The sequence below is a fragment of the Colossoma macropomum genome, unplaced genomic scaffold (genome assembly GCF_904425465.1).
Source record: "Colossoma macropomum unplaced genomic scaffold, Colossoma_macropomum, whole genome shotgun sequence".
Classification (NCBI taxonomy): domain Eukaryota; kingdom Metazoa; phylum Chordata; class Actinopteri; order Characiformes; family Serrasalmidae; genus Colossoma; species Colossoma macropomum.
In genome coordinates, this window is record NW_023495364.1 from 51,527 (window position 1) to 123,615 (window position 72,089).

The 72,089-nt window shown below is 39.6% G+C and overlaps 1 protein-coding gene across 1 annotated transcript; it reads left to right on the forward strand.

Annotated features, from left to right (window-relative positions):
* Nucleotides 1-7,102: 7,102 nt before the first annotated feature.
* On the forward strand, nucleotides 7,103-45,209 carry LOC118801892 (TGF-beta receptor type-2-like). Its single transcript, XM_036562295.1, has 8 exons — nucleotides 7,103-7,487; nucleotides 21,125-21,278; nucleotides 21,671-21,864; nucleotides 31,240-31,828; nucleotides 34,087-34,294; nucleotides 34,418-34,559; nucleotides 40,465-40,589; nucleotides 43,632-45,209. The coding sequence occupies exons 1-8, from the start codon at nucleotides 7,406-7,408 to the stop codon at nucleotides 43,788-43,790; spliced, it is 1,653 nt and encodes a 550-aa protein (XP_036418188.1). The 5' UTR covers nucleotides 7,103-7,405; the 3' UTR covers nucleotides 43,791-45,209.
* Nucleotides 45,210-72,089: the final 26,880 nt, after the last annotated feature.

The window sequence follows — 72,089 nt, forward strand, 5'->3', positions numbered from 1 at the left end:
TATTATTACATGTGTAACTACTTTTACATACTTATTAACTATCAGTAACAAACTATTAGGTATTTATTAAGCTGCTGTTTATCAGGGCCTGTTTTTATAAAGTGTTACCTAATTCCTTTAGTAGCACTTTATTTGAAGGCTAACTACATAACATTCATAACACATTCATAACACATTCATAACACATTTATAACACATTCATAGGCATTGAGTAATGAATTTATGATCAGCTTATGCCAGTAATGTCACAAGATGACATAAGATGTTTTATGAGGAAACAGTCTGCAGAATGACAGAAGACATTACTGTGACTTAACACTAGTAGAAATATCTAGAACTGATATCTAGCACTATTAGAAAAAAAGAAGCTACTGGGAAACAATGCTTCATATCAATGTAGTTTAATGCTCCTTATATCAATATAACATCTTTACAAAACACCTGGTCATCTTGAGATTACGGGTATAAACTGTTCATAATGACTCAAATATTGCTTTATAAGCATGCTATTTAGTCCTTATGCAGAGTTTATGACGTCCTTGTATAGGTAACCTTTCAGTAAAGTGTTACCATTTCTTTGTAGACAGCTGCTAAATAAGAAATGCTTTGTAGTTGCAAACACAAAACTGGAAATGCCTGATTAATATTGGTTATTCTATCCTTGTTCACTTTATCAATTCGGAAATTTGTTTCCACTGTAATGTAACACTTTTAATTCTACCAGCATACAAACTTAATAACAGTTTACACCTGGGGTCAAGGAATGGGAGGTGGGGTCAACAGTTGAATGTCAAAAATGTAACAGTTATTTTTCTATTTGGCAACATGCTCTTTGTGGCTGATCCAGGCTCAGCAAAAGGAATAAATTAAAAGAAGCAACAACATCCACTGGAGTCATCTCTGTGTTACCAGAATCCTTTATTTCCTTCCCTTGTATTTGTAGAAAACAGCCCTGTGTTCCCTCACAATAAACATATGTTTTTAATAAGTTCATAGTAAGTCAGCACAACACAAGACACTGATTCTTGTATTAGAGGAATTTAGGATTTAGGGCAGTTTTGAGGCAACCTGATAACAAACTGTGTTAAAGTTAAAACAGTGGTTTGTTCTTTCGGTGTATGTTTCGAAGGCCCCACGTTTCAGTCATAATCTTTTCAATATGAACAATAAGACTAACAATCCATATCTCTGATATACAGAAGGCTTGAGGAGTAAGATGAAAAAAGAAGTTATTTAAGAAGTTATATTTTCTGCCTGTACATTATTATTATTATTTATTGCTGTCGTCTATGTCGTCTTCCTGGTGACCAGATGGAAGGTGTTTCTCCAGAATATTCTATCCTGTTTCAGTCTTTAGGTTTCTGAATGGCTGGTTGATGATCCCTCTGATTGCCCCTGTTCCTTCCTCTTTCACCTAACAGACTTAAAAAAGATGGTTCTTCAATAGTTCTTTAGTAAAGAAAATGGTTCTATATGGAATCATGAACACCCAAACAACCCTTTGCATGATTAAAGTGTTCTTTGCATAGTGAAACGGTTCTTCAGATTGATGGAGAATGTGCTGGTTCTATACATAACCTTTTTGCAAAGCGTTCCATATAGCATCAAAAAGGGTTCTTCTACTGTGTCAAGCTTGACATCATGACAATAGAAGAACCCTTTTGGTGCTTTATAAGATTATTTATAAACCCATGTTATGTTGGTTATGTTTATATTTATGTGATCCAGCTTTCTGATTGCTATTGTTTTATAGCACTACAGGAGATGGAAATGTTGGATTAGGTACACTCTTTAAAAAGACGGTTCTTCAGGGGTTCTTTATTTTAAAAATGGTTCTATGTAGAAACATGAACACTGAACTCTTTTGCATGATTAAAGCATTCTTTGCATTGTGAAAGCATTTCTTAGATTGATGGAGAATGTGCTGTGGATGGTTCTCTCTGGAAGGGTTCTATATAGCATGAAAAAGGGCTCTTTTGTAGTGTCAAGCTTAACATAGTAACAATAGAAGAACCCTTTTTGATGCTATATGGAATGCTTTTCAAAAAGATTCCATATAGAACCATAAGTAACACATTCTCCATCAATCTGAAGAACGATTTCTTGATGTAAAGAACCATTTAATCATGCAGGGTGTTCCTGAGTGTTCATTGTTCTTTATATAACCATTTTCTTTACTGAAGAACCCTTGATGTTTTTGAATAGTGTAGGGAATGGGCCATAGCCTGATGTAAACACACTGGGGGACATTAGGAATTCTATCTTCCAAGTTGGCTCACCTACTTCTTCACAGGCCCACCTGTAAAATTATTTCCGCCTACGTCCCCGGTCTCGAAGAGCCAGACGCGACCTCATACTGTTAAACCTTTTGGTGCTGGATTCTGCTGCTAACAAACGTCCAACCCTCCACACCCTGCCCCCAAATCCCTCAAGTGCATGCTCTTTTAATGTCTGGAGAACAATCAACCACCTAAGAGAACCAGGCTAGCCAGTTACATGCTAATGTTTGCTTACATTTCTTCCTCAAAATGAATGTTTGAGACATGCCTTTCAGTTTGATTATGGTGTGCTCGATTAACAACATCAGTTCAGTGAAGCCAGATGGTTTAAAACTCATTAACTCCAGAGAAAAGAGATTTGACATGTTTGCCAACAAGATGAGGTAAAAGTTTAGTTTATCAAGCCTGGCGTTTAACTATCAAGCCCTGATGTTCAAAACAGAAAATCGAGTCTTAAATCGTTCATTACCATCCATAACAGAGCGGCAAGAAATGGACAAGATGTTTTCCGATAGACCTCTTCTGTCAGCTGCTTGTTGGAACAGCTGTGGATGAAGTTCACACCAATGCTTAGTGTTGAGAACATGTGTTTATGTATATTTAACCTGTATTGCTGTTTGTTCTTTTCGCTTTGTGGCGACCATGACGGCACTTTGTTTAGCTCGATTGCAAACCCAAAACCTCAGATTTATGTTACAATCATGAAGCCAACATCAGACCTGTTGTCTGTTGGTCAGTGTTGACCAGCGCCCCCTACTTTGTGCTGCGTTTTTATGGCGTCTTGAATTGGTTTAGGAATGTAGCTCAGTTTGTTTCCACCCTATTAAGTCTATATGCCACCCACATTTAGCCCAAAGGTTCTCATGGTTGTTCTAAGTGCTCAGTACGAGATCATGTCTGGCTGCACAAGACTACACCTCTCACTCGTTTACCGAAAATTTGAGGAGGGTCTGGCTGCAGACATGCACTCTCAGTCTGACGTACACTGCCAGCCTATTGATGATGTCAGTTCCACTCTGCCACGACAGTGGTTTTGCTGGTTTTATGAAAACACGAACTGCGGGGCAACAAGAGCTACACTGAATGTATATTAACGCTGTCATACTGATAATAAGGTAATTCAATATAGAAACTTTCAAAATAAAACCACAATGATAAGATATGAATTACGGGTTGATCCGCAGAAAAAACACACAGGCTACTGCTGAAACTCATGAAAGCCATGCTGAAGATGATTAGAGCTGGTAGGAATAAAACCCGAGGGCTTTGCTTCCTAACAGGACTTGGCTTGAGACACTTTTAATGGGTTCTATGACCTTTTTCAACAGGGAGGTACATTAAATGGAATTTTCCAGCTGTGTTATGGACAAAAAATGGATTAAGAGATGAAATCGCTAAACAGAAGCAGCCAAAAGTTACCGTGCCATTGGGCTGATTCTGTCGTTGTGCACATGACGTCACCGGGGCTCAGAGTGCGTCTGTCTGAGAGAGCATGTCTGCAGCCAGACTCAGTTAAAAAATTCTGTACAAAATAAATAAATGTGCCTCTAATTTCTTACATACACTCACTGTCTCTATAGAGAAGAACATTTATTTCCTCTTTTTCGTCATTCTGCTTGTCTGTGTATTTATTCAGTAGGCTTGTATACGTAGGAATTAGATATGTGCTTGGTTATGTGTTCGGTTTCCTACGAAAGCACAGAATCAGTGTTGTTGACATTCCTGAGGGAGTTATTGGGAGGAGCTCAGTAAAATCGGACTGATGTCAGGTCTGTCTGGTACCCCATGTGGTCCATTTACCAGAAAAGCCAATAAACAGACAGCAGCCAATAACCAGACACTCAGTCATGTCCACCACCCAGACCCAGATGACACAAACTCTCCCTATTTCCATAGAAATGTCTGATACAGCATGTGCATTTTTGGCAAGCAGTCTGCTAATTTCAGTCTGCTAAGAGGCTATTCATAACAGACTGACCGGCCTTCTCTGACTATCAAGGTCGCCTCAATAGATGTGTTGAAACTACAGTTTAAAGCAATAATTTGGTGAAAAATGACCCCAAATGCAGCAGATCAGTGAAGACATGCTGAGTCTCTAAAGTTTGCTTCTATACTTTTAAACCAGATCCAGAACTATGAGGCCCATGCAGCTAAAAAGTAATGGAAGCTTAAAGCCCACCAATTAGCTTTAATTAGCATCTGCAATCATTACTCAATCATCACATTCACAGGAGTGCAAATTTGGTCTGACAAGTTGGAGGGAGCTATTAAAATGCGTACTATTACACTTACAATATTGATATCTCACGTTTTAAATGTCAACATTAAAACACAAAAACAAATATTATTAACAAAACTATCATACATATTCAGTATATTTTCAGTTTCAGTGCCCATTACAATGGCATTTCCTTTCTTTCCAATGTGTCAGTAAAATTCTTGATGTGATCTGAATGTTCATATAAATATTTCAGCAAAATACACCAATAATGATAAACATGGTATTTATTAAAAAAGAAAAAGGAAGGCCTTTGAATAACTTTTATTTACAAACAGTACTTTTTCCCCACAGGAAATGAATGGCGGAATGTTAAGAAAGTTCAGAAATGATGTTGCCGCAAATGTTGTCCCAAAGGACATCTCTCACACTGACCCTCATAGACATTACATACAGACTCACACAGACCAGCGCACAATTATACACATATATTGTACACATATATTAGCAACCACCTGGGATACTACAGGAATGGCTTAGCAAAACCTTAGAAACTACCTGGTATAGCATGGCAATACCTTAGTAACCACCTCTGATATCATAGCAATGGCCTAGAAACCAATCACCTAACCAATCACCTGGGATTCTATAGTAGCGGCCTAGCAACACCTTAGCAACCACCTAGAAAATTATAACAACAGCCTAGCAACACCTAAGCAAGCACCAGGCATACTATAGCAATGGCCTAACAACACCTTAGCAACCGCCAAGCAACAGCCTACAACACCTAAGCAACCACCAGGCATATTATAGCAATGGCCTAGCAACACCTTAGCAACCGCCAGGCATATTATAGCAATGGCCTAGCAACACCTTAGCCACCACCTGGGATACCATAGCAACTGCTTAGCAACACTTTAGCTTGGCAACCACCTAGGAAACCAAAGCAACTGCCTAGCAACCAACAGGCATACCATAGCAGCTACCTAGCAACACCTTAGAAACCACCAGGGATAGCATAGCAATGGCCGAGTAACACCTTAGCAACTACCTGGAATATGATAGCAATAACCAAGCAACAACTTAGCAACTGCCTGGGATACCATAGCAACTGCCTAGCAACACTTTAGCTTAGCAAACACCTGGTAAACCAATGCAACTGCCTAGCAACAATTTAGAAACCACCAGACATACCATAGCCTGTACATGCTCACTAAACTGGACCGTACTGAAGTGTAAACGGCTGGATGGAGTGAAGGAAGGTTCTACCTGAATACCAGTTCAGGTAGAACAAATGTGTTTCTATTGGTATCTGTCACGTTTCTCTTTTACTGACAAAAAAATGTCAATCCCAAGTGAGTGTAGAAACGTCTATGTGAACTTTGTTACTCCACAAAATTATTCAGACATACGTCTCATTACAGTTTCTTTATGTCTAGAATCTGTTAGGAATTTCAGTGTAACGTAGTTAGACTGAGTATTTACCCTAATTTTACCAAAAATGTCTACCCAGGACTTTGATAATGCTTTGTACATCATACTCGCCCAGTTAATACAAACTTAAAGGTCTGTAAAAGATTTATTTTACCTACTGCTTTATAAAGAGTTCATGATGTAAACGATCACTATGTATGTAGATCTCTTTAGATACTCTTTCATTCTGCATTTTTGTATTCAGATTCATCTGCTTGAGGAAGGGGTCCAAGCACAACCATGTTACAAGAAAACCACGTGCTTCTGTTCTTCCGCATGTTGCATGCAATTACACATTTCCACCAGAGAGGGCCCCCCAAAACCCTCCGTATATACATACATATCGCTGTTGTTGGAAGAAAACCTTATATCTCCAAAATGGTAACTTTACAGGAGAAGGAAAAAACATACTTTACTTTTAATGTAAGTCAATGGAACCAGACATCTTTCCAAGTCATTCTTCATGAAATTTAAACACAACGTCAAGGGCAACATGTGTTTTCAAATGAGGTCAAAAACTAAAAAATGACAAAAGTGGAGATACAAGGTTTTTTTTCTGACAACAGCGGTATATGTGTGTACGTGTGCTACATTAATACAATAAGTAGTGATTTTACACCTCAATGTGTTTGTTTTACCATTTTCAAACCTTTCTTTGTAGTTATCATCCAATACCTGCTCCATCTAATCAATACTTCATCATGTTAAATCAGGAGCTGCTGATGGAATTTAATGAATCCGTGATGTCCGGAGGCGTCCAGGAGAGATCTGGAACCAAACTTTGTGCTTCAAACCAGCTCACAGGATCTCAACTACTTTATTTAAAATAAGAAAAAAAAGAAATGTGTTTCTTTTTACTTTTTATTTACGTTTATTTGCATCAGTTCTAATGATACATGACACCTGGTGTGTCTACAAGTAAAAACGTTGATTGATAGTTGTTGATAGTAATAAACCACAGTGTGCTTAGCGGCCTATACTGTGTGTGTGTGTAATGTGCATGTCTGTGCAGGTGTGTGTGTGTGTGTGTGTGTGATGAGAGTGCTGTAAGTGCTGCTGGTTTGAATGAATGTTTGCTGCATCTGTTCAGACACGTGGTTACAGATAAGCGCTGAAAAGGGCAGCTCTCAGCAGCCAGCGGTTACGAGAAGAGAGAGAGAGAGAGAGAGAGAGAGAGAGACGGCGCTGTGTTTTTTCTTTTTTTCTGATTTCCTGCCTGTGACTCATAACTTTAAACTTCTGTGTCTGCTGGCTGAGGGTGAGCGAGTGTTCCTGTTGCGGCAGCACTGGTGGAGGAGGGGTAAAGGGTTGAGAAACTGGCCCCGGCCTGGACGGCTAAGGATTTAAAAGCCTTTCTCTCCTGGTTTCTGGATCACAAACAGCGGTCGGAACTCTTGATGACCCCTCGGCGGAGCGCGTGTCCGTGTGTTCACTCATGGAGCGGCTCCGGTTCTCCTTCTTCTGGCGCGTGACGGTGGCCATCCTTTTCAGCGTGTCGCTGCTGAGACCGCAGAGCGGTGAGTGCTGATAACAGCTTCACTCTTTAAAGGGATAATGAGGAGGTCAAAGGTCGAGCCCAGCTGTGGGACCTTTGCTGCTGTTTAGTGAACTTTAATTAGCCGTGTGAGTGTGTGAGTCTGTGGCTGTAAGAACAGAGGAAAGCGGCTCGTGCTGGAAGGAAATGCTGCCTCCAGTGTTCAGGTGCAGCGCTCACTGGTCAGAGTGTGTTATTAATCACCCGTGTTATTAAGGTAGAACATTAAGATACTAAAACACTGTCTACAGTGGTCAGTCACTATGGCGCCAAGACTGATCCAGATAGGCTCATTTTTACATCACTGTTGTTCAGTCTTATTATGTAGTGATTACCATGAATTTTTCAGCATCTACTATGAATCATACAGTAACGTCTATGAATTATTCAGTATCTTCTATGAATTATTCAGAATCTACTACACATTATTCAGTAACGTCTATGAATTATTCAGTATCTTCTATGAATTATTCAGAACCTACTACATATTATTCAGTAACGTCTATGAATTATTCAGTATTTTCTATGAATTATTCAGTATCTACTATGAATTATTCAGTAATGTCTATGAATTATTCAGAATCTACTTAACATTATTCAGTAACGTCTATGAATTATTCAGTATCTGCTATGAATTAATTCAGTACCTACTATGAATTATTTAACATTCACTATGAATTATTCAGGATCTACCATGAATTATTCAGGATCTACTATAAATTATTCAGTATCTACTACAGTGGTATTACTATATTGTTAACATACTGTTTTGTGTTTTTGGTTGTTTGTTGTTGTTTGGTTTTGTGGATTTTTTATTTTTTTTGGTATTTGTTTTTGTCACCACATGAAAAACAGATGCCTCTTCTGCTCATTACAGTAAATATGCTGCCAGTAAATTAGTAGCAATATTTGACTGCAAGCATTCAATGATATTCAGATATTGTATAGCATATTCGAGAATTCAGCCTCACTGTTAAAGCAAACATCTGCCAAACAATCAAACTGCCAAACTATTGCTTTAGGTAAGTTTGCAGAGTACTGTTTGCAGTATAGAGGCACCAGGCTAAGTTGCTAAAGTGCTACAGTTGGGCCTAATTCACCAAACGTTCTTAAGAAGAAATTTCTTCTTAAAACCCACTTAAGCAGTTTTCACTAAGACTCTAACATTCACCAGTGTTTTCTTATGTGGAATTTGTTCTTAGGTAAGAACAGAATCTACACACACTCAAGAACGCTAACGTGAGAACAGTTCTGCGCTTTAAAAACACGTCATGAATCTGATGTAGACTTTTTTCTTAGAACCTTTATCTAGAACACATTTAAGAACAAACTTAGGAAGATCTTGGAGAATGAGGCCGAATGTTATTATTGTGTTCACTAGACAAAGGCTGGTGACGGCTGGTTGTTCAGTGGTTGTAAATGGCTGAGATGTGGCCTACAGAAGTCCAGCGTGCTGTTATAGTGAATTACACTGTGTTAGTCCGTAGGTGCTGACTGTACTGTGTGTTTAGTGATCTGACTGAATGTTGCTTTAAACACTCTGCAGCTTCTTGTTTTTAATGTTACGATCATGTGCTATACAGTCATACGGCATGTATGGGGTCAACCAAACAGCCTCCCATATTTATCTGCTTCAAAGCAGGACAAAAGGGGGACTGAGTGGGAAACTAATAGGACAGTTGCTCAATCATTATTGCTTCTATCAGTATATGAAAAATGAGAGGTTGCTAAACACTACAGTCTGAGTTGTGTGTACAGACTGCAGTTTTACTGTCTTCACACACCGACACTCCTTACTGTTAATCATTCACTCAGACGTTGGTGGTCTCATCAGTGTTAACGAAACCAAGCTGTCATTTCATATGAATTATCTTTGACTCGTAGCTCACAGACATGAGAAGAAGCAGTGTGGACAGTGTCAATAAGTGAGCACATCCTCTACAGAGAACCGCACATTTTACTGCACTATTACCATTTTTTTACTGAATTTAACAAATTTGGGGGGAAACAGTAAGTGTGTATTAAATGTGTTCACCTATTTACACTCCGAGAGTTTGACCGGGGGTGCACAAACTTTTGCACAGGCCGGTACATGTAAACCATTCTCTAACTAATGATGTAAATAGTGTAACTTCGTTCACCTGCTTTAGTTTTTGAAGCCATAATTATTACCAAATATGCAGAAATACTCAACACGTGAAAATCCTAGTAGTGAAATGTGTGCCGTTTCTGTTATTGTGGCCCACAGAGCCGCAGTTAGATGCCTGTTTTGGATACGCAAAGACGTTTTGTGGAGATATAATCTGGATTACTTTAAAATTCAAATGAAACAAAATGCCACTTCAGTAATGCGTTAGTCATCGCTAGGTGTTCATAAGAATTCACTTTCAGTCATAAACAGAAAATAAATGTTTGCTCTTGCATGTTTGCACGCTTTGTGCTGTGGCTGGAAAATGTGAAATGGAAAAACAGAGCTCAGCGTGGCTCATAGCTGTGTCGGATGCTTGTTTGTGTGTTATGGGATGAAGGTGCTGCAGTGCAGAGAGGAAACTGTGGTGAAGGATCAAAATGCTCAGCTCTGCTCAGTCCATCACATCAACCTGCTGTTTATTACTGGAAATAACTGATAATAAAGCTGATCAGGGCTGCATTCTCAGTGTGGTACAGGTTGTTGTAGATGGCAGTTCAGAGCAGCAGTTGACTCTATTTTCAGTAGAGCTATTTTCTCTGAGGTGCCCTCTTCCTTCTCTCAGATCTAAAGTACTCTTTATTATCTGCTACCACATAGCATGTATTTATTCAATTCAAGTCTGGCAAACCATTAATCACAAATAACTGCAAATTTTGTGTGTAGTTAATTGTGATAACCACATTGTTTTGTGCAGTCATCCACAATTAAATACAAAGCTTTATGTAGTTAGTTGTAGATAGATAGATAGATACAAAAAAAAACATCTACAGGCATGTACACAACCAGAAATATACAAAAATTTGTAATAAGATCTATAACAAAGGCAGTGCAATAATGAATGTACAAGGAGGCGCAGGTAACAGCACATAATTGTGATTAATCGCATTGTTTGTGTGGTCAATCAAGACGTTGACATTATTTTGTGCAATCAATATTAATCACATTGTTTTGTGCAGTTCTTCCCAATTAATCATACTATTCTGTGTCGTTATCATGATTAATCACATTGTGTTTTGTAGCTGCTAATTTTGTTAGTTTGCTGCTCATTGATTTATCCATAGCTCTCCTGCAAGCATCTGTCCAGTGTCTGCTGAAAATGCTGAAGGTTCCGCTTTAAAATCTATTTAAAAGCTGTTTGTGAACGAAAGCGGTACAATCACGGATTCTATCCAATATAGAGCGCTGCAGCTGGGCTTCAGCCTGCAGCACTGCGGAGGGGTCGAAGGGTCAAACTAGGAAAATTTAATTTCTTGCATTAGCACTTTATGAACATGCAAACATTGACAGTCATAATTATTTATTTGTATATTTGTATGTTTTATAATATTTCAAGAACTACTTGTTCGGCCTACTGTTGAGCTATGATGTGCTGTGTATTGCTGCTGTGAATGATCTCGTGTTTGATAAAAGCACAATACAAATGAAACTGGACTGGATGAGCAAAAGGCTTTTAATCGTTAGCTTATTGCCTTTTGTAATGAGTAATCTATTAGTTTCGTCTAACATCACAAATGTTTGTAGTGCTCTATCAGACATAATGATTCAATTAAAGTCACATTTATTGAGAAATGAAAATAAAGTGGAAATTATTGTGCTACAGCAACAACATACTCCTACAGACAACACATCTGAAAGTACATGGGTCTAATGGCATGTGGCTTTTGCTCAGTGCTAACTGTATTTAAAAATGGGCTAAAGCACATTAGCATAGCTAGAAACAATAGAAGCCAAGTTGAATTCTGTACTTTAGTCCACGTTTATAGGTAACAGTGAGTCATACAGTGTCAGAAACCACAGAATCAGGTCTGTTAGAGAAACTGAACACCTGTGTATGGTTTTTGGATTCAGACAGCAGTTAGCACCACGCTACCTGGTTTTGCTAATTAGCTTTACTTGCTTTAGAGCTCCAGTGCTAAAACTAAAGAAGCAAACTTCAGATACCATAAAGTCTTGGCCGATTGCTTAAATGTGTTTTTTTTTCACCTAAAACATTAATTTACCCTAAACTATCGATGCTTTGCTCTTTGTTAGTGCACGTTGCCCTCAGTGCTGAGTGATGAAGTTATTATCAGATACTGGTAAGCAGAAATTTGCAGGTGAAATCAGGCCATAAACTACCGAGAGAACAGTCCACCTCTCCATCTCGTAAAGTCTGCTTGTCCAGTCATGTGTGTATGTGAGTCATGTGTGTATGTGAGCTCCAGACTGGAGATGTGCTAATTTCTATGGAGGAGGTTATGGGCTAATGCTGAGGAGCCATTACACATGATGAAAGCATGCAGTGTGATCATATGAGCAACTATTACCAGCATATCAGCACTGTGTCGACAAAACCTGGAGACTTTAAAACGCTAATTTACAGCAGGAGGAAAAAAGCGCTCTTAACTTTCAATGGAAGTCCAGATTTTAAAGTACTTTTAGACCATTTCTGTTCATCCATTCATCATGAAATTTTACAGTACACTGTAAAAATGATGATGCAGTGAGCAACAGGGTTGACTGGAAATGTTGGGTTTATTGAACTTTAATTAATAAGTTAACAGATGTAAAACACAAATTATTCTTCTGTTAACTTAAGAAATGTTACAATAAGTTCAGTAAACTTAGTTCAGTAATTACTATTATCATTAAGGTTTTAATGTTTAAAAACTGCATAATTTTTTACACTGTGCAAAAAAACCGTAAAAAGACTTTTTTTTAGACTATTTTAAGGGGAGTCGCGGCCAGAAATGACTTTGATGCATTAATGTTAATTAAGAATTTAAAGATGAACCATGCTAAAAAGACTATTCATAGCTCTGACACCATTCAAATGAGAAAGTATACACTGTAAATATTGATAACTGAAAAAAGTGACTGGGTTAATAAAAAAATTTTAGGCAGTAACTTAATAGAATCTAAAACACAAATGATCCTTTTATTAACTTAACATTACAAGTTCAATAAACTCAAGTTTTCATGTTAACAGGGTTACTTACGTGGCAAAGTTAAGAAGTTGCAACATTTTTACAATGAAGCTACCATATTAAAATTTGTACAAAAATGATACATGTACAGTTTTAAAATTATATTATGCACAGCTTCCATTCTTTTCAGGAGACTCACTTTCAGCTCCTCAAAATAATCTGCAGACATGGCTAAATGGGCCTACAGAAATGATCCAAAATGACCACAAATAAATAAATTTACATTGAAAGTTAGAAATGTTTTGTTTTCCTTCTTTTGTACAGGTACGATTTTAGAGACTTGGAGCTCCTCTGACTCTTTTAAGCTGTTTAGAGTGGATGCATTGTGGTATTCATGTAGTGGTGAAGTGGTGAACGTGTCTAAATCAGGTTAAATTCAGGGCAGCACTGTTTTCAGTGTAAACACATTGATTGGGTGAATAAACAAAGAGCGCCGCATTTACAGAGATAAATATTTACTGAGTTAAATAAACATCTCCACATGCCGACGGATAAACGCTCCAGTCATACCAAGGCAGGTGAAGCCTGGTCTTTACAGGCACATGTACAGCGTGTGTGTAGGACAGCACATCCTGAAGTAGCAAAACATCGACCCACACACCGCTAACACGCTAACAGACACTCGTAAATGTCAAAGGTCATTGATTATCACTGAAAACTCCCTATGTAGCAGCATTATCCATCTACACTACCCCGACCTCTGACTCTTTACACCGTAAACAGTGGACAGCAGGTCAGAATGTGTTCAGTGTAGGTTACACTATTATTTCATGCAGTAATGGATATCAGACTAAGGTGTTGTTAGGCCATTGCTGTTATTCCAAGTGGTTGCTAAAGTGTTGCAAGGCTGTTGCTGTTATCCCAAATGGTTACTAAGGTGTTGCAAGGCCATTGCTGTTATCCCAAATGGTTGCTATGGTGTTGCTAGGCTGTTGCTGTTATCCCAAGTGGTTGCTATGGTGTTGCTAGGCTGTTGCTGTTATCCCAAGTGGTTGCTAAGGTGTTGCTAGGCTGTTGCTGTTATCCCAGGTGGTTACCAAGGTGTTGCTATGCCTTTGTTTTGGTATCCTAGGAGGCTGCTAAGGTGTTTTCAAGCCTTTGCTATGGTATCCCAGGTGGTTGCTAAGGTGTTGCTAGGTCCTTGCTATGGTAATTCAGACGGTTGCGAAGGTGTTGCCATGCAGTTCCAAATGGTTGCTAAGGTTGCTAGGCCAAGTCCCCCAAAAAGCATGCAGATGTGTGTTGCCTGCAGAACACATTATATGCAATAATAACAAACACTAACTCTCTTTATTACACTCTTAAAATGTGGTTCTGCAAGGGTTCTTTAGTGAAGACAATGGTTCTACATAGAATACCAATTGCATGCAGAAATGGTTCTTCAGACTGATGGAGAATGTGTTGTAGTTGTATATGGTTCCATATACAACCTTTCTGAAAATAGTTCTACAGAGCACCTCAAAGGGTTCTGCTGTCGTTACAATGTTCAGCTTGTAACAATAGAAGAACCCTTTTTGGTGCTATATAGAACCATTGTCAAAAAGGATCTACATACAACCACATGCAACACATTTTCTGTCAAGCTGAAGAACCATTTCGCCACGAAAAGAACCATTTAATCAAGAAATGGTTCTATATAGAGCTCTAGGTTCTATGTAGAACCACTGCTTTCACTAAAGAACCATTGAAGAACCTTCTTTTTAAGCGTGTCACAGTGACACTGATGTATGCGAAAACCCCAACAAACCCCCAACCACTGAGTCTGATGCAATCAAATCAATGCCACATGCTAATTGGTCATATGCATTATACAATCCTGTGACTTGTGGAGATCCTCATCAAGCCAGTGTGGTTTCTGAACGCTCTCTGGTTAAAACGGGCACACAGACAAACTCGGCTTAAAAGCTGTTAATTTACACTGATGTCTGTAATCAGTGCGAGACGTTTGTCCAGGATGTCTTCCCTTTCTCTGTCCTCCATTCCTCCATCACGCTATCCTCTCCATGCTGAAGCTAGAATCTACTTCTTTCTCATCTGAGCTTTTCGTTTGGTTTTGTTTGTGGTCAGAGTCTTGCCGAGGCATGAAATTAACAAAAACAAGCAACTCAGACACCTCAGCCAGTAAGGCAGCAAATGTGTAAAAGCTAGTAAGTACAAGGGGCTCAGTTGGCCAGCAAACTTTGGATCTTAGAAGCTTCATAAGACTAATCTGTTTCATTTTGATGTGGTTAGTGATGTTTAGATGCTAGCATTCTTACAAGAAAATAGCCTAAACTCTGGGTTGAAGTGACTAGCAAGGGATACCCAGATAGCGAGCATATATCGGTCCGCTGGCTTGATAAGGTCAGCACCCCGCTAACTGTACGCACTGCGGGTCCACCCTTGGACCACCCAGATTACTGCCCTCCATACAAGCTCTAACTAGTTTTTTGTATCCCCAAACTAAGTTAGATTAAAACTACTTACTAAACTATTAATTTTTTAAAGTATAACTAAAGAAAAGATGGAAGAAAAAATCAGTAAATTGGACTGTGAGTGGAAAATGAATGATGATAAGTGGAGTTTTGCCTAATACTCTGCTTAACCACTGGTGGGCCGTCTGGAAAACACTGAGCAAAATGCCATTGGACCGCCAGCTTTGTCATCAGTGGGCCAACATTTTAGTCTAATCTCATTCATACCAGTATTGCTAGAAACACATAGATGCTGAAGCAGCTTCATTAGACTTTAGTCTAATCTCTTTCATGTCAGTGTGGTTAGCAATGTTTAAATGCTAGCAGCCTCATTGGACGTTATTCTGATCACTGACTGTGAGCAATGTGTGAGATACGTACTTTCATGAGATTTTAGTTTAATCTCTTTCATGCCAGCGTGGCTAGCAGTGTGCGGAGGCCAGCAGCTAAGACTTTAATCTCTTTTGTGCTAATGTAGCTAGCAGTGGTTGGATGCTAGCAGTGCAAGACTGTAGTCTATTCTCGTTTTTGCTAATGTGGTTAGTGCAGTGTGTTTTTAGCACTTTTTAGCAATGTGTTTAGCCCACTGTTTTTATTCACATCAGCACTTTTCAGACCAAACTGTTTCTTCAAAGCATCCCTGTCCATGTTGTGCAGGTACGGCAGTAGTGTTTACAGTCTTTGAGATGAGAATGATCTGTTGGGACTGTGGCGTTCTGCCCTCCACCTGTCAGAACACTGGAACCTGCAAGGCCACCTGTGATTCAGAAGTGATCTGTTTGGCTAATGAAACATGCGCCAGCATCTGGTACGTTCTCAGTCTGCTCTGGTCTTAATACGGCTTTAACATTCATTACTGAGCAACCACTCTAGTCTCGAAATGAAATTATTACCGTTAATGCATATTGAGATGTATGATTTGGAAAAAGATGCGTTTTCAGATGGAAGTGCATTCTAACTTTGATTTCACATTCAAAAACTTGTAAGAACAGGTATTTTGAGATTCAGTATTTGGAGAAAATAATACAACAGTTTGACAAAATATGTCAATATTTTGAGATTTTTTCAAGATGTTAAGCCAATATTTTGAGGGAATAAGTCCCTTAATTTCAGATACTAAATTAATATTCCTAGACAACACTATATTATTATAAGATAATAAGTACATTTTCGAGCAAGTCAATATTTTGAGATACAACTTCATCATTTTAAGAAAAGTAATAATTTCTCAATGCAAAGTCAACATTTTGAGGAAATAATTCACTATTTTGATTGTTGCTAAGTCAAGATTTTGAGGACCTCTGTCATTATTTTGAGACACTAGATCAATATTTCTAGAAAATATATTATTGTGAGATGCCAATTCAAAATTTCAACATTCGAAATGCTGCCATAAACATTACAAAACTAATTGTGTATTCATTTAGGTAACAAATTAAGTAATTACAGTACAATTCTGTAGCGTTAACGGAATGCTTTAGAACTGTAGGAACGTCTCAGGGACGTCTGAGGTTGAGTTGAGGTTGAGATGTTTTGTGGAAATCAGCGAGACTCCCTCTGTTTCTTCAGGAGGAGTGAAGGAGGGAACGTTTCAGTGGAGATGTTGTGCCATAACCCAGCAAAGCCTCTTTACGGCGCGATGCTGAACGACTACAACAGCACGGAGTGTGTGATGAAGCAGTATGAAAAGCTGGGGCCAGATGTTTACATGTGCTCCTGCAGTGCAGAGCTGTGCAATGAGCAGCTGGTCTTCCCCGAGCCCTGGCAGTGCGGGGATGTCTGCACGTACCTGGCCGTGTTTGCCATCATATTTGCGGCGGTGTCTGTGGGAGTGGGGTCGGCAGTGTGTCTACAGAAGTTCATTCGTTCACGTGGGGGATGGAGAGTTTTTATACGTCATTACTTTTAATGAAACCAAAACAATCTCAGTGGTCACTTTATCACAAACCCCTCTCTTGTAGCAGTTCTGAAGTTAGAGATCTAATAAAGTGGCCAGTGAGTGAAAGGATAAGGCAGGTGTTTCTAATAAAATGGCTAGTTAGTGGAAGCACAAGGTAGGTGTTTCTAATAAAGTGGTCAGTCAGTTGATGGACAAAGTAGGTGTTTTTAATAAAGTGGCCAGTGAGCGGAAGTACAAGGTAGGTGTTTCTAATAAAGTGGCCAGTTAGTTGAAGGACAGAGTAGGTGTTTCTAATAAAGTGGCCAATGAGCGGAAGTACGAAGTAGGTATTTCTAATAAAGTGGCCGGTTAGTGGAAAGACAAGGTAGGTGTTTCTAATAAAGTGGCCAGTTAGTGGAACGACAAGGTAGGTGTTTCTAATAAAGTGGCCAGTCAGTGGAACGACAAGGTAGGTGTTTCTAATAAAGTGGCGACACAAATTAAAACTAGAACAATTGGAAATTTGGACACTAATTTTTAAGATTTCTGACAGATAATTCATAAACATTGACATTTCAAGTATTTAAAGTATTCAGTAAATAAAGTATTTAGACATTTCACACACCTGAATAAAATCTCCTGCTCTAAATGTTTTACTTCATAAAGCTGTGAATCATAGTTTTGAATCTGAGTTATTTCATCTGCCCTGGGCTATAAAAACAGGTCTGTTTCAACACGTTAGTCACTCCTCGTCTGTGATTGCCTAAGTGTTTACAGCTGCTTCAGTAGAGGTCACAACGTGTTTGCTAATAGCAGAAGTCGACATTCCAACTTCTGCATTAACAGCCCAACAATAAACAAAGCTTTTATATTTGCTCCTTTTCTATGAATTGGCATCCAGTCTCTGTTCATTGTTTTTTTACATTGTGTTTGTTGTGTCTTGTAAACTACTGTGGAAATGGAGGAGTGGTCAGTTTGGTTGGTGCTCTAGTTGAGGACTTTCAGCTTTTCTGATTAAAGTCTACTGTCTACTGATTAAAGTCTACAGATACGTAGACCCCAGTACTTATTGGTTATTAAACAGCCATGAGGTAGACAAGCAGAATTGATCTTGTTTTTTTCTTTGCATTTTGTCTTTCGCATTTCTCTTTTATCAATAAACCAACTTTTTCACTCCATCCAAGTGTTTTTTAGTAATATTTATTCATTGTAAGCAAATTTCAGGCTTTTTCATGCGGGTTTTTTTAACATGCATTTACATTTTTTGCATAAAAGAGGTGGGTCACACTTTATTTGGATGGTCCCCTATAGATGTTCTACAGATACTTATATCATTAACAAATTCTTGATTATCAACAACATTTTGTTTAGGTTTAGGGTTAGGAGTAGGTGTGGGTTTTGCCTTGAGGCTAGGGTTAGGTTTAATAATCTCATTCACACTGAACTTGAAGTTGAATTCAATAGATATTTAGTTGAATGTTACTTATAGACAGACTAAGCATTTACAAAGCATCTACAGTGGACCATCCAAATAAAGTGTTACCAAGAGGTGGATGGACATTCTTTAACTGGTGTGGTGCTGAACAGAGAAAACGGAATTATTCAGAAACGGTATTATTCGTAATTTTAATATAACTAAGGGCGCTTTCATGCCTTCATAGTTTGGTGCGGAACAATCCAACTTTTGTTTCAGTTCGGTTTATTTTGACAGGTGTGAACGCTCCACCAAACAACTGAACTATGGTTCACAAAAATCGACAGGTCTCCGTACACTTCCGCATCAACCCTGGTTCCCTTCACTGTTGGTGGGAATGCATTTTTACGGTGGTCCACACCAAATGAGGGGGCTCTTTCTTCTTCTTCTAGCAGCACGTCAGCACCTCAGTGCTGTGCTTTCCGCATAACCTGCCTGTTTTAACTTCAGGCTCATTTCATTCCTGCAGCATGAGCTGCTCATAATAACTGCAGAATAATATAATAGTGAAGAAATACTTTAGATTTTTTGGCCATGCTGTCGCCTGATTGGTTAAATTCAAATTGACAAACCAATCATAAAGACAAACCAGTCAATGATCATGGTTATTGCTTTGATTGTGATACACATAGACATTAAGAGTCTGTTTTCATTTTCATTATGGCAAATGTGAGAGTAACAGAAGAGTGAAAAAACAGCCATGTGTTTTCTACCTTGGTGAACACACACTAACACACCACCACCATGTGTGTTGCACTGGTCTGAGTGGATCAGACGCAGCAGTGCTGCTGGAGTTTTTAAACACCTCAGTGTCACTGCTGGACTGAGAATAGTCCACCAACCAAAAATATCCAGCCAACAGCGTCCTGTGGGCAGCGTCCTGTGACCACTGATGAAGGACTAGAGGATGACCAACACAAACTGTGCAGCAGCAGATGAGCTATCGTCTCTGACTTTACATCTACAAGGTGGACTGACAAGGTAGGAGTGTCAAATAGAGTGGACAGTGAGTGGACACAGTGTTTAAAACTCCAGCAGCACTGCTGTGTCTGATCCACTCGTACCAGCACAACACACACTAACACACCACCACCACATCAGTGTTACTGCAGTGCTGAGAATGATCCACCACCCAAATAGTACCTGCTCTGTGAGGGTCCATGGGGGTCCTGACCACTGAAGAACATGGTAAAAGGGGGCTAACAAAGTATGCAGAGAGACAGATTGTGCACCAATATAGTGAGTGGAGCTGATAAAATGGACAATGAGTGCGTTTACATGCACGTAATAATCTGATACCTGCAGAAAATCAGATTTTGTCAACACGTCTACATGTACTTGAGTAATCAGATAAGGGGGAAACTCCAGGTCTACATGAGTCAGACATTAATCAGATTTCTTCTTTTCAACCAACCAATAAACTCACAGAAGAAGACGTGACGTAAATGTAACGTAAAACTCAAACTTCATGAGTGGCTTTTTTTTTTAAACATTGCACCACTTTACCTGAAAATATGAACATATATTACATCCTTCATTTCGTCAAGCATGTATTATGTTTCAGCGTTGCTCCAGAAGTGTTTTGCTGCGTCTTGTGGCGACGCTGCTGTTTATTTCTGGTATAGCAGTCTGTTCCGCACATGCGCAGACTGAGAAACCTGAAAGAAATCAGAGTAAGAGTTCACAAGCACTGAGAAATTTGATTACTGAGCTAAAATCCAGCCTCTTTATCAGATTTCGTAATCAGATTTTTAGACCTTACTCCGATCTAAGAAATCAGAGTGTGCTGTTTACATGACCATTAACTGCAGAAATCTGATTATGATTGGATTATCGAGTGCATGTAAACACACTCTGTGATAAATTTATCACTTTTTCAGAATTGTTTATTGTCCCAGGCCTAGTTATTTGCTGTAGAATGTAAACCAAGTACATTTGCAGTTGACAGAATAACTATATTTCGTGGCTGTATTTTTACCAATGACTTAAAATTGATTCTTTACCCGAGATGAATGTTTACTTGTATCGCTGAATGTGTTTGTTTTTCTTGTGAATCGTTATTTAAAGCAGTCAATAACAAACATATTGTGTGTTGATAACATTTAATAAAAATCCCACGGAATGAAGTAATGTGAAGTCTGTTTTTTTTCTGATTAGTGATTTTGTGCTTTAAAAATATTTATTTTAAGTTTTTGTACATTAGATTAGATTTGGAGAGTTTTTGATAGTTGTGGGTTCTTGTCCCATTTCACCCTATTAAAATATGTGTTCTCTCTCCTACATTTAGAGTCAGTTATTCATTCAGCCTAATGTGAAACTGTAGAACAGACTCAGTTTATATCACAATACCTACATTTAGAGTCGGTTATTCATTCAGCCTAATGAGAAACTGTAGAACAGACTCAGTTTATATCACAATACCTACATTTAGAGTCGGTTATTCATTCAGCCTAATGAGAAACTGTAGAACAGACTCAGTTTATATCACAATACCTACATTTAGAGTCAGTTATTCATTTATAATATATACTATTTATTTTGTACGTGTGTGAAAAGGAAGAGTGTTGAGATTAGATTTGGAGAGTTTTTGATGGTTGTGGGTTCTTGTCCCATTTCACCCTATTAAAATATGTGCTCTCTCTCTCTCTTTTCTTTAGCGAGTGCTGCACTTGTAAAGCCATTCAAATTGAATGGTCTCTGCATGTTCTGTGATGTTCTGCCCAGCAGCTGTAACGCTACGGGCACCTGCTCATCAGAGTGTAACATCACAGCCATCTGCGAACATCCAGAGGAGGTGTGCGTTAGTGTATGGTATGTATGTTTTTGTGTACGATACTCCTGTGTTAATGCATGTATCTGTTAGCATGTAATAATGTTTGTTAGAACATGTTACATATGTGTCATATTTATGCATTAGTAATTAGTAAATATATGTGTAAGCATATGGTATGTATGTGTCTTAGCATGTGGTACATATATGTATTAATGTATAGTATTTATTTGTTAATGTATGGTATATATTGTGTGCTATGAATGAGGAATAACTAACATAATGACTGTTTTAATTGAAATTAATTGAAGGGTTGTCACCTGACTTACCCACTGCACTGTATATGTACCATATGCTTTTTTACCAATTATTAATAATAAATACAGTAACAACATATCAGTCAGTAAGGAGAATGTGTTGTTTGTGTTATTAGGCACACAGATGGAGAGAACAGGACAGTGGAGACGGTCTGTCATAACCCCTCTCTACCCTTTCGCGGTGTGATGCTGGACGACTACAACAACACAGACTGTGTGATGAAGCAGTATAAAGGACTCGGGCCTGATTACTATATGTGCTCCTGTACAGGAGAGGAGTGCAATGACAAGCTCACCTTTACACAGTCAGGTGTGTGTGTGTGTGTGTGTGTGTGTGTGTAAATGTGTGTGTGTGTGTGTGTGTAAATGTGTGTGTGTGTGTTGGGGGGTGAATGAATTTCAAATGCATTTTTATTTTTATTAAGACACAATATTGCCACCGTGTTTATGACTCTCTGCATTTAATTGTTGAACAAATTCGGAGCAAATCATGCAGTCAAATGCTCAGAAAATATAAATGAAAAAAAATATATATAAAACCAATTAAGTGCTCAGAAAATATCAATAAAAGTCCAATATAATAACAATAAATTGCTCAACAAATACCAATAAAAACCCCATATAATACCTATAAAATGGTCAAAACCCACAAATAAAATGGCAATATAATGCCAATAAAATCCTTAGAAGATACCAATAAAATACTAATATTATACCAATAAAATCTTTAGAAGATATCAATAAAACACCAATATCATCATTATCATCATTATCATTAACCACTTAATCCAGATAGGGTTGCGGTAGCAGTTGGGAGAGTTGGGAGTCCCTCACCACCGGTGTCCACCAGGGGGTTCTTGGGTTACCGCCCTGACAGGCACCAACAAGCTTTTGGCCACAGCTACGCGCGGCAGCTTCCACAATGAAGGCTTTGAACAGGGTCCATTCAGAATCTATGTCCCCTACCTCCTCCGGGACATGAGAAAAGCTCTCCCGGAGGTGGGAGTTAAAATCATTCCAAACAGGGGCCTCAGACAGTCGTTCCCAGCACACCTCACTATTCGCTTAGGCCTACCGGGTCTGACCATCAGTTTTCCCTGCCATCTGATCCAACTCACCAACAGATGGTGATCAGTTGACAGCTCAGCACCTCTCTTCAGCCGAGTGTCCAGAACATATGGTCCCACAACGACAACAAAGTCAATCATTGACCTTTGACCCAAGGAGCTCTGGTACCATGTACACTTATGAACATCCTTGTGTTCGAACTTAGTGTTCGTTGTGGACAATCCATGCCTGGCACAGAAGTCCAATAACAATTCACCATTCGGGTTTAGATTGGGCACACCTCTCCAGGTCTCCCAGTCATTGCCAACATGAGCTTTGAAAGTCTCCCAGCAAGACTATGGAGTCTGTAGGCAGGGTCCCTTTCCAGACCCCCACCCATTCGCTCCGAGAAGGCCGATTACTCCGACCTGTTGTTCGGTGCATGAGCACACACAACAGTCAGAGCTTTCCTCACTGCGATTTTAATTTGCATTAAGGCGACCCTCTCGTCCACCGGGACAAACTCCAACTGCATGGCATCCAGCCGGGGACTCGTGACCACACCCGCTCGGCACCTCTCACCCTGTGCAACTCCTGAGTAGGATAGGGACCAACCCCTATCAAGGAGTTTGGTTCCAGAGCCGACACTGTGGGTGGAGGTGAGCCTAACTATATCTAGTTGGTATCTCTCAACCTCCCGCACAAGCTCCGTCTCCTTCTCCACAGTGAGGTTACGTTCCACGTACCAAGAGTCTGCCAAGGGCCTCTCTGCCATCTCCCACTGCCTATACAGCACTGCACCGGTCCCCCATGCTGGACCTTGCGGTTGGTGGGCCCACATGGTCCCCCCACGTTGCCTTTTCGGGCTGAGCCCGGCTGGGTTATGTGGGCTGCCCGGCCACCAGGCGCTCGCCGAGGAACACTACCCCCAGGCCTGGCTCCAAGGGTTGGTCCCGGTAACTCTCTCCCAGGAAAGGTACATGGTTTTCTTCGTCCCTTTGTCATGGAGGATTTTTTGGATGGAGTTAGTCTTGGTCTTCACTCCAGACCTGTTCGCCTTGGGAGATTCTACCAGGAGCATATTGCTCCAGACGACTTAGCTCTGAAGATTCCAAGACCACACAAGCCCTTCTGCCATGGCAAGGCCCTGACCCAATATAATACCAATAAAATCCTTAGAAGATATCAGTAAAACGCTAATATAATACCAATAAAATCCTTAGGAGATACCAATAAAACGCTAATATAATACCAATTAAATCCTTAGGAGATACCAATAAAACGCTAATATAATACCAATAAAATCCTTAGGAGATACCAATAAAACGCTAATATAATACCAATAAAATCCTTAGAAGATATCAGTAAAACGCTAATATAATACCAATAAAATCCTTAGGAGATACCAATAAAACGCTAATATAATACCAATAAAATCCTTAGGAGATACCAATAAAATGCTAATATAATGCCAATAAAATGCTAATATAATGCCAATAAAATCCTTAGAAAATATCAATAAAACGCTAATATAATACCAATAAAATCCTTAGGAGATACCAATAAAATGCTAATATAATACCAATAAAACGCTAATATAATACCAATAAAATGCTCACAAAACATCAATAAAATGGCAATATAATACCAATAAAAAGCTCAGAAAATACTGTTAAAATTCCAGTTTATTAACAATGAAATACTCAACAATATAATACCAATAAAATGGTCAGAAAATGTCAATAAAATCCCAATATAATATAAATAAAAAGCTCAGACAATACTATTAAAATTCCAATTTAATACCATTAAAATGAAACATCAATAAAATGCCAATATAATACCAATAAAACACCAGTATAATACCTGTTTCATGACTGCAGTGACTCCTACAGGAGGCTAATTATTCTAAATGCTCATCTCCATGTAAATATCGATTTGAACCTGGTGTGAAAAACCTAAGAACAGCATGCAAAACTGAGATTTTCGAGGCAGCTGCCTCTTTTTTAGAACAGAGCAGGAAAACGAGGAACACTGCAGGCGGTTGGCTGTTGTATGAGCTGATGTGCAGATTACAGTCATACAGCAATCAGATTTCAGTGTGACTGGAGATGCTTTGGATTACCATGTGTAACTGAACATGGTTGAAAGTTTATTACTTAGATGCAAGTAATAAACTTTTAACCGGAGTCTAATCGTGCGGTGGTCTCTGTGTGTGGGTGTTCAGTGTTCAGTGTGTTTGTAAACAGGGTCTAATCGTGCGGTGGTCTCTGTGTGTGGGTGTTCAGTGTGTTTGTACGTTATGCTGAGACGGTTGAAACTGAGGCTTTTACAGTCCTGAGGATGAACAGTGCTGTGGGTGACTTCGGCCAGACATGGTTTAACCTGTAATCACACATTTCAGACGCTTGTTTTGTCTCTCTCTCTCTCACACACACACACACATACACACAGTTTTTATACAGTGTGAGGACGTATAGTCACACCCATGTCCCATATGCACACCAGAGAAGTGAATGTCTGGGCAGTGAGTGTGTTTATGTCTGTGAAAACACAACAGAACATCAGAATAAACACAAATAAGCATGAACCCAGTAGTCAGTGCTCAGACTGTGTTCTCTCTGAACTCCAGCCATCACGTTCTATCAACTGATTTAATTTAGTGATGACTGATTAGATAATCTCTGCTCTTAAAAGGATCTTCAAAGGTTCTTTAGTAAAAAAATGGTTCTATATAGAATAATAAACACTCAAAGAACCATTTTAATGACTAAAGGGTTCTTTGTATCATGAAATGGTTTATCAGACTGATGGGAATGAGATCCTAATGCGTGGCCATGACTTAGTAAAGCATGGGAATGAGATCCTAATGCGTGGCCACAACTTAGTAAGGTGTGGGAACGAGATCCTAATGCCTAGCGACAACTTAGTGAGGCATGGAAACAAGATAATTAAGTCGTGGCCATGGCTTAGTAAAGCATGGGAATGAGATCCTAATGCGTGGCCGCAACTTAGCAAGGTGTGGGAACAAGGTCCTAATGCTTGGCCAAGAGTTAGTAAGGCATGGGAATGAGATCCTAATGTGTGGCCACAACTTAGTAAAGCATGGGAATGAGATCCTAATGCGTGGCCACGACTTAGCAAGGTGTGGGAACGAGATCCTAATGTGTGGCCATGACTTAGTAAGGCGTAAAAGCGAGATCATGCCTTACTAAGTCGTGGCCAGGCATTATTTTTATTTATACAGGATGTCACCAGCGGGGCTCCATAGAACCCTTTTCAAAAAGGTTCCAAATAGAACCCTCCACAACACTTTTACGCAACTTTACAGATTATTTTCCCTGTTTTTTTGTGCAGTACTTTATATTTGTGAGTTCCTGTATTTAATTAGGAATTTCTATATTGCTTAACATTAAGCTCTGCTATATAATCATGATGTAATCATGCCATAAACATGTTATGTTAGATGTCATATGCTGTCATAAGTTGTTGTGACAGAATGTGTTCAGTACTACAACAGTGTCATGTTATCATTACTAGTAACTGTTATGACATGTCATGACATTTGATGTTTGACAGTTTATAATGTGACATTATGCAAATTCACAGGTGTTTTCTAGTTTACTGTCATGTGAGGGCATTTTTTTTTGGTCAGGCCCTCCGAACTCAAAGCCTGACAGCAGGTGGTCTAAATTTTACACCCCTAAACCTAAAAACCTTTTTTCTTGACTGAACCATAACATTAGCCTCAGTTAGAAATGTTTTTCCCTTTTGGTTTAATTCTTTAATCCCTGTTTTTCTCCAGTTTTCCTACAAAGTTTCCTACATATTGAATCATTTCTGTCCTGAAATCTTCTGAAAACAAGTTCAGGCACACAAATACACCCCGCCTGTCCAAAGAGAAAGTTCAGACGTGTGGTTTCCTGTCTGAGTTTAGAATGCAAAGCATGCAGCAGAAACATGACAGAATGTGGGACTGTATGTTGTGATATTTAAGTAGAGGTCACATGACTCGTTTCTCTAACAACCTCTTAATGAAGTGTTTCAAACTAACTTCACTCTCTCTCAGGGACGGCTCACGGTCCCATGAGGCCCCTCAGCACAAGTCTTTGTAGACCCCTTGGACCCCAACACTAATGAGAAACAAATGAAAATGAGATTTAACAGTATTTCACTTTTATGTTTGCATTCACTTTGAGCAAAACAAACTTATGTTTTTTGTTTTTAAAAAATAGCTTTTTTATTGTGCAAAATCGTCACCATAAGCTAAAAACTTCTTATCTTCAAAGTAATAATTTCTCAAATAATTTCTCAAAAACATTCTTAACTTGTAAAGAGATTTTATTTGGAGCCATATTGAATCATTTCTGTTGGACTGTTAATCGTGACATGTTCACACAATGTACCACTAGAGCCGCTGGTGTTTTCTAACTCTAATGCCAAAGTTTTGACAATATGCTTTTGTGTCTGCATTGTCAACAAGACGTAGATGATTTTTGTGTACAATGTGAATGAGGGTTTCTTCTTGTTTTCTTTTAAAAAACAAAAATTTAATCAAATGCCAAAGCCGAAACAGGTTCAGGGCAACTCAGCCCTCTGGCTTAGTGAGTAATTCATCCCTGGGGACTCACATAGTTTGTGTGACTCACTTGTATTCATAGCCTTTGCTGTGGTCTCACAGGTTTTTTCATTTGTAAAATGTGAATTTCACAGATTTTCACTCAACAAACTACCCTACCGCAGGGCGCCCAAACTTTTAGTCTTGGTGGGCTATACACGTGGTGGGCTGAGGGCCAAAAAGACAAAACAAAATAGAAAATAAAGAAAGAAGGTAGGTCTCAAGTCACATTTTTAAAATTGTATTTTATAACATTATGCTAGTTTGTTAGTAAAATACTGCAAAAATAAAAGTTTAAAAGAATTTAATGCTAAAAAGTTGGGATACTATGCAAAATGTAAATAAAAACAGTATGCAATGATGTGAAAATTATTCATACCCTATGTTTTATTGAAAATAGTGACAACATATCAGAAGTTGAAACTGAGGAATTTTATTGTTTTTTGAAAAATATATGCCCATTTGTTATAATTTGAGCAACACATTTCAAAAAAGTTTAGACAGGGGCAACAAATAACTGGCAAAGTTGTGTAATGCTTAAAAAAACAACTAAATACAGTAATTGGCAACATATTTATAAACCATAAATGCTGCCACCTTCTCTGGGGCCGAGCTCATTTACAAAGGACTGAGGGGAAGTGGAAAAGCATCCAGTATAATAGCAAGAATAACATTTCTCAATGTAAAATAGCAAAGAACTTGAGGATTTCATCATCTATGGTACATGATATCTTTAAAAGATTCAGAAAATCTGGAGAAATCTCTGTACGTGAGGGACAAGGCCGAAACCCATATATTGGTTGGCCGTGATTTTTGGACCCTCAGTCACCACTGCACCCACACACTTCAACGGACACCCACTCAACTCAACTAATGAGTTAGTTGATGTTGTTTGGCAGCTACCAAGTGCTGGATTACATGCTGAAAAACTGAAAGTTGTGAAAGGAGGTCTGGCTCTGTTTAAAAGGTTTAGATATATTTTTATTTAGCCTCCAATTGATGGTGTAATTTCATAATTTCAAAGCTTTATTTAAAAAAGACCTCTGAGCATTCAGCACAGATCAGTAGCTACTCATTTTCTGTTCTCAGACTTGTGAAGCCCCAAAGGCTTCAGTAAATTAATCATACACATAATTCAGTACATTAATTCAATCATGTGTGTAACTGAATACTCACCAAACTTGATATTGTGAATGGCTAAAATGCAGCATTGTTTTATTTGCTCTCTTTTTGATATTTTAAGCACCAACTTGATTTGTTCACCTTCCACTTCTCAGTGATGGCAGTAGCATCTCCAAAAGAAAAAAAAACTGTGTTAAAATAAAGCCCCCAGTTTGAAAACCACCAGTGTGGGACATGTCCATGCAAACCTTGTGAGAACAGCTTCCAGACCCATCGTCCCTCCACGAACCCAGCCACACAAACATATCAGTATGCCAAAATAGAGGTGAATATAAGGTGTATTTTTAGGCTGAACAAAACCTTGTGAATTTGCAATGAGTGTCACTTCACATGATGTCACTGTTGACAGACAAGTGGGGAGCACCACAGCCAAAAAAAAACAAAAAAACAAAAAGACATAGCCGCTTGGCTTCACGACTAACATTATTTTTCATCTGTGTCAGCTTTTTATTAGTAGCTAATTACTGTACAAGAAGTGTACGAGCCAGCTTAAACTAAATTATAGCCAGAACAGATGCTGGGACATGTTGTGAAAAAAAACAAACCGTTTTCTTGGAAGGGAATCAGTTAGATTAGTGATTTACTGGATGCTCTGCAGCTTCATGTGTTTTGCAGCTTGTGATAATTACTGACGTGTTTTTCTCTGCTGCACGCTTGCAGCTTATTTGTCGCTTGCCTGTTCGCTTCTACAAGCAGCCAATAACTGTCCAAGCCCACCCCACCCAGCCAGCCATTAAACCCCCCCATACGAGCCGCAACCTGCTCTGGGTTTATCCACAATGACCATCGTGCCTCAAAATGCATCCCTCCCGCAAATGATTTGACAGATATAAAGAAATGTGTTTGTGTGGAAATGTAGACATTTGAATCAAGCAAATTCAGTTTTTTCAGCGTACAGAAGTGCAGAACTTGGCCTTTTTCTTTTTTTAATTGAGGGCGTAAGAACAGAGTTCACCTGCTGATGAAACTGTGATGAAACTGATTACCTGTGTGCCAAATAACGCAGTGTACATTTGTGGCATCTAATTGATCTATTGAGACGTCTCTATTTTCACTCTATTATCTCAAAATCACCTGAAAGTCCAAAATAAAAAAAAAATCCAACTTTTTAATCTACTCATAAGTGATAAAGTTGTAAGTTGTAAGTCTGAAGTGAATATTGGCTGGAGAAGCTGATATGAAGCATGTTTGATTTACCTGATGACCTTTAGGCTTTAATTCGGCCATGTTTTAGAAAACAGACACATTGGGTATTATTTTTTTGCGTATAGGCACACTTTTCATCTGGTTAAAAATGTCACAAGCAGCCACCTAACAACACCTTAGCAACCACCTAGGATAACATAGCAACCACCTAACAACACCTTAGAAACCACCTGGGGTACCATAGCAATGGCATAGCAACACCTAAGCAATCACTTGGGATATCATAGCAACAGCCTGGCAACACCTTAGCAACTATCTGGGATACCATAGCGATGGTCTAGCAACACCTTAGCAACCATCTGGATTAGCATTGCAACCACATACAAACACCTTAGCAAGTATCTGGGATACCATAGCAATGGTCTTGCAACACCTCAGCAACCACCTGGGATACCATTGCAATGGCCTAGCAGCACCTTAGCAACCATCTGGAACAACGTGGCAACCACCTACCAACACCTAAGCAATCACCTGGGATGTCATAACAATGGCCTAGCAACACCTTAGCAACCATCTGGAATAGCATGGCAACCACCTACCAACACCGAAGCAATCACCTGGGATATCATAGCAATGGTCTAGCAACACCTCAGCAACTACCTGGGACATCATAGCAATGACCTACCACCACCTTAGCAATTACATAGGATGTCATAGCGATGGCCTAGCAACACCTCAGCAACCACCAGGGTTACTACATCAATGGCGTAGCAACACCTTAGCAGCCAACTGGGACATCATAGCAATAGCCTGGCAACACCTTAGCCACTATCTGAGATACTGCAATGGTCTAGCAACACATTTGCAACCATCTGGATTAACATTGCAACCACATACCAACACCTTAGCAACTATCTGGGATACCATAGCAATGGTCTTGCAACACCTTAGCAACCACTTGGGATACCATAGCAATGGTCTTGCAAAACCTTAGCAACCACCTGGGGTACCATAGCAATAGCCTTGCAACACCTTAGTAACAACCTGGATTATCATTGCAACCACCTACCAACACCTTAGCAATGGCCTAGCAACACCTCACCATCCACCTGGAATGCCAAAGCAACTGCCTAGCCACCATTGTAGCAACCACCTGAGAGACCTCAGCAATGGCCTAGCAACACCTTAGCAACCACCTGGATTATCATTGCAACCACATACACCTTAGCAACTACCATAGCACCAGGTACCATTGCAATGGCTTGCCAGCACCTTGGCAACCACCAGGGATCCCATAATAATTGTATTCCTGGTGGGATACCATTGCTATGCCTAGCAACCACCTTAGCAACTACCAGGGAGACCTTAGCAATGTCCTAGCAACACCTTAGCAGCACCTAAGGATCATTCACAAACTCTCCCCTTTCATTTTCACTTTCACAAACTTTCCCCTTCTAGTTTAAATGACTTTCAATAAAAAATTCAATATGTTAGCTCATGCACAGAACATATGTCTGTAATGGGGTATACAATCAATAATCATTCACGTTCATGTTGCTCTGTAAAATGTCCGGGCATGGTCATACCCTTACTGTCGCTCTTGGCGACAATCATTTCTGGATAGCTGCTCTGAGACAGTGTCTGTAGTAGAAAGCCCTGTCACAGTATCAATTCTGTTCTGTTTGGTCACAGAGATTTTGCCTCGTCCAGAAGTCCGGGAGGTTCCCATTATCCTGATCAGCCTGCTTCCTCTGCTGGTCCTTGCAGTCCTGATCATGTCGTTCCTCTACTTCTTCCGTCTACACCGCCAGCAGCACCTGAAGACAGGCGCCAAGTCCAAGTGCCCCAGCCATGACTTCTGTGACACTCGCGCCATCATGAACGACGTGGACCATCCTGAGAGCAACTCAGCCCACGCCAACAGCCTGAACCACAACATGGAGCTGCTGCCCATCCAGCTGGATGGCGTGGTGGGGAAGGGACGCTTTGCTGAGGTCTATCGTGCAAAGCTCAAACAAAAGCCCACCAGTGCCAGTGGGGCCAATGTGCCTTTCCAGACTGTAGCAGTGAAGATCTTCCCCTGTGAGGAGTACGCCTCATGGAAATCAGAGAAGGAGATCTTCTCGGATGCCGAACTGCGACATGAGAACATTCTGCACTTCCTGACAGCGGAGCAGCGCGGGGGAGAGGGTCAGTACTGGCTGATCACGGCCTACCACGACAAGGGAAACCTGCAGGAGTACCTCAGGGGCCACCTGCTGAGCTGGGAGCAACTGCACAAGTAAAGTTTGGAGTTCCAAAGATTGGAATCCATGTTTTCATTTATTGAAAGCTAATTTTCTTGCAGATACACAATTATTCAAAGGTTTGCTATCAGTGTTTTCAATGATATCAAATTGTTGTATATTTTACCATGCAAAAACATGGATGCCTCTAATAAAAATGTCATCTATAATAAAAAACAACAAATTCATTGCATATACACTAGCATTCAAAAGTGCAATCAGTGTCTTCAATGAAGTAAAAAACAATTTTGTTGCACTTGAAATTCTGTTTAGATATTTGAAATCGTCCATTTAAAAGTTTGAAGTCAATGTTTTAACTAAAAGAAAACCAATTTTCTTGCGTATACTCTACCATTCAACAGTTTGGAATCACTATAAAAGAGTTTATTAATGTTTTCAAAGAAAATATGAATGATTTTGTTGCAGATTCTCATATCCCTAAAAAAGTCAGTATAAAACCATGGAATCATCTGTTCAAATGTTGGTGATGTGAAACCATTTTTGTTGAAGATGAATGTATAAAATGATTGTAATATTTTCACTTCATTACAGGAATCTGTAAATAAAATAAAGACAGTTTTGATGTGTGCAGAATGATGAACAGAGCTGTAGAAGATTCTCTAATATTTCCAAGAGCTCTACAGTGTTGAGAATAAAGTCCTAATAAAATAAATATGCAAAATAATAAGCATTTCAAAAAAGTGGTGATCAAATCTTGAGGTGGTTAACTTGATTAGAAAGTATTAGAGTGTACTATTTATCATGTAATAATTTATAAAACATCAAAACATTGGAAATAAAAGTGTGATTTTTATAAAAGAACACAATTATATGATACATTTGATAAACTGACAATTTTATAAAATTTCAGTTCTAATTCTTACTACAAATTATTACTGAATTAAGAACATTGTAACAAAAACATAACTACATGTTCTATAATTTGGAGCATTACTTTGAACACATTTGTATGACAATGGAAACTTCCAATTAAAAATACAAATAAAAAATATGTGCCACATGATGGGCAATATACAAAAGATTATAGATGCCATTGAAAAGTATATTATCATGTGTATTACTTTATATACTTTTGTCAGAGGGCCCAAGTGTTCTACCCTGATCCTTCTGATAATTCTGTGTTGAAAAAATATAAATAAAACTAATTCTGTCTGTTAAACAAACATGAATAAACAAATAAAGTAAAAAGTAAATAAAAAACAATATTATGTGATTATAGGTTTATACTTCACTCTTCTGAAGTTATTGATTTTGAAACTTGATTGCCATTTTTCAAATACTTGGTACTTTACTTAGTAATAATACAACCTCAGTGAGTTTACAGGTTTATTAATTATTACTGAATCTTCTACAGCTCTGTTTATTCTGGAAACATCTCATTTTTGTTCATATTTATTTACAGTTTCCTAGCAATTATTTGAAACATGAAGTTTTTGTTTGGTAGCATTATATTACAGTTATTTTATACTCATAACTGCAACAAAACTGAAATGAAACATTACTATCATTATATAAAATGTATCAGTAGTGAACTATGACTATTATGCTATGTCATCAGTTCAACCATAAATGTCAATATTTGCTAAATAAATAAAAAAAAACACTTTTATTGTAAATTATGCTGGCACCCCTTTGGGGTTTGCAATAGTATGTTAGCGCTAAGTTATGAATATTGTTTGTCTGTTCTAGATTAAATGCAGTTATAACAGACATTATAAATATTTGAGCTTGTATCAGTGTGACAGTGAGTCATTCAGTACAGAGTTCTGCAATAGAGCTGCCACTGCTGTTTTCCATTCCTAACAACTACCTGAAACTGAAACTCACAGTACCTTATCTAGAACTTCCAGAAGGACAAAAATGAAAAGTGACTGGTTGATTCCTCTGTCACTTCCTAATTATGATGAATTTAAGCCTTTTGTTGCTGTCCAAAATTTAACAATGACATAAAAGAAATATGACAATATTTGTGGGGCTTAAAAACAACCATGATGGCTACGTCAAATAAAAATGAAATAAAAATGACAGAGATGTATGTTTTATCTGGTTTTGTCAGAAACCATTAGACCTTCTTGAAAGGCCTACAAGGTCCTAAAGGTTCCTCACTGAAATATAGTTTTTGACTTCAAACTTTTGAATGATGGTTCACACTTTTGAACACTGGCATAGAATTTTAAATAATTTTATATTATCAAATAAAAAGTCAAATACTAATGTCAGTGTGTGTGTGCAGGCTGGGTGGGTCTCTGGCCCGGGGTGTTGCCCACCTGCACAGCGAGCGAACTCCCTGCGGACGCCCTAAAGTGGCCATCGCCCACCGCGACCTGAAGAGCTCCAATATTTTGGTGAAGGACGACCTGACCTGCTGCCTCTGCGACTTTGGCCTCAGCCTCCGTCTGGACAGTTCAATGTCCATTGATGAGCTCGCCAACAGTGGACAGGTGAGACACAAAAATATGATGTAATAAATAAACAACCATATGAACAGGTGCATTTACATATACACAATTTGCAACAGCAGACAAACTCCTCTGACAGTGATGTGCTGTATGTCTTCTGCTCAGGTGGGCACAGCCAGGTATATGGCCCCAGAGGTGCTGGAGTCCAGAATCAACCTGGAGAACATTGAGTCCTTCAAGCAGACAGATGTCTACTCTATGGCTCTGGTGCTGTGGGAGATCACCTCCAGATGTACTGCCATTGGAGGTACTGTATGCTGGTCATTAGCATATGGCATTATTACAAACACCTACCTTGTACTTCCACTCACTGGCCATTTTATTAGAAACACCTAACTTGTCCTTCTAAGTGGCCACTTTATTAGAAACACCTGCCTTGTACTTCCACTGATTGGCCAATTTATTAGAAACACTTACCTTGTGTTTCCCCTCACTGGCCACTTTATTAGAAACATCTACCTTGTGCTTCCACCAACTGGCAACTTTATTAGAGACACCTACCTTGTGTTTCCACTGATTGGCCAATTTATTAGAAACCCATACCTAGTGTTTCCACTAACTGGCCACTTTATTAAAAAACATCTGTCTTGTACTTCTATTTGGCCACTTTATTAGAAACACCTACCTTGTCCTTCTATTTGGCAACTTTATTAGAAACACCTACCTTGTACTTCTATTTGGCCACTTTATTAGAAACACCTACGTTGTACTTCTATTTGGCCACTTTATTAGAAACACCTGCCTTGTACTTCCACTAACAGGCCACTTTATTAGAAACACCTGCCTTGTACTTCCACTGATTGGCCAATTTATTAGAAACATCTACCTTGTACTTCCACTAGTTGGCCACTTTATTAGAAACACCTATCTTGTACTTCCACTAAATGGTCACTTTATTAGAAACACCTGCCTTGTATTTCCACTGATTGGCCAATTTATTAGAAACCCATACCTAGTGTTTCCACTAACTGGCCACTTTATTACACGTGACCAGTGATGAAAGACTAGAGGACAGTTAACTCAAGCTATCTATCAACAGATGATCTACAGTCTCTAACTGCACACCAGCAAGGTGGAGCTTCAAGAGAGGGGTTTCTGATAAAGTGGTCTGTAAGGGTATTCCCCCTATGTAAAAGTACATGTTTGGCATCATTGTGGTGGCTGTAGTGTGCTTTTAGCTTTAGCTGGTGGTTCAAGAAGAACTGAGCCGTTTCTTTCTTAAAGAAACTTCCTCATTTATTACTTTGGATTGGAATGTCCAGAAATTATTACAGTAACAAATACAGGAAACAAGCGATACAAAAGGTTTTCCCTCCAGCACAGAGATGCCATTGTTATGCCAGGCTTCAGAAGAACACAAACCACTGTCCACGTCAATACAGGTCAGTCTAGAGAGAGAGAGAGACAGAGAGTATGGGTGAACCTCTACACTTCCATTCAAAATTCTGGAATAACATATTATTGTTATTTTCTTCAATAATAACTTTTAGAGTGAAGATTCAGATATTATAAACTAGATATTAGAATGTTTTAGATTTACATATTTCTTTATAATATATCATGATCATCCATAATAATTTTTGTCAAATTATCTGCTTTGAGATTTGGCCACCAAACATAATGCGTTCTTGATATGAATTTTACTATAACTTCATTTGGTTTATTACATTTATTCCAGATGTTCTGGATGATAATTTTATTAGAATTTGATTCTAGGCATACATTTCATTAAAACTTCATTCTAAGTATTATTTTTTTTTTGGAACGTCATTCTGGACATTCATTTTATTAGAACTTCATTCTTGATGTTAATTTTATTAGCACTTCATTCTGGATATGAGTTTTATTAGAACTTTACTGTAAATGTTAATTTCATTAGAACTTCGTTCTAGAGGTTTTTTTTAGAAATTTATTCTAGATATGAATTGTATTAGATCTTCATTATAGACATTGCTTTCATTAGAAATTCATTCTAGACGTAACATTTATTGGAGCTTCATTCTGGATGTTAGTTTAATTAGAACTTTATTCTAGATGTTAATTTTATTAGAAATTCATTCTGGATTTTTATGTGTATCTTCAGAATCATCTACTGCTTTGTTCATCTTTCTACACGTCTAAAATGTCCATTTATGGCTGCTTGTTATCTGACAGCTGTTGTGAATCAGTTGTTGAACACACATTATATTAGAATTGGTTTTTAATGATTCCACTGTTTTCACAGCAGTAATTTCAGACTTCAGAACTTCTGTGTCCAGCACAGTTCAGGAGTCAGGAATGTTTTGGGAAATGTCCGTGGGAAATTCCATGGTTGGGTCAGTCAGATAGGTGTCCTGTTTCTGATTTACCATCCACCCTGCTGGAACTCATTTTCCCACTTCCTGTTTATCTGAGGGGAGCTCATGCAGGAATAACAGAAAGTGCTGAAAGCCCATAGTGGTCATGTACCATCTGATACAGTGGGGCACACTTCAGTGCTGGGCTGTGGGGTAGTTAATGCAGTGTTAGTGCCTACCATCAAGTTGTATGGGTAGAAGTGACCAGCCTGCTGTCTCAGCTGTTTAAGCAGTTCTCCCCTGCTGTCTGTTCAATAAAAGAGCATTCGCTTAATGCACTCAGGCCCCTCCCATCCGCAAGCATCTGGACGTTTTGAAAAGTTTTTTTCTGTGTTTTGACACGACAACAGAACTTTCTTTCACTGAAAATGGACGATTTTGGAAACGCTCTCCACGGTGGAGACTTTTGAGAATTTGATTGTTCAAGCTGGCTGCACAGTTCAGTGCTCAAGATGTAAACAGTCACTCAGCATGGTTTGGTGTGAAATGGTTCACTGTAGAGGCTCAGTATCAATTATCCATTACGGTGCAATCTCAAAATCTTGTCTTTAATTTTTTAAATGCAAAGTCATATTTTACAATTTAGAATTTGCACAAACATGACTGAAAACTCAAAAAACCAATGAACATCACCATTTTTTGCCCATAACTCAGAGTTCCAGCATAGTGTTGTGTGATTGGGGGAGACCTAACTAGTGGGTGGAATTGGGCACGACTAAATTGGGGAGAAAATTTTGAAAGAATCAATAAAAAAACTCCAAAAACCAGGATTGTCAGAACAAACGCAAAGCAAAAATGTTTCTATAAAAAATTGTATGCCTTTTTAACTCAGTATCCCATAATACTGTGCACTATAGCTCAAAGTCAACGTAACAATAATCTGCTGTTATTACAGAAAATGTTAAGATGAGTTGACTTCAGAATAAAGTAATAAAAAAGAAATGTTGAATAATATTGGAATTATTATTAACAATAATCAATAGTGTACTTTGACCAATTTTAATTAAATGACTTTTGTGTGGTGTTCAGGTCTGTGGGACCCATTTTTAATGTTTACCAAAGAGAAAATTGTGTGATTTATTATTATTTCAACCTCAGATTCTTGATCTTTCATTTTCAGTCTTCACTCTGTTCTCCTCCTACATGGCCTGCTGTTAGTGTGTGTGTGTGTGTGTGTGTGTGTGTGTGTGTGAGGGTGGACAACATGGACAGGCTGCTTACTGGCTACAGCTGCTAAAGGAGAACCCTAGACTGGACACTTGTGATATTTTGAACATCTGGTATTTTTACATTAATTGTTATGGCTGTATTGATTTAAATAAACAGTAATGTGGTGGGTCGACCAGACCACTGAGTAACAAACACATCAACACCACACAAGGGTTAATGATGTTTTTCTGTGAATTACAGGTTAGTATGCAGTGATCTGTCATGTGAAGTGAGGTGTAGTTTACTGTAAATGAGTCTTGGGTAGATTCAGACAGGGCTGTGCATTGATGCCTCACAGCAGAGCGTATCTCTGAGCTGGATCTGCTGTGTTGTCTGCTGCTTTTTTTAGAGGAGGTTTGTGTAGCTAACAGCATGTCTGGGCACAAGACACAATTGAGACCACAGACAGGGTTAGATTGGAGTTAAAGGGGAGTGGTTTGGTGTGAAATGCTCTGTTCCAGGGTCAGAACTGTTCACAGTGGTGGTGATAGGAACCAGGCGTCCACCTCTAAAAGCTCCCTCACAGAAAGTTACTACATGAAATGGTTATGAATTCACTGCCTGATGACTGAGACACTGTTTTATGAAATTTTTAAAAAGGTTTATACTTTATAAGTAGTTTCTGCTCAGCAAATTACCACCATGACAGCAATGCTAATTTCCATTAGCACCTCTGTGTGATATCCAGTCTTATTTAGCACCAAGCTAACAGTGTTGGCCTTCTCTTTTCCCACACTGGGGCTGAATCTCAAATCACCCCCCTACACAGTATTTGTTAGTATCAGAGATAACTGCAACTTCTAAGTGTTAAATTTTAATCACAGGAGCTTGTGATGGTGATGTAATTGGGTGTTAAGATCATGTGTACGTGTGGTAGAAGCCTTAAAGTGGCTGATGACATTGTAAGAGTGACAGACTTTGACAGCGTGTTTCGGTTCCTTAACCACTTGTTGTTGTTGATGTGTCTTACATTGGGCATCGTTTGGACCTGCAGTCAGTGTAACTGCACCCAGTTACTAACACTGATATAGGCTTTTAAACAAATTACTGTCCTTTATCGCTTGGTTTAAAGTGTCAATTTAAAAGCTATTGTTGCCTCCAAAATTTCAGCCTGCAGATCATTTGTGAAATGCAGCTTGAAGCCATATACAAATACGACATTGTTGACTTTTGTCCTCCATTTCAGTCCTTAAGAACCACCAGACCTTGTCTCTATCTCAGCTAACCCAGCTCTTCAGCTCATTAGCAGGAAAAAGAATGAAGAATGTGCTCTTATCTAGGGCATAAAAACCAGGCCATAAATGCATCATGAAGTTCAGATCTATTTAACAATTGTTGTGTTGAAATCCTGTTTTCTTCGTGCTGTAGAGCTGCTGGGAAAGTTGCTGAAGTCCTGTGTGGTTGTTCTGAGAGCGAGTAAACGCTGAAGGTGGTGAAAATGCAGAGTTTCTGTTTTGTTTTTGCTGAAATGTCGGTGTGGTTAGAGAAATGCTCGACCTACTCTTGTAGCTGCAGGAGGAAACGCTCATATAAAAAATAGGAAGTCCCGTCTCTGTGAAACTCACTGCTATGCGACTCCACTTCCTGCCGGGGCATCTGCACTTCCTATACATGGGTGCTCAGATTCCCCTGGCATTCAGGGTGACAGTCGTTCACTGTGGTTTCTACTCAATAATGTCATCTGACCACAAAGAATTAAAAAAAATCATTCTCTGACCGCATAGAATTAAAAAAAATCATTCTCTGACCACATAAAATTAAAAAATCATTCTCTGACCACATAAAATTAAAAAAATCATTTTCCGACCACATAAAATTAAAAAATCATTCTCTGACCACATAAAATTAAAAAATCATTCTCTGACCACATAAAATTTAAAAAATCTTTCTCCGACCACAAAGAATTAAAAAAATCAACATCCTCCACCAAACACCATCATTTACCAAAAACACCATAATTTACCAAAAAAACACAATTTGCCATCATTCAACATCAAATACTAACATTGTCCACCAAACCCCATCATTCCCCAACAAACGCCATCACTCTCCATCAAACACGATCATTGTCCAAGAAAAACATTCTCCTCCAAACACCAGCATTCATCACCAAATGTCAACATTTTCCAGCAAACACCAACACTTTCCTCCAAACACCATCATTCTCCTCTAAACACCATCATTCTCCTCCAAACACCATCATTCTCTTCCAAACACCAACATTCTCCTCCAAACACAGTCATTCTCCACCAAATGGCATCATTCTCTAATAAACACCACTGTTCTTCCACAAACAACTGAGTTGTACAGTCCATCCTTGAATGTCCTCCAGTGTGATCCAACACAGTTACATAAATTTGAAGAACAAATAAAACAATAAGAAAAAACATGAGAAACATCATAGTCAGTTGTTGTGATGTTTTGATGGCCCAAATAACAGATGTAGTAGACTGGAGCTTCTGGGCGGAGAACCTTTGCTCCAGGCTTCCAGCTGCGTCGACTGGCTGAGTTTGTTGCTCCTGTGCTCCTGTGAGACTCTGCATTGTTAAACTCGTGCCGTAAGCTGTTGTCTGATGCTAACTAAATCCTGTGTGTCTGTGTGTGCAGAGGTTAAGGAGTACGAGCTGCCGTTTGGGAAGCTGAGGGAGCACCCGTGTGTGGACAGCATGAAGGACAGCGTGATCAGAGACAGAGAACGTCCAGAGATACCCAGCAGCTGGTGTAAACACCTGGTAAATACACACACACACACACACACACACACACACACACACACACATCATCAGTGTGGAGATGTTAGCCTAGCCAAGCTAATGCTAACACCACAGCCAGCTCCACTCCACTGTTCTAGTCCTAGCACTGTTAAACATTTAGCTAGTGCTGCTGTTTGTTTATTTAGTTAATTAATTGAAATGCAGTCTTTATATATTTGAAAATATGTTATTAACACAGTGTGGCTGTTAAATTATGCTTTATTCTAGATCATTCTACTGTACTCACCTGTAATTACACGGAATCAACACTAAAAAGGGAACGTTTGTGAACAAACTTTAAGTTGGCTTGACATATCCATTGCTATGGAATCCCACGTGGTTGCTAAGGTGTTGCTAGGCCGTTGCTATGGTATCCTGGGTGGTCGCTAAGACATTGCTAGGCCATTCCCATGCTATCCTACAATGTTGCTAAGGTTGCTAGACCTCTGCTACAGAATCCAAGGTGGTTGCTAAGGTGTTGCTAGGCCGTTGCTATGGTGTCCTAGGTGGTCGCTAAGACATTGCTAGGCCATTCCCTATGTTATCCTACAATGTTGCTAAGGTTGCTAGACCTCTGCTACAGAATGCAAGGTGGTTGCTATGGTGTCCTAGGTGGTTGCTAAGACATTGCTAGGCCATTCCTATGTTATCCTAAAATGTTGCTAAGGTTGCTAGACCTCTGCTACAGAATGCAAGGTGGTTGCTATGGTGTCCTAGGTGGTTGCTAAGACATTGCTAGGCCAGTCCTATGTTATCCTAAAATGTTGCTAAGTTTGCTAGACCTCTGCTACAGAATCCAAGGTGGTTGCTAAGGTGTTGCTAGGCCGTTGCTATGGTGTCCTAGGTGGTTGCTAAGACATTGCTAGGCCATTCCTATGTTATTCTACGATGTTGCTAAGGTTGCTAGACCTCTGCTACAGAATCCAAGGTGGTTGCTAAGGTGTTGCTAGGCCGTTGCTATGGTATCCTGGGTGGTCGCTAAGACATTGCTAGGCCATTCCCATGCTATCCTACAATGTTGCTAAGGTTGCTAGACCTCTGCTACAGAATCCAAGGTGGTTGCTAAGGTGTTGCTAGGCCGTTGCTATGGTATCCCAGGTGGTTGCTAAGACATAGTTAGGCCATTCCTATGTTATTCTACGATGTTGCTAAGGTTGCTAGACCTCTGCTACAGAATCTAAGGTGGTTGCTAAGGTGCTGCTAGTCTGTTGCTGGCATATTCCAAATGTTGCAATGGTGTTGCTAAGTGCTTTATATGGTATCCCAGGTGGTTGTTAAGGTGCTGCTAGTCTGTTGCTGGCGTATTCCATATGATTGCAATGGTGTTGCTAGGTGCTTTATATGGTATCCCAGGTGGTTGCCAAGGCATTGCTAGGTGGTTGATATGTTATCCCAGGTGGTTGCGAAAGTGTTGTTAGGTGATTGCTAGGCAGTTGCTATGGTCTTTGAGGTGGTTTCTAATGTGTTGTGAGGCAGTTGCTATGATATCCCAGGTGGTTGCTAGGATGTTGCTAGGCTGTTATGTAATCTCTGGTGGTTACTAAGAGTGTATGTGTGTGTGAGATTAGTGTGTATTGTAACTGTGTAATAACTGTATTATTACTGTGTATTTGTGTATGTGTTGTGCAGTAACTCTCTAACCACAGTTTAATTATTGTACAGTAGTGTGTAGATGTCTGAACCTGTGTGTAATTTGTAAAAGATCTCCATTGTAATATCATTTTTGGCAGAATTGAATTTTTTGAACATTATGCCACTCATTTCTTTGTGGAAAAAAAGTCTTTCGACAATCCCTGTATGAAAACCGTACATCCAATCACAGAAGCACAAGCACATTATTCAAGTATATCTTTTATGACTGTGTTTGGTTGTTGTAGTTCGAAAGCTGTAGATGTAATGTTGATTTTTTTTTTACTACAGAAGAAAAAGAAAGGCTGTTACATACTGAATGTGATGCAAAAAAAATGACACAAAATGCAAAATATACACACATGATTTTCTTGTATCAGAACTATATACAGCAGATGTGACACGGTTTTAAAAAGTTTGTCAAAATGTTTCGGCTGCAAATACAGATAAGCAGAATATCTATGAGAAGGCCTCTTACTTCTAAACAGGCAAACTGTGGCAGTGTGCTTTACCCTTTGGAAAAGCGAGAGGAGAATGGAGAGTTTCTTTCTCTCACAGCCGGGATCTCAGCTGAGTTTGAGCCGATTTTCGGAAATGAAGCCGCAATCGAAGCACAAAACAAACAAGCTGGAAGTATTTAAGTGCAGATAAGATCATCCTTTACTGCTCACAGAACAAGCAAACAGTAACACTGGGCTACCATCCCTGGGCTACTGTCCATTTTGGAAAAGTGAAAGTGAAACTTCCTTTAGAAGCTGAAACTCTAAATGCTTCCACACAGTTTATAACTGAGATGTTTGCTGCTCAGTTTGAGTTGCTTTTGTAGACTTGGATCCTCTTGACTTGTAAAAAAAAACAACTGTGACTGGTCAGTGAGTTTTATCGCTGGCAAAAGTTCACAAAAATCAAACAGGGGTGAATAAAATAACCACATTTTTGCTGTCTGAAAAAAGTCTGGCTTTGTGTGCAAGATATCATTAGTTAAAAAATTTAATATTTTAATGTCATTCAAATAAATGGTTTCTTATTATGCAGAATCTTAAATTCACTGGCACCTTAAATTCAGTGCTACCTTAAATCCATTGCCACTTTAAATTCACTTCCACTTTAAAATGACTGCTACCTTAAATTCAGTGCTACCTTATATTTACTGCCACCTTAAACGAAATGTTATTTCAAATTCACTGGCTCCTTAAATTCACTGCCACCATTAATTCACTACTACAGTATGTTGCCTGTTTGTTCCAGCATGTCAGTACATTGTTCTCACTGCATTGGAATTGTTCAATTAATGTTTATCTCAGTGTTTCTTCCACATGTTCTTTACGCATCCGCAGTGTACAGTATCGTACTAATTACACATCTCTTTCTCTCTCTCTCTCTCCCTCTCAGGGTATCAAAGCCATCTGTGCCACTATAGACGAGTGCTGGGATCAGGACCCCGAGGCCCGTCTGACTGCCCACTGTGTGATGGAGCGCTTAAATGCCCTGCAAGATCTGGACCATAACCAACTGAGCCAAAGCCCAGAGCAGAAGATCCAAAATGTCTGAAGACCTTTCAGCAGCTCCAAAGCCCTGCACTTTACAGCCACATTTCAGAGAACTGAGCAGTAAACATATCAGCCTAAAGCCATAGTGTGGTGGGAGCAGTTAATGTACACGGTTTTCCCCCAACTTACCTCAAATACAGTCGATAAGCCAAGATGTGTTTGGTGTCTGAAGTTCATTTCTTTAGTTATAGCACTGCAGCTATGAGGCTAATGTGTTTACCAAGTTATAGTACTTTTTAGCTACATTAGTTTACTTGAGATTGCTAAACAACTCAACACGGTTTGAGGCTTCAGTCTTGCAGTTTGCGCTAATCAGTGGATGCTAACTGCGGGATAGGAGATTTTGGCACTGTGCTATCTACATGACTACAGAGGCATTTTCTATGCAATAGTTTTAGAAACAACGTAAGGCCAGACATAATGCTAATTGGTGATATATTAGCTTCAATTACTTGTTAGCTATGTTAGCCTCGTAGCTCCAGTGCTAAAACTAAAGAAGCAAATTTCAGACACTGATCATGACTTGGGATAAGGGGGGGGGGCTTTATTGCTTTGAACATTTATCAAAAGAAAGCGCCGTTTTGCTTTTGCTAAACATGCTGCAAACTTGATTCAGGTGATTATTTTGTTTTTTATTTTCTTTTTTTCTTGAGTTCATGGAACTCGAAGGCTTTGGCTGGAGATAAGAGAACGAGAGCTTCTGGGAATGAGTGTGATTTTTCCGAGATATGCGTAAGTGCTGCAATAAAGAAAACAGCATCAGCCTTTTTTAGCCCCAGAGGGGCGAAGCTTTCTGCTCTGAGCAGCTCTGTACTGTAAACACGAATGCTTCACCGAGCCCAGCACTCATAAAGGAACTGCGATGTTTATGTAACAGACTACAACGGGACACTCTGATAAGGACCGTCATCCCAGCCGAGGAGGCGTACTACAGATAAACACTTCATCCGGGATAAAAGAGAGGAGCTACAGGAGTTTATCACAGACTGTATATCACATTACAGGGCAGGTCAGTCTGCCTCAGCTGAGAACCTTCCACTGTACAGAGTTTACTGTGTTCACACCGAAGATTAAACGTGTTCAGGACTTAAACAGGACCAGACTCTTTATTCTGGATGTCCTCTGAGTTTAGCAGGAAGGAGAAATGCTCTTCTTTTCTTCTGTTAATTATACAGTAACTGCTGTGAATTATTCAACATCCACTATGAATTATTCAGTATCAATAATGAATTATTCTGTATCTGCTATGATTTTTTTCCGTAACTGCTATGAATTTTTTTCATAACTATAACAAATAATTCTGTGGCTACAATCAATTGTTCAGTATGAATAACTATGAATTTCTTGATTCCTAATTAATCTAGCTACTGAATTCCTCAGAAACTAGAATATTTATTCAGTATTCAATATCTACTATGAATTATTTGGTATCCATTATGAATTATTCAGTATCTACTGTGAATTATTCAGTATCTACTATCAATTATTTAGAATCTGCTATGAATCATTCAGTATATGTTATGAATTGTTCAGTATCTACTGTGAATTATTCAGTATCTGTTATGAATTATTCTATAAATATAAAGAATTATTCAGTACCTACAACCAACTATTCAGTATGAATAATTATTAACTACAATCAATCATGACTTAACTATAATAAACTGTATAAATATTTATGAATTTCTCAGTAACTAGAATAATTATTCAGTATCTACAGTATCTGCTATGAATGAATTATTCAGTAACTTCAGTTATTAAGTAACTACAATTAATTGTTCAGTGTCTTATAAATTATTCAAAAACAGCTAAGAATTATTCAGTAACCACTATAAATTATTCAGAATTCGCTATTAATTATTCAAAAACAGCTAAGAATTATTCATTGTCCACTATGAATTATTCAGGATCTGCTATGAGTTATTTAGGATCTATTATACATTGTTTGGTCTCAACTATGCAACTCATATGAAACTCAACTTGTGTGAGGAACTGATGTGTGGACCTTAATAATTGTCAGTTGTTTTCATATATGACGTCTGTGATTTGTCTTACGCTGCCCCCTGCTGGCAACAGGACCAACAGTCTTCATTAGAAACCCCTCCTTTGTAGCTCCTCCTTGCTGGTGTGCAGTTAGAGACTGTAGCTCGTCTGTTGATGCACAGTTTGAGTTAGTCAACCTCGGTTCCTTCATCAGTGCTACAAGGTAGGTGTTTCTAATAAAGTGGCCAGTTAGTGGAAGTACAAGGCAGGTGTTTCTATTAAAGTGGCCAGTTAGTGGAAATACAAGGTAGGTGTTTCTAATAAAGTGAAGATTTGAAGGAGGAGAAAGAAGAGCAGTCACGGAGAGATTAAGGAAGAGAGTTCCAGATTTTGGGGGCCGTGGCACTGAAGGACCTCCCTCCCAAAGTGGAAAGTCTGGTGCTGGGACAGCAAGTAAGTTATTACAAGAAGACCTGAGAGAGCGAGAGGGAGTGTAAGAGGTCAGAAGTTCTCTGCGGTAGAGGGGAGCGAAGTTATACAGGGCTTTGAAAGTGAGTAGTAAAATTTTAAACTGGTAGCCAGTGTAGCTGAGAGAGAACGGGAGTGATGTGAGCTGAATGCTTAGTATGGGTGAGAACTCTTGCTGAAGAGCTCTGAATGTACCGTAGCTTTTGTATAGACTTTATAGGGAGACCAACAAAGAGGGAGTTACAGTAGTTAATACGGGACATAATGCAGGCATGAACCAAAATTTGTGTGGCATTATTAGTCAGGAACGGGCGAAGACGAGCAATGTGCAAAGTGAAAGAATGCAGTCTTTGTGAGGAACTTGATATGTAGATCAAAATTAAGTGATGAGTCGAGTAAAATACCAAGATTTCTAAAACAGCAGGCCATCAATACTAACAGAAAAATTCTGGATGATTTTGATAGTCAAGATTTAGGGCCAACCAGTAAGACTTCAGTTTTGTCAGTCTTTAGCATTAGAAAGTTATCATGAATCCAAAGCTTTAAATCAGAAATACAATCCATTAGTGTATTGGGAGGGGAGTCTGAGGGGGAGTGTGTACTGAGATATAACTGAATATCATCAGCATAACAGTGAACGTTAAGGCCATGGCTACGAATGATCTCACCAAGGGGTGAGATGTAGATTAAGAAAAGTAGGGGTCCAAGAACTGAGCCCTGGGGGACACCACATGTAACAGGAGAGGTGGAGGACTTGTGTGGACCTAGTGTGATAAACTGCTGTCTGTCTGTAAGATACGACCTGAACCACTGCAAGGCTGTGTCAGTGTTACCAATAGAGAAAAGGCGAGAAATGAGAACATCATGATTAACAGTATTGAATGCTGCACTTAAGTCAAGGAGAAGGAGAATACTGAGAGAACCACTATCAGCAGACTGGAGAAGATCATTAACCACTGGCAGAAGAGCTGTCTCAGTGCTGTGGTGAGTACGGAAACCAGGCTGAAATGGCTCGTAGAGGGCATTATCACTGAGAAATGTCTGGACTTGGGAAGCAACAACTCTTTTCATTACTTTAGCTAGAAAGGGAAGGTGTGAGATGGGTCTGTAATTAGAAAGAGAAGTTGGATCCACTTCAGGTTTCTTAAGTATAGGAGTAACTGCAGCAGTTTTAAGGCCAGTGGGAACAAAACCGGAAGAGAGACATAAATTTATCATTGTAGCAAATGAAGTGTTGATTACAGATGGACAGGCACTGAGTAGAGTGGTGGGGGCAGGGTGAAGCTGACAGGAGGAAGCATTAGACTTAGTGATGAGTTCAGAGAGTCAACTGGTGAGAAGCAAGTTAGCTTTGTTTCCAAAGTAGGAAAATCAGTAAAGGTGAATGACTGAAAGTAGAAGGAAAGAAATTATAGATTTGATTAATTTTCTTTTCACAGGAATGTAGAAAAGCCTGACATTGCTCAGCTGAATGGGGGCACACTGACACAGGAGGATGGAGGAGTTTGTTAACAGTCCGAAAGAGTGTTTTCGGCCTAGACTTAGCATTATTTATGACGGAGGAGTAGTAGTTGGAGGGGGCAGTATTAAGGGCATCCCTATACTTGTGGATGTACTGAATGTAAAGTAGAGAGTGGACAGTGGGGCCAGTTTTTTTTTATAAAGGTGCTCAAGATGCCGACAAATGGTCTTCAGTACTATCAGTTCAGGGGTGAACCAAGGACACGAGTGGGTGGCAGGGAGAAGTCTATTCTTAAAAGGGGCTAAATCATTAGGAAATCCAAAGTCAGTGTTATTATAGAGGGAAACCAAACTGTCAGGGGATGATAGGCTGTGTAGGTCAGACAGGGCTGAAGACTGAAGAGAAGCAGCAAACAGATTGAGATTGACAGGCCTAATATCACGATAGACAACAGAGACTTTAAACCGGAGATTTTAAACCAGAATGATAAACCACAGCCAGACCACCTCACCTATAGTAGTCAAATGTAATTACTTAATTACATATTTAATTACATATTTGAATACATGGGAATTTACATATTAGCTACTTGACAGTTCCCACCTGAGCAGAAATCATTCATTGTTGCCCAAAGAAAAATAAGTGCCCTCAAAATAATAACTTTACAGGAGAGGGCAAAAACACCCTTCACTTTTAATAAAAGTTATTAATAAGACTTGATTTTCTTCCAAGCAATTTTGGAGCATTTCTATTAGTCTATTCATCTCAAAAATTTCACATAATGTAAATGACAGCTGAGCTCAAATTATGGAGAAATCTAAAAATTAAAAAAAAAAATATATTTTTTTTTGACAGCAACAATATCCAGCATAACAGCTGAGTAACATCACCTTCAACAGGACGTTATTTCCCACAGTTTGTCCTTAAGAGATCTAGAATTATTATTGTCATTTGCTGTCCTGTTTAAATGTAATTACATAATTAAAGTCAGTTACATAATTAGATACATATTGAATTACATTCATATTGGTTTAAGTTCTGTATTGACATCTTTCAGTGTTTCTATCCATAATAAAATATCTCCTCTTCAGCTTACAAACAAATGTGGTCTGATGAACGTTTAAAATCTGCAACTTCAAAGATTTTGCATTCTAAATAGCAAAACTGACACGTGGAGAATGTCTCTTTAATACATGAAAATCACAGACCCCCTTAATTTATTCTAAATGTATAATATCAAAATGATTGGATGGGATTTTTGGAACAGATCAAATACAGACAGAACCTTCTGATCCTAAGAACTCACTTTCTGTTTGGAGTTATAAGGTTCTATCTGGCAAAACATGAAAAGAAACAACAATTTGTTTATACAAACTGTTTATACTTGAACTTTGGTTTGAAACACAATTTGTGTATCTGAGTGTCTACATCTAATTTAATGCTTCCTATGATATTTTTATGACATTTTTTATTTACTAGTTTTAATGATATTTCTTGTTTTAGGTCAAATCATCTTTTTCTTTTTAAAAAAAGCACTGCAGATTAAAAATAAAGGTCAGTGCTAAATATTGTGCAGAGGTCAGTTTTTGGTAGGAACCATTAGTTTCAGTTTCCCTTAGTCAGACAGAGACAGCTACTGGAATAAACTGTCCCAGCAGGTCAGTGTAGGTGGTCAGTCTAAAGGCTGTGTGAGGTTTTGTTTTATATCAGAAATGTGACTCTAATGAGCCAAAATGTCTTATTTTGGGAAAAAGAAGATAGAACTTCTTATAGAACTAAGTTAGAGGTTGTTTGGAGAGAGAACCTTTTTGTTTTCTAGATAAAGAGTCCAAAAATACATACAACTCAAAAAAACACTTCACATAATGTTAAGAATTTGTCACAGAATAAGAATATTTAAATAACTCAAATTTGACAAAAATGTCAGATAGAACCTCATAATTCCAGGGGGACGATTTCACTTTCAGTTTCAATGAACTACGAGACAGAAACAATTCTTATAAAATTACAGCATGATTTTGTTTTTACAGGTGATCACTGTTGGGCTAAGGATACACTTACCTCAATATCACCTAGCATTACATGCAAATCATGTACACAACAATTAACTGGATCATCATTAGAAGCTCTTGAATCATAGCTGATGTCTTTTGTCCTAAATATGTCTAGTAAATGCTTATAAGCTTGGTAAAAGTGAGAAATGGCCTGAATGGAAAGCCTATGCCATAACCTCCACTGACCAGCAGAGGGCACTGAAACTCTTTATATGATTTCAGTTCCATTCAGTTCAGTACATTCCCCGAATAAAAGGCTCTAAACTGACACTGAGATGGTGCCCCTTAAGGGTACATCTTTTGTACCTATATTTAGGGAACATAGTCATACCACATTCCATTGCATTTACGTTCCTTGGAGTTAAACTGTCTCTATGCACTCTGTCTTGATTCCAGGCTTTTTATTTTATTATTATTATTTTTTTGTGTTTAAATATTATGTTATGAAAGGTAAATAAATATGCCCTTTTCCTCAGGGACAGTTGATTCAGTCTACCTTTAAAACATATTTAAGGTAAACAGGTACACCTAAAGGCCACTCATGTACCTTTAAGGGCACATTTATACTGTTTATACTTTGGCATATTTTGGCATAGCTGTACCTGCACTGTTTTCAGACAGTATACTTAATGGAACAGTCAGTTCATCTGCTTGTCCAGAAATGGGGGTTCAACCCCAATGCTGCTGGTACAGTGTAGTGGGTAACCCCCCTGCCTTTCTCAATCTTGGGCAAGCACCCCTACTATAATAAGAGTCCATGGGTCAGACTGCTAACACTACTGTCATCTACCTCTGCAGGAAAAATGATCAAATTGCATGATGGTCTGCAAGAGCGTCTGCCAAATGCTGAAAATGCAAATGTAAGTCCCAAACTTTAGTTGCAGTCTTGGAGATGCCAGTCAAGTCTCAGAGATGCAAGTGTAAATCTTAAGTCCCTGAGTCTAAGATGAGTCTCGAGTCTCTAAGGGAAGAGTCTTAGTTGAGTCTCAAGTCTCTAAGGTGAGACTCTGAGACGAGTCTCGAGTCTCTAAGGGAAGAGTCCTAGTCGAGTCTCAAGTCTCTAAGGTGAGAGTCTGAGTCAAGTCTCAAGTCTCTGCGGTGAGAGTCCGAGTCGAATCTCGAGTCTCTGAGATGAGAGTCCGAATTGAGTCTTGAGCCTCTGAAGACAGAGTCCCAGTTGAATCTTGGGTCTTCAGAGAGCGACTCTGAGTTGAGTCTTGAGCATCAGAGGTGAGAGTCTGAGTCAAGTCTCTTAGGTGAGAGTCTGAGTTGAGTCTCAAGTCTCTGAGATGCATATCCGAGTGGAATCTGAAGTCTCTGAGGTGCATATCTGAGTTAAGTCTCTGAGATGAGAGTCCTAGTCAAGTCTTGAGTCTCTGAAGTGAGAGTCAAAGTTGAATCTTGGGTCTTCAGAGTGCGAGTCAGAGTCCGAGTCAAATCTCAAGTCTCTGAGGTAAGAATCCAAGTTGAGTCTCAAATCCTTGAGGTGAGAATCTGAGTCGAGTCTCAAGTCTTTAAGGTGAGATTCCAAGTCAAGTCTTAGGCCTCTAAGGTGCGAGTCCAAGTCGAGTCTCAAGTCTCTGGGCTGTAAATCAGAGTTATGTCTTGATTTTCCATGTTGCAAGTCTGAGTCAAGTCCCAAGTCTCTAAGGCACAAATCTAAACTAAGCCTCTAAAGTGCAAGTCTAAGTTGAGTCTTCGAGTTGTGGGTCAAAAAGTCTCTTGTGTGTATGAGTCCAAGTTGAGTCTTGAGTCTCTAGGCTGCAAATCCAAATGGAGTGTCGATTCTCTGAGGTGCGAGTCTGAGTTCACTCTCGAGTCTCTGGGGTGTAAGTTGAAGTCAAGTCTCTGGGCTGCAAGTCCAAATCGAATCTTGAGTCTCTGTGGTCTGAGCCCAAGCTTAGTCTCCGGGGTGCAGTTTGAAGTATTTAAGGTGCACTCTGGAGTGCAAAGCCAAGTGAAGTTTTGAGTCTCTGGGGTCCCAGTCAAGTCCTGAGTCCCTAAGGTATGAAGTCAAGTCTCTGAAGTGCAAGTCCAAGTGGAGACTCTGGGGTGCAGGCCAAAGTGAAGTCTCGACTCTCTGGGGTAAGAGTCCAAGTCCAGTCTTGAGTCTCTGGAGAGAATGTCCAAGTCCAGTCTCAAGTCTCTGGGGTGAGAGTTCAAGTCCAGTCTCGAGTCTCTGTTGTGAGAGTTCAAGTCCAGTCTCTGGGGTTAGAGTTCAAGTCTAGTCTCGAGTCTCTGTTTGTGAGAGTTCAAGTCCAGTCTTGTAAGAGTCAGAGTCCAGTCTTGAGTCTCTGTTGTGAGAGTTCAAGTCCAGTCTCGAGTCTCTGGGGTGAGAGTCTGAATCTAGACTTATGACAGAATTTGCTTAGAAGTACATTTCATATAATATGCCTTTCAAGACCTCTCACATATCCAGTGAAGAGAGAGAGATGTAATAAACAGGCGTGAGTAAATGTCTATGAAAGCCTGATATTAAAAATTCATAAAAATTTCGTTTCGGTTCCTCAGTGGAACCACAGAGCGCTCGGAGCACAGCTTTATGCTCAGCAGCTGCTGAGTCTGTACTGTTTGAGCTTTTGAGCTGGTAGCTGTGGAGTGAATCAGATTTGGCAGAGATTCCGTATCATAGCAGAGTGTGGGAGTATGTAGGAGACAGAGAGGAGCAAGAGAGGGAGAGAGATAGAGAGAAGGAGAAATAGAAAGAGATAGACGAGAATAAAAGAAACGAGATACGAAGAGAGAGACGTGAGAGAAAGGAGAGAGAGTGGCAAAATAGAGACAGATAAAATAAAGAAATAAAGAAAGGGAGGATAGAAGGAGCTGGTAGAAAGACAGAAAGAGATGAAAAGAGAAAGAAAGATACAGAAGAACAGCGAGAGCAGAAAGAGGGAGAGAAAAGAGAGAAATATTTAGGCTTGCTTGTAAAAAGACATGCACTGTATGGAGCCTGACAGAGAGTGCGAGAGAGGAGAGAGGGAGAAAGAAAAAAGGAGTAATGCTGCCTGCTGGCCAGTGTCCCCACCATCTTCTGGAGGCGTTGCTATAACAATGCACCCTCGGGGGGTGATTTTGTAGATTAGTCTAACACTCTCGTTCAGGGAGTGACCTCTGAATAAAAAGGTCAATCGTCTCAGGGACACGAGGAAACAAAGCGCTGATAAATAATTCAGCGAGGAACATCATCGCTCACACTGCAGACTCTGCACTGTCCTCACAGACACGGGTTTGGGAAAATCTAATTTACACACACTGATCAACTACAGTTAAGGGTGAGGAGGAAAGTAGACACTAACTGGCCACTTTATTAGAAACACTGACCTTGTGCTTCCACTAACTGGCCACTTTATTAAAAACATCAACCTTGTGCTTCCACTAACTGGCCACTTTATTAGAAACACCTACCTTGTACATCCACTCACTGGCCACTTTAATAGAAACACCTACCTTGTGCTTCCACTCACTGGCCACTTTAATAGAAACACCTACCTTGTACTTCCACTAACTGGTCACTTTATTAGAAACACCTACCTTGCGGTTCTACTGACTGGCCATTTTATTAGAAACATCTACCTTGTACTTCCACTAACTGGCCACTTTATCAGAAATGCCTACCTTGTGCTTCCACTAACTGGCCACTTTATTAGAAACACCTACCTTGTGCTTCCACTAACTGGCCACTTTATCAGAAACGCCTACCTTGTGTTTCCACTAACTGGCCACTTTATTAGAAACACCTACCTTGTACTTCCACTAACTGGCCACTTTATTAGAAACACCTACCTTGTGCTTCCACTCACTGGCCATTTTATTAGAAACACCTGCCTTGTACTTCCACTCACTGGCCACTTTATTAGAAATGCCTACCTTGTGTTTCCACTAACTGGCCACTTTATTAGAAACACCTACCTTGTACTTCCACTAACTGTCCACTTCATTAGAAACACCTACCTTGTACTTCCACTCACTGGCCACTTTATTAGAAACACCTACCTTGTACTTCCACTATCAGGCCACTTTATTAGAAACGTCTACCTTGTGCTTCCACTCACTGGCCACTTTATTAGAAACACCTACCTTGTACTTCCACTAACAGGCCACTTTATTAGAAACGTCTACCTTGTGCTTCCACTCACTGGCCACTTTATTAGAAACACCTACCTTGTACTTCCACTCACTGGCCACTTTATTAGAAACACCTACCTTGTACTTCCACTAACAGGCCACTTTATTAGAAACATCTACCTTGTGCTTCCACTCACTGGCCACTTTATTAGAAATGCCTACCTTGTGTTTCCACTAACTGGCCACTTTATTAGAAACGCGTACCTTACATGCCACTATTTGGAGCATTCTACTGAATTAGTTTCAAACTGTGATCCCATGGTGAAAAGAAAAACTAATAAGTATAATACAATAATAATAATAATAATAATAATAATAATAATATCTAAAGCAGTGATGTATTCTGACCTTACATACTTTCAAGGGTTATGTTCTGATCTATTTAAACCCAAGGCATTAATAAAGATAGGTAAATATAATATAAAAATTCTTATGTATAAAAATATATATAAGAAAGGTAAATATATACAAAACCATAATTTGCGGTGTACTCTCTATTGAGAGGTTTCTGTCCTGAACCCTAACCCCTAAATTTACACTTGGAAAAATCATACTTGCTGGGGTTTTTTGTACTTTTATGTTGTTTTACAAAATATGTTGTCCCATGTTTTCATGTCATGAAACGCAGAGTCTTAGTCTGTAGGCGGAGCCTTATTTTAGCCACACCATGTATTTTAGAGCAGGAAGTGAGGCTGCGTCCCTGTCCCTCATGGCCACATGGTGAGCAGTTAGATCCCATTGTTTTGAAGTAAATGTGTCCCAAAGTCTGGAAAACAGTGAGGAACATTACGAAATTGTCAGAATTTCTGCAGTTAAGTAATTTTTTTGTGTTTCAATGAAAAACATGATTTTATGTATGTACAGCTGTTCAAAGCTGTGCTTGCTAGTGATGTACTGGCTATTGTTTTTGAGTTCTGCTCAAAATGAGCTGAAACTGTCACTGTCGGAACTGTGTGATGAAGTGGCCGGTGAAGGTAAACTTGCAGTCATGTATCACCTCAGTGTATTTTGGGTGTTTTAACATATCAGTGCTGTTTGTGTGGTGTGTCTATGCTCAATATAGCACTGAGATTTCTTTAAACCTCTCCCAGTCTTGTGCTTTAGAGCGTTCGCACTTTCTCAGCGTGAAGTTGGCTAATGATGTTTGCCAAGAAATAAATATTTCAGTATAAAACAGTTTGATGATACTTTATTAAAGAAAGACAATTGAAGCCATGAAAAATGCTCTGTACACAATTCAGTCATTAAATTTAATAGATATCTCACATCACAGGCTGAGATTGATTCCACGCTGAGTGTTTAGAAGCCTGTGTGAGTTGTGTTAGCTGAGTGAGGACAGTTCCTTTTAGTCAATTTTCAGGGATTTAATTTAAAGGGCGGATGCATCTTCATCCCTGCAGCGTAGAAAAGAAACAAACTTCTGAGCAAAAAAAAAGGAAAATACATTCTTTAAGAAAGAGAGTGAAACTTCTGACTTCTTCAGCGAGTGGCGCTGAGCGACGTTTGTTTATTTGATGTCTGTTGATGACGCCTTTAGAGGGCGGCGCTGAGCGGCGTTTGTTTATTTGATGGTTGTTAATGACGCCTTTAGAGGGCGGCGCTGAGCGACGTTTGTTTATTTGATGTTTGTTGATGACGCCTTTAGAGGGCGGCGCTGAGCGACGTTTGTTTATTTGATGTCTGTTGATGACGCCTTTAGAGGGCGGCGCTGAGCGACGTTTGTTTATTTGATGTCTGTTGATGACGCCTTTAGAGGGCGGCGGTGAGCGACGTTTGTTTGTTCGATGGTTGTTGATGACGCCTTTAGAGGGCGGCGCTGAGCGACGTTTGTTTATTCGATGTTTGTTAATGACGCCTTTAGAGGGCGCGTGGTGTTAATGACCCTTTGAGCGCGCTGAGCGCATTTTTGTATTCGATCGTTGTAACTAACGCTTAGGGCTGCGCTGGTTGTTATGACGCATTTGAGGGCGGCGCTAGCACGTTTTTTTATTGATGTTTGTCTCATGACGCAGTTAGAAGTCGCGCTGAGCGACGTTTGTTTATTTGATGTTCGTTGATGACGCCTTTAGAGGGCGGCGCTGAGAGACGTTTGTTTATTTGATGTTTGTTAATGATGCCTTTAGAGGGCGGCACTGAGCGACGTTTGTTTATTTGATGTTTGTTAATGGCGCCTTTAGAGGGCGACGCTGAGAGACGTTTTTATTTCATTTTTCCAGGCGCCTTTGAGGGCGCAAATGAGCGACATTTAGTTTATTTGTGTTGTTAATCGCGCCTTTAGAGGGCGGCACTGAGCGACATTTGTTTATTTGATGTTTGTTAATCGCGCCTTTAGAGGGCGGCGCTGAGAAACGTTTGTTCACAACCTTTTAGGTACCTAATGCTAATGCTTGTGATTTCTTTTTGCTTCCAGGTGAGTAGCATTTTATGTTGATATGCCGATGCGATGTACTATTTTTAAAAAGATTATTTTGTAGAGAATTTTCTGTCTTCTGGCTTACTGGGCTATATTATTAAGTTAAGTGACCCTTATGAGTCCCACAATGGGGAAATTTGACCTCCGCATTTTAACCCATCCGTGCAGTGAAACACCACATACACACTCGTGAACACACACACTAGGGGGCAGTGAGCACACCTGCCCGGATCAGTGGGCAGCCCTATCCGCAGTTGGGGGTTAGGTGTCTTGCTCAAGGACACTTCAGTCATGTACTGTTGGCTCAGGGGATCGAACCGGCAACCTTCCAGTCACAGGGCTGGTTCTGCACTTGGAGCTTGAAGAACGGCTCAGCTTGAATGTCCATCCTTCAGGACACGTAGAAGACCAGCATCAAGGTGCTTCTATCTTTGGAGACCAGGTGAACAAACTTCTCCTGAGTGTCTCACCGTCTGAAGACCCATCTGGATGAGATGGAACTGCAGTGTAATGTGTTTTGAATACAGCGCAGTCGTTTTCCTCTGAAATAACGAAATAAGGAATTTAAAGACTTCTTTCATCATAAATGATGCGTGAAAGCAATAAGACTTCCTCTCAGTGCAGTTCAGCTGGATTCAGACTGAAGCTCCCGAGGCTGAAACAGCATTTAGCCGCAATGGCTTTGACAGAGTGATAAAGATCAGAGACAGAGGTCGTGTAGATAAACCAACAAGATGAACAAGTTTCATCAGAGACTCCACTGAAGGACAGGATCCTTATCTGTTCTCAGAAACAAAATCAAGACATCTCTCGTTCTTCTGCTTTTACAGAGTCATGAAGTTAATTTTTTAATAAACGTTTTCATTTTATACATATTATCATTTTATTCATTTCCATATCTAACTGTATTTTCATTGATTTTATTGGAAGTTCTATTGTTTTTGGTTGTGAAGCAGCATAAGTTGATATCAGTAACAGCAGCAATAGTGTAATATTTAGATTTGTTTACTCTACTCTGAAGGAACTGTGATAAAATAATAATAAGAAGAAAGCTTTAGTAGAAAGAATTGTACATCTCTCTGTATCTCGGACACTGAATTGCATCATGTTGGTCCAAGAGATTCACTTTAAACTTCAGGTAAAGTTTCCTCTCAAACTGAAATCAGAAACATTAAACCCTTTCATGCAGTGATTTCTCATTTCTTTCATGCAGTGATTTCTCATTTCTGAAGTAACATCTGCATGTTAAAGTAGATACAGTGCAGAAAATGATTCAGTGTTTCAGTTTTAAAACAGTCGGTTAAAATCAGTAAACAAACAGTAATTTTGCATTGAAGTGTGCAGCAGTTCACTTATTTGCACTTTGAATTGGGTTGCTCAAAATTTTGCATAGGACTAAATAGAATTTATGCATAGGAATTTATACATAAATTCAATACTGTGCATATGTCTTAGGCACCTGACAAAAAACATATTTAATTATTTTCTATTTTAATCATATTCTATTTTAATTTATTTAATGATATTCTATTTTGTGCACATATATATGCACTTAGTTAAAGCAACTTTGGCAGGAATTACAGCCTCCAGTCTTCTTGGGTTTGATGCCACAAGGTTTGCACACCTGAATTTGGGGATTTATCTGTTATTCTTCTCTACAAATCCTCTCAAGCTTTGTCAGGTTGGATGGGGACCATCAGTGGACGGGCCATTTTCAGGTCTCTTCAGAGATGTTCGATTGAGTTCAAGTCAGGGCTCTGGCTGGGCCACTCAAGGACATTCACAGAGTTGTCCCTAGGCCACTCCTGTGTTGCCTTGGCTGTGTGCTGAGGGTCACCGTCTTGTTGGAAGATGAAACTTCGGCACAGTCTGAGGTCCTGAGCGCTCTGGATCAGGTTTTCATTAAGAATATTTCTGCTCTATTCAGCTTTCCCTCAACCTGACCAGTCTCCCTGTCCCAACTGCTGGAAAACAACCCCACAGCATGATGCTGCCACCACCATGCTTCACTGTAGGGATGGTATTGGGCAGGTAATGAGCAGTGCCTGGTTTCCTCCAGCCGTGATGTTTAGAATTGAGGCCAAAAAGTTCAATCTTGGTTTCATCAGACCAGAGAATCTTGTTTCTCACAGTCTGAGAGTCCTTTGTGTGCTTTTTTTGCAAACTCCAGGTGGGCTTTTGTGTGTCTTTTACTGAGGAGAAGCTTCTGTCTGGTCACTCTGCCATAAAGCCCAGAATGGTGGAATGCTGCAGTGATGGTTGACCTTCTGGAAGGTTCTCTTATCTGCACACAGGATCTTTGGAGCTCAGCCAGAGTGACCATTGGGTTCTTGGTCACCTCTCTTACCAAGGCTCTTCTCCCCTGATTACTTAATTTGGTTGGGCAGCCAGCTCTAGGAAGAGTCCTGGTTGGTCCAAACTTCATCCATTTAAGAATTATGGAGGCTGTGCTCCACTGTTCTCTTAGGATCTTTCAGTGCAGCAGAAATGTCCTTTGTAGCCTTCTCCAGACCTGTGCCTCCACACAATCCTGTCTCTGAGCTCTACAGGCAGTTCTTTCCTTGCCATGACTTGGTTTTTGCTCTGATATGCACTGTCAGCTGTGAGACCTTATATGGACAGGTTTGTGTCTTTCCAAATCATGCACAATTAACTGAATTTACCACAGGTGGACTCCAACCAAGGTGTAGAAACATCTCCAAGATGATCACAAGAAATAGGAGTCCCCCAGAGCTAAACTTCAAGTGTTGTAGCAAAGGGTCTGAATACTTATGTCCATGCAAAATTTTAGTTTTTCCTTTTCAATAAATGTGCAAAAATTTCTTAATTTCTGTTTGTACTTTCTCATTATGGGCTTTTGATTTTTATTCCATTCTAAAATGCTTTATATTCATTTGCAATAATTTAGGATATAAAGAGTTTTTGAAAAGAATAGCTGATGTGAAAAGCACATTTTTTTCACTAATTAAGGTGCTATTAATCATAACATAGCGGTGATGTTTCTTCTATGTATATTCACTACCAACAATATATATCATGAAAGAAGGGTCATTCTTGACAGTGGTCCATTATGCGCTCAGGAACAAATCCCTTCATATATATGTCACTCTTTCATCTACATCTCTTCAGGCCACCGTGTGTCCACACAGTAAATGATTAGTCATAGAGAGAGAGAGAGAGAGAGAGAGAGAGAGAGAGAGAGAGAATCAGACAGAGAGATAGTACTGCACTATTTTCATTCCCTCACTCAAGCTTTCACTGCTGTTTTATTTCATTTCAAATTTGGAGCATGAAATCAAACCTTACAATGTCCACTCCAGGCTCAGAATGAGGATTAATGGGGAAATGACTGGGCAGAAAGCTTTGGCCCTGTGTAAGCCAGGTCCATTTAACAGGCAATTTAATCCTTATAATTGATGTAGCAATCAGCAAACATTTCAATTACTGGCCGCAATCACGTTCATTTCATCGCGAGGAGAAATTACTTTTCTGTCGTGCTCTTAATTGAGTTGCCCTTTTCATAGATATTCTCACAAAGGCAAAATAGCCTGAGGCATCTGGCAGAGGTTCCTCTTTCTTCCAGAGGAGAAAAGCTCAAAGACATTGGAGTCTTTCTGTGTATTTGTCTATTTAAGCTTTCTGTTGATTTGGCTAATTATTCGTGTATTTATTCAACAAATGCTGCACATTGTTTCTCAGTCACAAACAAAAAGTAAAATAAGGATAATCAGCTAATGCAGCTAATGATCAATGGAAGACTCACTCTTCAGTTTTATTTGTACGGCACTTTCTGAGATAGAAACTGTCGCAGAGCAGCGATCCAGCTTCTGCAGCCTCCTTACAAGTGCCGCCGGGAGAGACATTGTCAGGAGAAACTCACTAAACATGTGAGGAATAACCACTGAGAGGAACCAAGGCTCAAAAGGAGAAACTCTCTAAGGGCATGAGGAAGAATCAAGACTCAAAGAGAGAAACTCTAAAGGTGTGAGTAAGAACCAAGATTCTAAAGGAGAAACTCTCTAAGGGCATGAGGAAGAACCACTGAGAAGAACCAAGACTCTAAAGGAGAAAGTCTCTAAGAGAATGAGGAAGAACCACTAAGAAGAACCAAGACTCAGAAGGAGAAAGTATCTAAGAGCATGAGGAAGAATCACTGAGGGCATGAGGAAGAACCACTGAGAAGAACCAAGAATCAGAAGGAGAAAGTCTCTAAGAGCATGAGGAAGAACCACTGAGAAGAACCAAGACTCAAAAGGAGAAACTCACTAAAATCATGAAGAAGAACCACTGAGAAGAACCAAGACTCAAAAGGAGAAAGTCTCTAAGAGCATGAGGAAGAACCACAGAGAGAAACCAAGACTCAAAAGGGGAACCTCCCTAACAGCATGAGGAAAAACCACTAAGAACCAAGACTCAAAAGGAGAAAGCCTCTACAATCATGAGGAAGAACCACTGAGAAGAACCAAGACCCAAAAGGAGAAACAAAAGTTTGTCCAGCCCCTAATGGTGAAGATTTTCAGAGTCTTAATATGAAGAAAGCCAGTGTGTGAATATCACCGGCATGTGGTGAGGAAGATACCCAGCATCTGATGATCATCCTATGCTGAGTAATTAATCTGGTAATTAAAATGCCCATCAACTGGACATGAAGATACTTAGCCACCAATGGTATGGATGCTTAGGATCCTCAGCATCTGATGATGAAGATGTCCAGAATCTGGGTGGTTGGTATAGTGGGTCACACCTTTACCCACCATGCTGCAGACAGGGGTTCAATGCCCCACCCAGGTAGGCCAACTGCCCTATGATATACCAATAAGAGTCTTTGGACAAGACTCCAAATACTACCCTCACCCTCCTCTGTAAAGCAATCCAATTGTAAGTTGCTCTGGATAAAAGTCAGCTAATTGCCATAAATGTAAAATGATGGTCAAGATACCCAGCAACTGATAACGATGTTGCAACAAGGAAATAAATAAAATTGTAATTGATTTGATAAATGCCATTTTCTCTGATGCAGCACAAGTTCTCTGCGAGAGGAACATTGCTAGCATCTGTTAGCAGTATCTGCACCACCTTTCTTAGAGTTTGCCAGTGACTCGATGTAAATAGAAATATGAATGCACTCATTTGTATGTTATCATTTCTATTGTTTCATTAAAGTTTGCTAAAAGACCTTGTGTAAGAGAAGACAAGTCCTCTAAAACAGAACATTCCACAGACGAGCACCAGTGTTGGCTTTAGCATTAGCTACTCAACTGAAGGGAGTCAGTCACTTCGACCTCCTCATTAGACATTAATACCTGCCACTTTAACATCTAGCAGCTAAGAAAGATTTCTCTGGATTGGTTCATGTAAACATGCGCTCACAGCAAGAAGGGCCTGGGTTCGACTCCCCGGCCGAGTGACCAGGGTCCTTTCTGCATGGAGTTTGCATGTTCTCCCTATGACTATGTGGGCTTCCTCCCACAGTCCAAAGACATGCAGTCAGGTGAACTGGAGTTGATAAATTGCCCCTGGGCGTAAATGTGTGTGTTTGAATGTATATGTCTGTGTGTCTGCCTTGTGATGGACTGGCGACATGTCCAGGGTGTTTCCTGCCTTCTGCCCAGTGACTGCTGGGATAGGCTCCAGCTCCCCCCGAGACCCAGAAGGATAAGCGGCTTAGAAGATGGATACATTGTAAACATTGTTTTTTGAGTTTTGTTCATTTTAACATAATCTCATTTATCTACCTCAGACTCACTAATTGCATAAATGTAAATGTGTACAACTGTACATATCATAGCTTTTATTTCATAACCTATTTTGTGTAACATGTATGTATATATATACATATATATATATATATATATATATATATATATATATATATATGTGTATATATACATACAAGTGTGCACCTAATGAGTGAGCAGTCAGTGGGCGGGGCTATGTGCAGTTTGCGTAATTAGCTGCAGTCTTGGTAAATCGAGCGCTAAATTCAGACACATTGTGGTGGCATTAAGGCACATTTTGTGCTGGCGGGTGAATCTGGTTTCTTTCACTCTTTTCAATTCTTTTCCTGTTTGTGCCTCACAATTTACATCCGTTCACAAATGAGCAGTGTGAAATTCATGAACTCATAAAAACACATACACACAGGCAGTTTCTCCACCTCCATGACTCTCCATTTGCATAAATATACCCGGTTAACCGCAACATGTCAGACAGGTTCCCCAATCAAAGAGCAGATTTGTGTGGTGCTATGAATAATTCATGAGTCTCTCTGGCTTTAAGGCACGTTAATGATGTTAGCCATTACGTGACTGTCAGCTGATCAAAGTGGGGCAAAGTCAAATCTCCCCAAACCGATGAAGTCGTTTAGCACTGATTTCATGCAGACTTACATGTTTCAGTCAGAGTTGCGGGGGCTGCTGCGCTCAGTGGGCGCTGCCAGCTAACCTGGGTGGCCCATGAAACACCTACAATACAAGGTGGACAGTGTACTGACCTTCCAGTGTTTGGAGACACCTTTTCAAAATGTTTCTGACCGATTTATTCTGTTTTTTCAGCCTTGATGGTTCTCTTTGGCTGAGATGTTCCTCAGTTGTTGGAATGAAAGTTTGGGCCTTGGCTATCAAAGAGACCACAAGCAATTGGACAGTTAGCTGATCAGTTGTTTCTTGATTACACTTTCTTTCAGAGTCTCCAAAGTTCTAGGTATTAACCAGGCAAGTGTGAGGTGACCTCCAAAGTACTAGATAATTATTTTGCCCAACATGATGCCCCATTTTAGTTTAACTACAATCTGCTGAAATGCCCAACAGGTTAATTACCCAGACAGTCTAACTAAATTACACTGAGATATGCAAATGAAACATTATCTATTCAAATATGCTTAAAAATAACAAAAAAACAAGACTTTGGAAATGTAAAGTGTTTATTTAATTGTGAAGACACACAATGAAATTTAAATTTCATTGGTTTTACTGTTGTTTAACCGAGAAAACAATATGCAGTACATTATTTTAAAACATATTTTCAGATTATTGTGTGGTATATAATCTAGCATAATTCTAAAAGCAACATATTTGTTCTGTAATATCTCTCAGAATGTTCAGGAAGGATCATTTATTTCATGAATGTGGGTCTTCTAGATCAGAGAAAAGACTCAGAACTGCATCAGCCAGAGAGATCTCACAACACAGGCAGCATTTCTGTGAATGCTATCATTAGTTCACAGTAAATATATGTATTGGATGTTCTATGTGATGTTCTGTGTGATGTTCTAAGCTTTCACTAAAGTTACATACTTTTGAAAAATGCAGTTAGACTCGAGAGCACATGAAGTGACCAAACACGCTGAAATAAACACATTTCTGTTGAGTTTTAACATTTTTATGATTGTAGCTTGAAAGAAAAAAACATTATAGATGCAATTTGTCCAAACATCAAAATGATTGACAGGACCAGAATCTTCATTTCTACCTACAGTGTCTCGCCTTAAATGATAAATAATGTACAGATAGTACGTTTATTAGAACTGTTCTGGATGTTGTACAACTTTCTCGGTCATTTTAAATCTTCTGCATCTCTGATTATCATCTAATATCTAACGTTTCTACATTTTACACGTTTATCTGCAACAAAGTAGTTTTGATATTTTGAAAAAAAAGTGATTCCAAGTGTTTGAACAGTAGTGACTGTTGAGAACCTGGGCTGGAGTTCCTGTGGGGTGTGAAAACTTTATCACAGGTATTACATGCCATAGTACATATGTGTTTTGTGTGCTGTTTGGCTGTTACTCTTTGTTGCAGCCTGTCCCTAGGATCCATTGGTGGATTCCATTGTACTCAGGTGACTAATGAGGAGGAACGACATCAGTGGAAGAGGAGCTTTAAGAACCTGCAAAGACAAGCTATGCCACTCACAACACAACACCCACTCAGACACACCGTTAGAGTCAATGCTAGCTGCTGTCTTTTAGTGCATGTTTGTAGAGATGTCGTAGACACTTTGCTTAATAATATTTTATAATATTTTGCACAACTAAGCTTAGATTAAGCTCCTTGTCAGCTCTGTTGGTAATCTTGTGAAGTCTCCTCGACAAGTTTGGTCCAGTTTCTAGCTTTTTTTTAACCTAGGGAAACCTGCAGGCTAGTTTGGGTTCGCCTGTACATGAACAACACATACAAGACCCTTTGTTAAACATGTCAGGTAGGAGAGTCAGGCGCCGTATATGTATTGATATTTTGATACTATTGCTAAGTGGTTGCAATGGAATATTTGCTGGTCACTAGGGTGTTGCTAGACAGTTGCGAGGGTTGCTATGGTATCCCAGGTGATTGCTAGGATGTTATTAATGTATTTCTTCCATGGTGACATAAGAGAGGTGTACAAACTTTTGGCCACTCGGTTCCACCATTCCGAACGTTTCAGAGTCTGGTCGGTGTCAATGTCTCAAAGTGGACAAGATAACCAATAACGTTAGTGTTGCACATTGCAAAGCACTAAGAACAAAACTTTGCCGTTGAGCTGCTTTACAGACTCAGCTGACTGAAACGCATTTAGAGAACACTGACTGTAACACGAAGAGATTTCGAAGGTCTTAGGTGAGCAGTTTCCACATTCCTCTAACAGTGGTCCCCCACAAGTGGCTCACCACCATAGTTTTGACCTTTCAGTGTAAACAGATGTGCTCCAAGTCTTTGCTGTGGTCTGTCTGGCTTTTCGTTGGCATGATTGGATTTGTGAGTCATTCTTTGATTTATGCTGGTCCTGGAAGACCAACGTCAGGAGGCTATAGTGGGACTTCTTTTCCTTCCATTGTTTCACTGAAATCCTTGGTCTGATCTGCATGTTGCCATAAATGTTTAAGTAAAGTCTCCAGTAATAATAAATAATAAACAAGGTGCTGCTTAGTCGCTCCCTTCACAGGTGTACCTGCTCTGCAATCAGTCATGTGAGGAGGACCTCTAACCAATCAGAGGCCTGGCTGGTGTAGTTGGGGGAGGAGCCTACATTTTAAAAGAGGTCTTCAAGATGGCTGAAGAGGGAGAGGGCTGGTCACATGTGTGCTGTGGTTTTAATAGTTTGTGTTGGAGTGCTTTTGTTTCAGGTATTTTTCTGGTGATACTTAGTTTACAAGAGTTTGTCTCTTGTGTTGGCGAAAGTGCTTTTGTTTGGTGTTTTAGCAGCATGCTTAACTTTGTTTTACCAGAGACTGATTGATTGTACCACCTGGGGCTTCAAACAGGTAAGAGGGGCACAAGTACTTTTGATGACTGGCCAGGGAATTGTAGAGTAGTTAGCTTTTTCTCCTTTTTGTAGGGTAGCTAAATACTTTTTGTTTCAGAGTAGGCAAGTGTGGTTAGGTTTTTCATTGTATTTGGTATCGTCCACAGTTTCGACTCTTCCATACTAGGTCTTATATCACCATTTTATTGTGGTTGGTTTTAATAAAATGGCTTTAAAAAGCTCTATTGGCCTGTTCCTCCAGATTTTAATCCATCACCAGTTTGCCCCAGAAACAAAGGGGTTGTAACAACTATAACTAAACAAAACACTCTGATTTGGGTTTTAAACTGAACTTACAGCTATATAGAACAATTGATATCTGACAGCGCTTCAGCAGCTGCACTTATTTCCATAACCGTTCCACACTGCTAGAAAATTCTCACGTAATTTCAAAACGCTTCTGCTGGTGAAAAGCACATCTGATTTTACATGTGAAGGCCTTCACAGCAGGTCGTCCACAACACTGAAGTGAGAAAGCCCAGTTCGGCCTTAATGGTCCTTCATACTGAGCTCTGTCAGCTCATCCTTCAGTGCACTCTGACATGACTTTCGAGCCCATGCTGGCAGCTTTGACGTGTTCTTCTGGGCTGTTGATGTATGAAGCACTTGCTGGAGTACGAATACCTCATTAGTCCCATCCTAAAGCTTGGAATCCTATGAGGTAGAACATCTAAAACCTGGACCAAAAAAGCTAACGAGCAGATTTGATCAGTTTGCAACTGAAAATGCTTCTCTGATATGAAACGTTTCAAGGTAAAAGCGATATTTCAAATGAGTTCAAGTTTTACCCCTCCCTGCCTCAAATGTAATCGATCAGCCAAAGCATGGTGGGTACCTGAAGTTTGCTTCTTTAGTTTTAGCACTGAAGCTACAAGGCTAATTTATAAAGTGTCCAGAAAAGGGGTGGCATTTAACTTTTCAAAAGTAAGTGAAGCCCTCAGCAATCAGCATATCTCTGTGATACGTTACTTTGCTGAGCAAACAGACAAGTGAACCCTGGTCAAGACTTTGACATTAGCCTTGTTCATATTTTCTCCAAATATCAAGTGAAGTGACAATGTTGCAAGGCTGAGGTCAGAAGTCTTCACAAATACTGGAAAAACTCATTTTTGAGCCATGGTTAAGCAGGGCAGACATTTCACAAACTGACGTGTCAGAGGTGGCATCCTATGACAGTGCCATGTTTGAAGTCATTGAGCTATTCAGTACAACCCTCTACTGCCAGTGTTTGTCTATGGAGACTGCAAGGCTATGTGATTGATTTTATACACCTGTTAGCAATTGGTGGGGCTGAAATGTCTGAACTTAATTAGGTGGGGTGTCCACATACTTTTGGCCATATAGTGTATGGTAGTATAGCTAAGTATCTTTAAAATAAGGTTTTACATTAGTGTGTAGTTGTGCCACCTGACATTTTCTTAAAGCTATGAAACATAAATCAATACATTGAATAGATATAAAAATGCACATTATGCTTTGAATACTATTTTTGATAATGCACTCAAATGTGACCGCATAGGCCATAAAACACATCCTCCTGTGTTCTGCTTTTACACAACAGTCTCAGCCTGGTTTGAATTTTGTCTGCACTTTTGTCCATTATTTATAAAATGATATTTTCATTGCTTGTTAGCTACATTAGCCTTGTGGCTCCAGTGCAAAGCTAAGGGAAGCAAACTAGAGATACCAAACATGCCTCATTCACTTTAATAGGAAAAAGCTTGACACACATGCCATTTCTCTGCCTACCTCTTCAGGTTATCTCCTAACCCTGGAGGTGATCTCTGTTTGGATCATTTATGGTCCGTATGGTGTGGATAGCAGACCTAATGATTTTAGTTTGAGAGCAGGTTTCTGGGTGCTTTGTCTTTCTCAGCTAGCTGTGGGATAAAGTTCTCCTGCTAATTAATCATCCTAAGGAAGCTCCTTTGTTCTCCGACGTTTGAGGGCTGCTGCGTTCTGAATATTGTCTCTGTTTCTCTATGGGGTCGATGTTCAGGGCGATGCCAGTGTTTACCAGGTTCTTCAGCACCACGTAATGTTCCTCCTTTTACTCTAAACAAACTTATCATCCAGAGCAATCAACACCATCACCATGACCTTCTGAGACCTCTGGAGTTTTCTTTCTCTGAAAGTCCTCAGGTGTGGAAGCAATCGTGCCAAGTTTCTGCTCAAGCAACTGCAGTGTATATTCTCTGTGTATATAATGAGCTACATTTACATTTGATTAACATTCTGCACTTTTTGTTTTAATGCCAAAAAATAACTAAGTGGCAAAAATGTAAAGGACACTTTTCCTTTCTGCAAAGCAGGACTGCACACACCAGAACTTTACATCTAATTATCTTAACCAATAGAACGCGAGAGGGAGTGCGTCATCACGAATTATATACACCATAACACATGACCTCCAGTGTAGAGGTCTGCACCATCTCGGATTCCTAAGGGACCCGCCAAAATATCTAGCGGTACGGGACTAATTTTCAGTGCTGCTCACGGGAGCGGGCAGGAAACCAACCCACTGCGGCCAGGAGCATGAGAAGAATCCCACAAATTAATGAATAGCGTAAATAAAGTAGAACGATCACTATCATATGTTAACAGTAAAACAGTTCAGATGAATAGTCATTCTTGAGCAAACGATTACATGAACAACAGGCAGATTCTCACAGGTCTGATTCACACATACTGCATCTGTGTGGCGTGAGCGACGTGGAAAGTCTTGGTTTTCATTTTGACACCCGTGTTAACTGGTGTCAGCGTGCGAAGCGGCAGAGTCCCAGACGCCACACTGAAGTGCCACAGTGTTTAGAGAATAGACCCGGGGCAGATTTTTTCCACGCATCACACAGCTAAATACACTGAAATAAGCCATGAAAATCAATGACAATGAAATAGAAGATATATAAAACATATAAAACTTATAAAACTTAAAGGCGATTTTGTTTTTCGTGATAAAATACTAGTTAAACATTCCGTGCTGTACACAGATTTCCCTGGTTGGTCTAACAGGCTTGAAACCTTCGCCTAATCAGAAGTCAGAATGATGTCGAGGATAAACAAACATACTGTGTACATTTATAAATGATATTTCTATAAATCAGAGTGACTGAAGTGACCGTTTGTCTGTCTGGAATGTCTGTATATCTTTCTTGTTGCACCGCAGCCCAAACTGTGTATATGAAAGGCCAGCGTGTCCGAATTGTAGCCCTCACGCTGGTGCATCACTCCCGCCACACAGAGGCAGCATGTGTGAATCAGGTGTTAGAGATACGGCAGAGCCTTCAGTCCGACGGCCACAGCTGCCCAGCAAAACATCAAAAGTAACCGCTCTGTGGTTTAATTCCTGCTCTGTGTTTACATGGTGAATAAACAGCGTTTGGTCAAGTTACTCACAGTGAGCCTGATGATCATGACTGCTGTGTTATTTCAGCAGAGGATAATGAGTTTGTGATTAGACTGTGTCAGATCCTGGATGTCAGTTCGCCTTGACGCAACTTCACGAGCAGGAGCGAGACACATCGTTTCCGTTGCGGGCGGGAGCGGGACAGATGATTCCAGTTTTCTGTGGGAACGGGAGGAAATCTCGCGGGACTGAAAAAAACCGTCCCGTGTAGACCTCTTCTCCGGTCTTCTGTTACTTTTACACAACAGCTCTGCAAAAAAGGAAACAAGTAAATCAAAGAGGCCCAAATATTACAGCAAACATACTTTAATACTGCCAATTCCTTCCGCCAAAACAGGTAGCATCCCTTTGTTTTACAGATATTGTGGTAAAATGGGTTTTATATTGATCATTCGCTGAATGTTTCACTTTCTTTAGTGAAGTAAAATTCAAAAATGATAAAACTTACATTTTCCTCACTCCTGAGAAGACAAAACAAACTACAAGCCTATATTTCAAAAATGTCTGTCATTAAATATTACTGAACATAACGTTTCAGAAAAGCAGATCATTTGTGCTTTAATCATTAATAAACAGGGCATATTTCTCATGTATTTAGTTTAAATGAATGCAAAATTACATCAGATCACTCATAGAAAAGAAAGCAGCTTCCTTTATGTGGGATTTGTTGTAGGCTTAAATGAAGCTGCGCTCTTTACTACAGTTGATTTAGCCTTATTTTAGCTAATTACATGGGAAATAAAACTTAGACATCCAGTTTATTGACTGTTCAGTCTGTCTCTTAATGACTAAAGCACCAGCGACCAGAGTGTCCCAAACATTATGTTCAGCAAAATTTAACAGTGCATGTTTTTGAAATAAATGGTTGTAGTTTGTTCTCTTTCAGGAGTGAGAAAACGTAGGTTTGATTAGTTTGAATGTTTATTTCATTAGAAATCAAGGAAAGATATATAGCAAATGTCCAAAACCAACTGGACCACACTGTTACAGCCATAAAACCATATGTCTCTGTTTTTGTTTTTGTCTCCTCCCTTCTTCTGCCCCATCATTATCACCCACCTGTGTTTAGTTTATTGCTCCACCTTCTTTCACTGTTTTCAGGTCTCTTGTCACTTGTGTGTGTTTAAAACCTCTTTTGTCTGGCCAGCATTGTTGATGTTTGTCTCCTGGTCCATTTGGATTGTTGTTTTTCTGTCCTAATGTGACTCAGATCTGATGTTTTCAGAGCTGTGTGGACACACAAATCTGATCTTTTCAAAACTGACCTGAGCCGCTGTTTATATGTGGTCCTAGATCGGATACGTATCCGATTCGTGGCCATGCGACCTTAATGTGACGCTAAGATCGGAATTCATGTGTTTTTTTTTCCACTGCGCATGTGCCATCATTCAGCGTTACCATGGCAGCAGCGCCGAACAGAAGTTAAAGCCTGTAAACCAGAGGTCACTAATAGGCGGACTGCAGTCCGAGTCCAGACCCAGATGCTGTCCTATGCGGACCTGGACCGCATAGACTATGGAGAATTATTTAATTTAATCTGGGTGGTCCTGTTTTAATCGGCGTAACTTTTCTAGTATTTACGGTAGCTTTAGCAGCCAGGGAGACTCACAGACCAATCACATGGGTTGTACATATCACACGTGACGCTACTCAGCCAATCAGATCTGTGCATTATGATGAGCACTGAGACTCAAGTGAGTGACGCACACACAGGGGAGGGACGAGGCGAGAAACAGCAGTCAGAGAAGAAAGTGAGTCAGAGGGAAGTTATTTCACACGTCGTGCTCTAAAAAGAGAAAACTGACAATAATTGTTGAAATATTACTGAATTGGACTTTATTTGATTTGACATTCAGTCGTTGACTGTATAAGATGCGGACCTTTGCTGGACCTTATTGAATTTTAATTAAATACTTTAATTAATAATAATTTAATTAAAGGGAAACGCAGCTCATCTCACCTTTTTCTCCTTCGTCTCGCTCTAATAATGAAGCTGAGAGCTGATCAGAGTTAATTATCTGCTCAGCGAAGCTCGTTCTGCTCGTTAGTTTGTGCTGATGATGAACGTGATTCATTCACGTGACGTTACTGAGTAGGATGAGCTCATGAGGGTCATTTCAGGACGCCGGTTCGTCACGTTAATGACAGGTTTGAATCACCTACCTAAACGAGTGTGAACCATCCTGTCAGAGAGATCGGATCTGAGCAAAAAATCGGATTTGAGGAATGAGGCTTGCAATGTGAACGTGGCATCCTCAGTGGCGATTAATCTGTATTTACTTAGCTGTCATCATAGTTAAGATTGATTTTTCTTTTTCATTTTGCCCTGTGATGGACTGGCGACCTATCCAGGGTGTTTCCTGACATCTGCCCAATGACCTCTGTGTGTGAGTGTGGCTTCATTTTTGATCTTGTCTTTGATATTATTTTTTCTGGGTTTGCAGCACTAAAAAGTTTGTTATTGTTGTCAGTTTCTCAATATTAGACTTCTTTTCTTATGTTAACCATCAACTGAAAGCAGCCAATAGAAACCATCACATATGCATAAAGGCCTGACAGAGACTTTAGGCAATTTTAATGGCAACAATTAAGCCTCAGATAGAATCCTCATTATAGTGATACTAATTATCAATAATATATTGGATTTCAGTACTAACTCCCCCAATCACTACCACAAAGTTGCAGCCCGGTAAAAGATGGTTCTTCAAGAGTTCTTTAGTAAAGGCAATGGTTCTATTTAGAACCATGACTTTTATATAGAACTATTTGCATGCTTAAATGATTCTTTGCATGGTGAAATTGTTCTTCAGATTGAAGAAGGGTGTGTTGTATATGGTTCTACATAGCACCAAAAAGGATTCTGCTATTGTTACAAGCTTGACATCATAACTAAATGTATCTATCTGTCTGTCTATCTATCTATCTATCTATCTATCTATCTGTCTAACAACAGCAGAACCCCTTTTGGTTCCTGAGTCTGGAGGACTTGGCCCTGATGCTCTGTAGTCTTCTCCCGGATAGGAGTGGTGTAAAGTGGTGGTGATGGATGATAGTGATCCTTCCTGATGCTGTGTGCTTTTCTTTTACCCTGTTTGGTCTAGATGTTCTAG

Coding starts and splice junctions, on each gene's coding strand:
- LOC118801892 (XM_036562295.1), top strand. CDS start 7,406: ATGGAGCGGCTCCGGTTCTCCTTCTTCTGGCGCGTGACGGTGGCCATC. Junction 7,488..21,124: donor GCTGCTGAGACCGCAGAGCG/GTGAGTGCTGAT, acceptor TCTTTTCTTTAG/CGAGTGCTGCACTTGTAAAG. Junction 40,590..43,631: donor GCAGCTGGTGTAAACACCTG/GTAAATACACAC, acceptor TCTCCCTCTCAG/GGTATCAAAGCCATCTGTGC.